We start from the raw sequence: 72,089 nt of genomic DNA, 5'->3' as shown, positions 1-72,089 counted from the left end.
ATTACTTTGCAAATAAAATGTCATGTTAACACAATGGTGAATAATTATGTGCACACACTCTGATCCAAAAATACCACTGCTAGGTCTATATCCCAAAGATATCCAGAAAAAAAAGGGAAAAAGACCTATTTCAGAAAAACCTGGAGAGACTTATATGAACTGATGCATAGTGAAGTGAACAGAACCAGGAGAACACTATACACAGTAACAGCAATATTGTATGATGAAAAACTGTGAATGACTTAGCTATTCTCAGCAATACAATGATCCAAGAAAATCCCAAAGAACTGATGATGAGGCATACTATCTGCTTCCAGAGAAGGAACTGATATTGATTGAATACAGACTGAAGCATACTATTTTTCACTTTCTTTCATTTTTTTCTTTTATTTGAGTCTTCTTGTACAAAATGACTAATATGGAAATGTTTTACATAATTGCACATGTATAATCTATATCTGATTGCTTACCATGGAGGAGGGAAGGGAAGGGAGAGAAAGAATGATAGAATTTGGGACTCAAAACTTTAAATAAAAATGTTAATTTTTTTAACTTTAAAAAATTAAGGGAAAAAGTATAACATGCATTTAAGACAGCTAGATCATAATATTTACATTTTCTGATGAGTTATTTCTTTCCTTTTAAAATATCTTTCCCTAACATATCTTTTTCTAAAATATTTTTTCTTTACAAAGCATGATGTAATATATGAAGCAAACCCTGGAAGTTGAGACCTAAGCTCTATCCTTGGCCACAGGGCCAAGACCCATGTAATATATCTTGACAAGTCACATCACTAATCCAATTGTCTCCTCAGAATAATTTTTGTTTATGGGAGCATTGATTTGGAGATGGATGAGACTCCACAGGTCATTACGTCTATTCCCCTCATTTTTCAGATAAGCAAACAGAATCTCAGAGAGTTTAGGTAAACTTGCCTGGGATCACACAGTTTCTAAGTGTCTGAAGCAGGATTTGGACCCAGATCTTTCTGACTCTATAGTCAATGTTCTTTTTACTAGCTCTGATGCTTCTAAACAAGAGTAGGGAATGCAGACATCAATCCTGCTACCCCTCACATAATAAGTGGGCATTCCACCATTTGAACCAACTCCTTCCATTATAAGGTCTTGGATGGGCAAATAAAACAACCTCTTTGTTAAATACTTTCTTATTTGTATGCTAAATGTAATAAAATTTATTGAGTGCCTACTATATACAAGGTATTTGGAGGGGTTGCAGATAAATAAAATACTGTTCCTGCCCCACACTTCCAGTCTACCACAGGGAAGGTAACTCAGGTACACAAATAACTATGATATAATGTTAAGCAATCAGTGATACCATAGAGGAAGAGTATATATAAAGTATTCTTGGACTCTTTCTTCCTATTTATATACAAGAGAGTGCCAGTAACACACTCCTAAATATATCAAGAAAAAACCCTCCCTTCAGATTCTCCAGCTCAGCTAAGGCAACTAAAGGATATAAGTCAATAAACATGCATTTATTAAGCACCTCCTATGTACCAAGAACTGTGCTAGGTGTGGAGATGAAAATGCCAAGAATGAAACTGGTAGCATTGCCCCCATGGACTGTATCCTTTTTACCTCCTTTTTTTGAATTATTTTCTTCCTCCATGGGAATGGAAGTTGTGGAGGTGACGGATCATCCAGTTTTCTTGTGTTCATATTTACAGCACTTCCCCAGTGCCTGACATGTAGTTGGAACTTAACAGCATCTGTTGAGATGCTCACTCTGTCTATCTATCTACCTATCTATCTATCCATCTCTGTCTATCTATCTATCCATCCATCTCTGTCTACCTATCTGTCTCATGGGGAAGATAACACATAATACATAAAGAATAAATACAAAGAAACTAAATACAAGGCAATTATGGAGGGAAGAAACTAACAATTGGGGAGCTCAGGAAAAAAGCTTCCTATGGCAGATGATGTTTGAACTGCATCAAGGAAGAAAAAAGAAATGGATTCCATAACATGGAAGTGAGAAGGGAGTTTGTTCCAGGTAAGGGGAATGGCCAGTACAAAAGCAGATAGATGGGAAATGGAAAGTCATGTGTGAGGAATGGGAAAAAGGCCAGTTAGGTTAAATTACAGAGTGCAGGAGGGGGAGTGAAGTTAAGTGAGGTTGGGAAGTCAGGTTGGGATCAGGTTATGAAGGGCTTTAAAATCATTTGATCTTATAGGCAACAGGGAGAAAATAGAGTTAATTAAGCAAGGAAGTCACATGGTCAGATCCAGACTTAAGGAAAATCACTCTGGAGTAAGTGCACAGGATACACTTGAATTGGGGAGATACTTGAGGCTGGGAAGCCAATTAGGAGGCTGTTACAGTAATCTAGGAAAGAGGTGATGAGAATTTGAACTAAGGTAGCAGCTGTGTGATTAGGGAGAAGGAGTTGGATGCTAGAGGTTTTGGGGAGGTAGGAATGGTTGCCTATGTGTGGTAAGGAAGAGTGCTGAGGTTATGATCCTGGAAGGCTGGAAGGATGGGGATACCATGGATATGTTAGTTATCTGTGCAGCTATGTTCCATCAAACTGGTAAGAATGGCAGGCTATATGTATTTAAAATGTGGATAACCACAGGCCTTTGGACAAGTCAGTACTCAGCAGTTCATATTCCCGGGCTTGCTGCAAGTTTTCTTGAAAGTACAGCAACAAGTCACTGGGGAGCATTATGAAGCCAATCATAGCACTCTTCCCACTGGTACTGGAAACATATTCCCTCTTGCTCCATCTTGAGTCACAGCCTATTTGAAGGGAGAGGTTACAATCACCCATTTTATTCCCAGGTAGGGAGAGACAATTTACTGTCTTCTATTCTCTGTAATGGGCAATGGGAAGCATAGAGAAAAATTGGTCCCTCCAACTTCCAGAGTCCTAGGAAGTGCAGTATAAATTGGCCATCCTAGGCCAGTACAGTATAAATTGGCCAAAACATCAGAATTGTCTCTTGTGTTTGAAAAAGTGTGGTAAGAGCCATGAACCCTGTATTTGGGGGAACTGTGAACCCAAGAGCTGTCATGATAGGTACTTTGAAGTATAAGGGCTGGGGTCGAGGAAAATGGGATGGCAGCTATCAGCTGTATGTTTATGTATATAAATGCATATATTTACATCTTTTAATCTTCCACCCCTCATCCTCCTCATGCACCCTCCACATACACATATGCCCACCAGGAACAGTAACACAGTAAAGTGTTTGGGCCTGGATGCCTAGCAACACTTTCCCCCCAACCCACAGGCTTTTCCCCACCTCCTCCCATGCTATCCTTTCAGTACATCTTTTCACCTTTATAGACTCCCTTGATACTCATTTGAAAAAATTTCACCTGTATCAAAATGATGGCTCCTTCCTCAGGAGTCTTAGGTCCTACCTCATCCCAGTCCGCAAACAATGGAGTCTGACAACATTTCACTGCCCCCTAATGCTATGGAGAAAGAGCCAAGATAGGGCAGCTAGGTGGCGCAATGGATAGAGCACCGGCCTTGGAGTCAGGAGGACCTGAATTCAAATCAGACCTCAGACACAGAACATTTACTAGCTATGTGACCCTGGGCAAGTCACTTAACCCCATTGCCTAGCCAAAAAAAAAAAAAAAAAAGAGCCAAGATGTGGCAGCCTTCCCTTTGGCAGAAAACTCTTAAAAATGCTGCTTAGTTTAATTTCATTCTTTATGTAGAATCCCCTGCTTCCTTCAAAGCACAGCTCAAGTGCTACCTCCCACGTGGAACTTTCCCTGATATCCACCCCCAGGCTATGAGCAATCTTTTCCCTCTTGAAATTACTTTGTATTTTACTTGTAGTACACATTTTGCATCCCTCTGGTAGAATGGAAACTCCCTGAATCAATCAATCAATCATTTGACAAGTATTTATTAAGTACCTACTATATACTAGGCACTTCAACCTGGTACATAGTAGGGGCCCAATAAATGTTTGTTGAATTGAATCATATTCTCCATGAAAATGTTATTCTACCTCTTGTAGGTTATCCATTTGAGGGGAAAACAAAACAAAACACAAAACATAACATTCCTACAGGTAAGCAGAAATAGGATTTCTTTGTATGCAAATCTCCTGCTATGTGTGAAACACTGAATTGTATTTTTCCCCAAGAGAAGAAATAGGTTCCCCCAGAGTGAACACGATGTTGCCTTCAAAGCCAGGCCTGCCCTTCCATGGTCCCTACTCACTTTGACTTTGTCTCTGACTTCTTTCATTGGGCCAGAATCATACCTTAAGAAGTCCAGTTCTGGGAATATCATCAACCTGGAAGCAGGCCCTTCAGTTAATTTTAACAATAGTAATAGCTAGCATTTATATAGTGCTTTAAGGTTTGCAGGGTACTTGCATTCTTCATAGCATTTGATTATCACAGCAATACTCGGAGTTAGATGCTATTGCTAACCCCATTTTATAGAAGAAGAAACTAAAACAGAGAAAGGTTAGGTTACTTGTTCAGCATAACACAGCTAGCAAGTGACTGAGGCTGGATTCAAGCTATTCAAAGTTTATTTCTCCAACCATAGCACCACCCTATGTCTCATTTTACTGTCTCTATTTTCTGGAACAGACATTGGGAAGGTCAGAGACAAATTAGTTCTTCTTACTTCCAGGCACCCCATCCTAGGCCAGTAATAGCACAAATTGGCCCAAACATCAGAGCTGTCCCTTGGATTTGGAAAATTGGCATGATCCCTGGGCCCTGTATTTGGGGAAGCCATGATCCCTACAGATTGGACAGTCTCCTACCCTCTTCTGTCTTCTCTGCCTCTCAGAGTCTCCCAGGAAGGTTTGCCAGTACATTTATTACGTCCTAGAAAAGAGTAGGTTAACCTCCCATGGTTTGAATTCTAAGTGGCTTCATCTCCAGGCCCCAATAATTAAACCTGGTATTTAATTAGTCACCTTTGTGCATTTCATTTCTGCTGTGGTTACTAAGAAGGAGCTCATTAAACACACTGTGTTGGAAATGTTTTCTTTTTTCGAGGTGGGGGGGGGAAGAAGAATCCTTCCTTTACTTCCCATCCCACAAGCCCGGTCCCGAACGTACAAAAAAAGGAAGAAAAAAAAAACAGGCAGAGGAGCCCGAGCGACTGCCCAGGAAGGGCTCTGAGCATCCTTGGTCCACTTGCCCTCCCTTTGTTATCCTTTGCAGCTGTCCCTCACATCTGGCTACTGCTGGCTGCTGGCGCGGGTACCAGGGAGGGAAAGAAAGGAAAAGACAAAGGAAGGGAGGCAGCAAAAACATTAGGAGAGTCTCCCCCTAGAACTCAAAGCACCCTCGTAACAGCCTGGATTTGCTCTGCTATGGATTCTGATAAACTCATCTCCCGAAAACGGACTCTGGCCGGTGGAATGATAGGCACAACCAGAGCGCCACCATGTGGTGCCTTCTTTAGGGACCGCGGAGGTCCAGGAAACAATGCGCTGGCCAGCATGAGCCAATCCTGCTAGGGAACATTGTTTGAGAGAGAAAGCACATGGAAGCCAGGGGATGCAAGATGCTACATAAGCGTTAGGATTGCTGGGATTGCCTTTAATGTTTTCCTAACCAGATCCTTGCTAGGTGCTACTCGGTTTGTTGCATCATGACAATAGGGAATGGTTTATTTACCTCCTTTGATTTAATAGCTTTGATTATTTTAGTTGATTATTTTTTAATTGGCAAGATTTGAAAGTAGTACTTTCCTCAGTTATCTAAACTTTTTAATAATCTCCGAGTTATCACGTCATACAAAATTGTAAAGGAACAGCATCAACACACTTCCTATGGAATATTACCTCCTTGAGGACAGGAGCTATTTTTCATTTTTTTTGTTTGTTTTTAGCGTTTGTTTATATACCCAGTCTAGCACAGTGCCTTGCATATAGGAAGTATTCAATAAATCCTCATTGAATTGAATAAATCCAAGTTAATTCTCTCATTTAGACATTTCCTTTTAGTTATAAAAAGGGTTTTCCTTGCAATCTTTCTAAAAGTAAGTAGGTAGTACTAATATCCCATATTAGAAATAAAATGAGGCTTGGAGAGGTAGAATAGTCAAATAGTCTCACAGCTTGTAAGTATCAGGGCCTGGATTCAAACCTACTCCATTCATAGTCCCATGGTTCTTTCATCTGCAGAAGTGTCTTTATCTATGATGCATTATCAGAAAAAATGCTGGTATGGTTCTTTAAAAAATATATTGATCTTTTTTCCCCCATCACTTTCATTTCTGAATATATCCTTCCCTTATCTATAAGCCATCCCTTGTAACAGTATATAAAAAGCTCATATACATACCTATATAACCGTAACAGTGCAGAAATTTTCCTATATCCAAAGGGCCTGACAATTTGCTCTCTCCCTCTAATGGAACCCTTAAGTCCAGACATATATGTAGATTGGGTTCAGTCCTGCAGGTGCCTGACCTCTAAAGAGAGAAATAAGGTTCTTTTTCCCCCTCTCAACTTCTCTGGCTATTTACATCCATACCCTGGAGCTTCAAGAAGAATCACTTAAAGTTTAGTTTTGATTCATGTCTAAGGTATTCCCACAGGTGAAAGTAAAAAAAAAATATTGAATATACAATGTAAATCAGGTATAGGACAGTTATTTTTCCCACACACAAAAAGAAATGCTTGAAATACAAAATACAAAAGATTTAAAAGCTTGCATTGACAAAGGTTTAAATATGATGAAAATCTTAAACTATTGAAGTCTCTTTAAAAAAAGATTGGCATGGTGGATAGAGTGATGGGCTTGAAGCCAGGAAAATCTGATTCAAATCCTATCTTTGCTATGGCATAGCCAAGGGAAAGTCCTTTAACCTCTCTAGGCCTTAGATTCCTCATCTATAAAATGAAAAGGCTGGATTTGATGACCTCTAAGTTCTTTCCTAGCTTCAATTGAACAAATGACCAAATTGTGAGATTGCTGAATCAGTATTTCATCCTCACCTTGGGGCTGAACAAGCCCCTCAAAATCCATGTTTAAAAAAAAATAGACCATGGATTAGGCTCCTCTTCTTGTTGGTGGTCATCTCCTTCACAGAAAATGTAGTCTCAAAAAAACTGTCCTGCTGCCACTCAGCTTGGGCTGGAGGGCCCAGGAGCACCAGGTTCTCAAACTCATGACGCTGACACTAAGGCTAGGAACACCCATCTTAGGAGAGCTGTTCAGGTAGCCAGTGGGTCATGCAAAGAAGCATCAATCAGAAAGCAGCCAGGTCCTGGAGGTCCTGATGCCGGCTCACCTGGACAAACACATGTCATGTGTGAGTACCTGAAACTTCTTCCCTCAAGGGATGTCCCAGAGAGAGTGCCAAGCCAAAATTCAGAAGAATGGAAGAAGAGAGAAAGAGAGAAAGCTGCCTCTCTTTTTAAAGTGATACAGTACTCCATCCTCTACAATTGTCACAGGGGCTCAAGGGATAAACCAGGGTTTGCTGAGTCACCCCTAAAACACCAAACTTTTCTGAGCTGAGCCAGAACACCCACAGCTCATTGGTAGTAAACCAGAGTGACTTTGCTAATTACCCCACTCCATTCTATTTATCTATCTATCTAGAATTACCCCTTTCCTTCTTTCTCTCTTTCTTTTTCTTTCTTCCTTTCTTCTTTCTTTTTATTTCTTTCCATCATCATTTATCACTATCATCTATCTATATACCTATTCTGCAATAGTTAAACCACGTATATAAATACAATAGACACATAATACATATGTATGCACATGACTATCAATTATATATATGTATATGTGTGTATATATGTGTGTGTATATATATATATATATATATATATATATATATATATGACTATCAATTGCAGAATAAACGCCAATCTATACTGGGGAGTTTCCCCAACAGGGAGCCTTCATGGGTTCAGATCCAAAAAAATAAATAAGTCAATTGGTAGATGATAGATAAATGATCTATAGACAGAGACAGACAGACAGATAGATAGATTAGATAGATAGATAGATAAGTAATTACAGTGGCAGCATGATGTAGAGCAGAAGTTCTCAAACTTTTTGGTCTCACTACCCCTTTACACTCTTAGAAATTATTGAGGACCCTAAAGAGCTTGCATTTGTGCAGGTTATATCCATTGATATTTAATATTTTAGAAATTAAAACAAAAAATTTAAAATATTTTATGTTAATTTAAGTAACAACTCATTATGTTAACATAAATAATATTTTTATGAAAAATAATTATATTTCCCCCCAAATAGTGAGAAGAGTGGCATTGTTTTACATATTTTTGCAAATCTAATGTCTGGCTTAATAGAAGACATCTGGATTCTCATATTTGTTTCTGCATTCAATCTGTTGTGATATGTTGTTTTGGTTGAGGTATGTGAAGAAAATCTGGCCTCATAGCTATGTAAGTTGGAAAAGGAGCATTTCAATAAGCAAATAATGTTTTTGTATTATTATGAAAATGGTTTTGGCTTCAAGAAACTCTCTGGAAAGGTCTTTGGGTTACTTTGAGAGGTATTGGTGTAGTGGATAGACAGCTGGTCTTAGAGTCAGAAAGACTAAATTCAAGTCCTGTTTCTAACACTGACTGACCCTATGAAAGTCACAGACATCTTTCTAAGACGGTAAGTTTTGGAGGCAGTAACGAACTACCTAAGCAGTAATGGAAGTTTTCTCATCTGAAGTACTCTGTATCAATGAAATCCCAGGGGTGTGTGTGAGTGTGAGTGTGAGTGTGTGTGTGTGTGTAGAAGTAGAGTGAATAGTATAGGGGAAGAAACACTAAATTATCTTCCTCAAATCCCACCTGTCACTCTTGCTATCTATATGACCCTAGGCAAATCATTTAACCACCTTTAGACTCAGTTTTCTCATCTGTAAAATAGAATGAACTAGATGGCCTTCTTTCATGTCTAGCCACATAGTTCTCAATGGAAACAGACAATTTTATTTTTTTAAAAAGCTTTCCCTTTGATAGCATTAAGAACTCTCCCACATTATGGAAAATGATGGATTAAATTCTTGCCTTACCTACTGACTCCCTCTGTACTTAGTTACTGAAGTTGTAAATGGTAGAAATTCTACCCTGAATTCCCCCCCATCTTAAAGGTAAAGCTGAGACAAATACTCATTTACAAATACTTAAATCCCTTGCTCCATTCTCTGGATCCAACATGCCTTAAGGTAGGGTGCTGAGGGAAGTAGGGCAAATGATACTTCCTATTGTCCTGCCTCTATCCCTCTTTCCATAACAATTTGATACCAGTGAAATCAGTTTAAATTGTGTCAACCTTGAAACAGAAGTCACCAAAAGGTGGCTAGACAGCTGAATGTGAAGAGAGGGGGACATTCTCATAGATACCCTACAAGGTATCTGGCTAAGTCACTACTCAGTTACCATAAGCATAGGGTCCCTCCAATTTCAGGGCCCAGGGTGACAAATTGTCTGGGTTTTCCATGAATCAGGGATGGCTCTGTTGGCTATATTGTACCAGACCAACAATGAGGAAATTTACATAGATGACCGATGTCTATGATCTATGATCTAGCACTTGCTTTTGCTTTTTCTGACTAGAGAGAGAACATTGGAAAATGGCTGCCCAGATCTAGTCCCTTAAGCCTTACTTCTTGGCATAATAATAACAGCTTGAATTTATATAGCGCTCAATAGCTGAGAAAGCACTTCCACTGACATTATCTCATTTTGGCAATAAACTGGAAAGAATGAGGTTAAGCTTAGAGAGATTTCACCTGCCTGCTCCACCCCAATTCCATTCTCACAACAGCCCTGTGAGTTGATTGTTGTCCTTCACTCTCAAAGAGGACCAAAATAACATCACTGTGCTAGGGTCAAGTTACAATGTGCCCCACTGTGGCTGATCATACCGATATGAGCTCGGAATGTTTTACCACAGGTCAGGCACAAATAGTCCACGTGAACATTTGGGGTGGATTCTCTAAATTCGCACATCAGGTGTTTCTTTTGAGCTACTTCAATTCTGCTTTGCTCATAGAGTACAGCACCTTCTCTGAGGGGGCACACCATGCTGGGTGGTCCTGTGTCAGTGTCTCCCATGTCACACAATCAATTCCAAAATTTGTTGTTGTTGTTTTTGTTTTGTTTTGTTTTGTTTTTTGCTAGGCAGTGGGGTTAAGTGACTTGCCCAGGGTCAAACAATTGTAAGTGTCAAGTGTTTGAGGCCAGATTTGAACTCAGGTCCTCTCAACTCCAAGCCTGGAGCTCTATCCACTGTGCCACTTAGCTGCCCCCCAATTCCAAAGTTCTTAAGAGAAATCTTGAGAGTGTCTTTGTATCATTTCTTCTGACCACCACGTGAATGCTGGTCCCGTGTGAGTTCTCTTTTTGGCAAGTGTACTTTTGCATTAGAACAACACGGCCAGCCCATCAGAGTTGCGCACTCTGCAGTAGAGTTTGAACGTTTAGCAGTTTAGTTTGAGAAAGGACCTCAGTGTCTGGTATCTTATCCTGCCAAGTGATCTTCAGAATCTTCCTAAGACAATTCAAATGGAAGCGATTTCCTGGTATGGTGCTGGTATTCCGTCCAGATTTCACAGGCATACAACAACGAGGTCAGCACAATGGCTCTGTAGACCTTCAGTCTAATACCCCTTCTCTCCCACACTTTCCTTCAATAGGTGACATTACACTCCACATGAGTTTCTATATTCATTCAAAAGACCTAACTCCACCTCGTACATTGTCTCAGACAAAACATAGCATGTAACACAAGCTGGATGGAAAGTTAGGAGACCTGTGTTCAAATTCCACCTCAGACACTTAACTAGATTTGTGACCATAGGCAAGTCACATAATACTTATGAGAGGTAGGATGTTCTAGTGAATACCCTGACAGTTAAGAAAATGTGGGTTCATGACCTTACTCTGACATGCACTGGCTGACTGACCCTGGATAAGTCACTTAATATCTCAGTGTCCCAGTTAACTCATTAAGACAAAAAGTTTCAGAACAGTTGGGAATCTGCATTGGTAGAGGAAACTCCCCCACTAAGAGTTATACCAATGAAATCACAGATCTAGACCAAAGCACACTGTATCAGTCAACCAGTCAATCAATGAATTAATTAATCAATAAACTTACTATGGGCAGGCACTGTGTGTGATAGGCACTACAAAGACAAAAATGAAACAGTCCCTGCTAGAAGTTACTTAAATACCATCTACATCACAGGATCGTTGTGGAGAAACACATACATGTAACTCTAGTCCCAGAGTCCATTGGCACAGGACTCTGTCCTTATTGGTCAAGATCAATGTCCTGCACCTAAGTGAACGAGAGAGAGGTGAGCTTTTCAGACTTCTTTGAGTTTTCTTCAAGTTGCTGAGTGACTTGAGACTACTGGCACTTCTGGCTTCCAGCTTTAGGAGAGATGAAAGATGTCAAGTCTTCTTTTGATTGCTGAAGGATGAAAAAGACTGGAAAGAAGCTAACATAAGAGGAACCGGAAGTCTCCATCAGGTCCCTATCCCCAGCTTGTTACACTGTAGATTTTGGGGAACTTATCTTTGGGTGAGAGCTAGGACTCTCTCTGTCTGTCTCTGTCTCTGTCTCTGTCTCTCTTCTTTCTGTCTCTGTGTCTCTGTCTCTGTCTCTCTCTGTCTCTGTCTCTCTGTCTCCCTCTCTGTCTCTGTCTCTGTCTCTCTCTCTCTGTCTCTGTCTCTGTCTCTCTGTCTCTTTCTCTCTGTCTCCATCTCTCTCTCTCTCTCTCTCTTTCACCCCTTCCCTCCCACCCCAGTTGAGCTGAGTTACCTTGTTCCCAACAAGAGAGCTCCTTCATTCTATTGTCTGGTATGTATTCTCCTTTGTATACTTTCTCTGGTTTCTGTTTTGTTACCAATTTAGATAAATGGGTTTTCTTTGATAATTTCTAGGTGTGTACATTGTGGAAGTAGTATTTGGAGGGAAAGAGGTCATGCCTCAGTTATAGAGCTTGAAGTCCTCCTTCCTCAATATTGAAACAGCAATCAGAAGTTAGCTTGAACCTGAAACTCATATCCCCTAGATTAATAATATTTACTCTAGCCTGGTACCTCTTCTTTCCAAAGAGAGCATAATGGCAGTCCCTGGCCCTTGTCCCTGCTTCCCCTCCTGGCAGTGAATAGTCTACTCTTGAGAAGAGTAGGGAATGAAGAGGCTAGAGATACAATTCTGCCTCCCTTCAAGCCACACAAAGACACGCCCATGCCCCATGTAGCATAACCCTCACAACACATGGACCTCACTACACTTACATGCCATGGAGATACAAAACTGATGCTAATGTCATCACAATGCTCTCTGCAAGACCTGCTTCCCTCTGGGCTTTGCCTTTGGTGCTTCCTGATGGGTTTCAGTTCTTTGCTCCACATGGTTGTCAGCAATGCTGCTATCTTCAGGGCCACCTAAAACTATGTTCACTATCTATTGAGAACGTTATTATTAAACCTCTGCAGGAAAGGGCTTTAGCTTTGTTAGCCAGTGGAGTTAGCCACCTTTATCATCCAATGTGGGGTGCTTTAGCTAGTAAGCCTCCCCCTGGCAAGGGAGTGTTACAGCTTTTTCTGCCAATAACTATGAATCACTTCTCCTAAGCTGAGCTGCACCAAAAAATAGCAGATGTCCAGGTTAAGGTCCCATTTGCTTCCCTCCACCAATTCTTCTCATTCCCTCAGTTCAACTAGCATCTGACTAACAGTTAGAAACTCCTTTTAAGTCTTAGTTCTCATCATACTCTGAAGTCCCCTCTGTGGTGGCAAATATTTCTGAAGTCTCTACTTTCTCAAACAGTAATGAAACTGAAAGAAATCATGATGAGACAACTGCTTTTGAGTCTTCCCCATCATGTTCCATGTTCTATGCAAATGGATACTGACCCTTGTCCCACTTCCCTCACTGACAATCCCAGCCTAGTCTCTCTGGTTTCTATACATATGGACTATCTCTTGACAAGTAAGTACAAGTAAACAATGGAGTGGGTTAATAAGGCTATTTGTAAAAGGAATTATGCTTGGGGGAAAGTCGCACAGGGTCATAGCTAGTAATAGGCTAAAGGGACCAGGTAGACTTCAAGTGCTGTAGAAAAAGAACATTTAACATTCTAGGGTCTCAGCAGTGATGATTCAGAGGAAAAGTAAGAAACAAAAATCAATAGTACCCAATTACCAAGGAATAAAGCAGAACTTGATCTTCAAAGTCCATGTGCATAGACAATAACCAGAAAAATCCTGCTAGAACTGGAGAATAATCTATGTGGTCAAATGGTCAGTGAAATAATTAACAATCCAGACTTGAAGGGGCAAGATGCAGACACTGAGCATCAGCAGCAAAGAACCCCGATATTGAATCAACTTGTTGTTTTGACCTCAGTTGCCTTTATTTTCATCTCACCCTAGTGAGACCTAATCCCGGGGAGGCATGACCTGGCAGTGTGCTGGGGAAAATCATTCTGGTATGAAAAGGCTTAGTTTTCTGGCAGAAACACATATCAGGAAAAAATGTGTAGAAAACCCTCTTCACACACAAACACATTCACCACCAAAGGGAAGTTTATATTCTCATATAATTTGACCCATTAAAGTGAACTTGTGTTTTTAAAAAATGAAAGTATGTTAAATGACATGTTCAGGGTCACAAAGCCAATATAGTATGTGTCAGAGTAGGGACTTGAGCACAGGTTTCCTGATTCTAAGGCCACTTCTCTATTCACTGTAATGCTGTCTCCTAGTAACTATCTTCCAAAACTCTTAAGATTTCAAGTGACAAAAGAGTTGCTGCTCTGAATTGGTAAAAGGACTTTTTCACCCAGAGTTATTTGCACCAATGAAATCACAGAACCAGCAAAAAAAAGAAAGAAAGGAAGAAAATATGTAGCATATGGTAAGCTCTTAGTCTATTTTTAGTGGATTTTTATGATACATGCAAATGTGTGTATTATAAAGCACTGTGAAATAACCCTTTAAAAAAATTAAAGATGAATTAAACAATATCAAGAGTACTTTAGATCTGCCTCTTCATAAATGTGGAATAATGGACAAGATGACTTCTTAAGATATCTTTCTGCCCATTAATTTTCAAAGTTATCTTTTGTTTTTATTTATCTACACTCTCCTCTCTTCCCCATCTTGACCACCTAGTAAACTAGTTCAACTCTACACTGTCCTCTCATGATTCCCTATCTTGCTCTGCCAAGACTCAACCAAGATCATTCCCATTATTTGCTACCTTCACTCCTACTTAAGTGCTGCTGAAGGAAGGTAGAGAAAATTATGAAACTGTAGTAGACTGGTCTACTACAAATTTATTTTACACAGCCTCAACTGGGCCCTCACTCCTTTTACACCTCTTTAATTGACTCATTATCCAACTCACCTCAGCAAGTCTTCCAAAATTTTTCAATCCTCTTCAAATTTCCCATGGCTCCCCTTCCTCAAACCCTCTCAGCTGAGAACTTTGTCTCAGATTTTACTGAAAAAATTGAGGCCATTTACCAAGAGCTCCCTTTTCTCCCCTCCACCTCATTTCACATTACCCACATACCTTTTGCCATTGCTTTCTCCTTCATCTCATTTCACATAATGAGCAGGTCCTTCTCCTTCCCAAGGCAAACATATCTACATGAACAAGTGATCTCACTCCATCCCATCTTCTCTAGCAGATTGCTCTCTCTCTCATCCCTACTCTCTCCTTATCTAGTGGCTCCTTCCCTACTGCCTACAAACATGCCACTGTTTCCCTCATTCTCAAAAAACCCTCACTTGATCCATCCACCTCAACTATCATCCCATATCTCTCTTCCCTTTTGTGGCTAAACTCATTGTGAAGACTGTCAATGATAAATACCTCCAATTTCTTTTCTTGCACTCTCTTCTTAATTATACAGTCTGGGATCCAACCTCATCATTCAACCAAAACTGATCTCTTCATTTACTAACCATCTCCTAATTGCTAAATCTAATGGCCTCTCAATTTTCATCCTTCTTCACCATTCTGTGCTGCCTTTATACTGTTGATCACCCTCCTCTCCTTGATACCCTTTTCTTTTTAGGTTTTTGAGACATCATTTTCTCCTGGTTCTCTTGCCTAGCTATGCCTTCTCAGTCTCTTTCTTCATCTGTGTCACTCATGCTAATTGTGAGTATTCCCTAGGACTCTGTCCTGGGCCCTCTTCTTTTCTCTTCTCCTCTCTTCTTGCCCATTATACTATTTTACTTTGTGATCTCTTCATCTTCTGTGGATTCAATGATCATTTCTATGCTGATGATTCTAAAATTTACTTATCCACTTTATTCTCTCTACTGACTACTATTCTCAAATCTCCAACTGCCTATTGAACAATGCAAACTAGATACTCCATAGCCATTTCAAACTTGACTTGTCCAAAGCCAAACTTTCCTATGACTGTTGAAGATAGCACTATCCTCCCAGTCACCTACACTCACCACCTAGGTATCATCCTTGACTCTTTATTCTCTCTCAACCCCTATATCCAAACTCTTGCCAAGGTCTTCCAATTTTACCTTAAAAACATCTCTTGCATGTGCCTCCTTCTCTCCTCTGACTCTGTCATGACCCTAGTGTAGGAAGGCCCTCATCACCTCACACCTAGATTATGGCAGTATCTTACTTATTGGTGTTCCTAGCACATCTGTCCCCATTCTTGTCTACCTCACACTCAGCTATGAAAACGATCTTCCTTAAGAACAGGTCTGTCCATATCACTACCTCCACTCCACTTAATAACATTCTGTGGCTCCCTGTCACCTCCAAGATCAAATATAAAATCCTTTGGGTTTTAAAGCCATTCATAATCTGCCCTCCCTACTTTTCCAGTCTTCTTACACCTTACCTCCCCATGTACTCTGTGATCCAGTGACATTAGTCTCCTTCTTTTCTTTGAACAAGAAACTCCATCCCCAAACTCTGGGCATTCTCACTTGCTGTCCCTCATGCCCGGAATTTTTCTTTCTCCTCGTATCTGCCCCTTGGCTTCCATGGCTTCCTTCAAGTCCCAAATAAAATCCTACCTTCTACAGGAAGCCTTTCAGATGCCCTTTAATTCATGCGTCTTTCCACTCTTGATGTCTAATTTATAAAGTTTATAGCTTGTTTGCATATAATTGTTTGCATGTTGTCTCCCCCATTAGACTGTGAGCTCCTTGAAATCAAGTGCTGTCTTTTGCCTTTCTTTGTATCTCTAGTGCTTTGCACAGTGCCTGGCACAGACATTTAGTTAATATTTATTGACTTTTTCATTGGTATTGCTTAAAAGTCCTCTATTTCATTAAATATCCATTTTTTGCTCCTGTAGAATTATGTTGTTGTTGTTTGTTCTTCATTTTCAAAGAGGATTAATGACATCACAGGATGATGTTGACTCATGCATGAATTTAACTGAGGTAGAGTTGCACAACATCATCAGACTCACTCTCTCTTCCAGAGTCATCAAAGTCCAGTGACAAGACAAAAGTCAGGATGATTAGCAATGGGCAAGGATTCAGTGGATGACTTTGGCATCTTCCATGCCTGACCAAGCTCTAAGAACTCTACAGTGCCTGCTTCAGCTCCCTTCACGGCCATTGGAACAAATAGTCCTCATCTGCCCATTCCACCTAGGGAAGTCTTCACATGCTTAGGATAGACACCCTCCCTAAATCACCAAAGGGTTTGATGCCCGTCAGTTGCCCTCAATCTGGTTTAATCTATCTGTCAAGACAGTTTACAAGGGTGTGGCCACTGCACAGGCTATAGCTTCTTGAAGCCATAGGTAAGAGTTGAGTACAAGGTGGACACCAAAGGTATATGAGCAGCCCTGAAAAGGGATCAGCAAGCCCATGCACCAGAGGCGCTAGTCCTCCATGAACACCCCATATACTTTTTTTTTGAAGAATCCTATCTGTTGCAGGATTATACTGTTTTACTGGGTAGGTTATTCTTGGTTGTGATTCTAGTTCCTTTGCCTTCTGGAAAATCATATTCCGAATCCTTCATTCATTTAGAGTGGTAGCTGCTAAATCTTGTGTAATTCTGATTGTGGCTCCATGATATTCGAATCCTTTCTAACTGTTTGCAGTATTTTCTCCCTTACCTGGGAGTTCTGGATTTTGGCTGTAATATTCCTGGAAGATTTTGTTTTAAAATTTCTTTTAGGAAGTCACCAGTGGATTCTTTCAATTTCTGTTTTGCCCTCTGGTTCTAAGATATCTGTGCAGTTTTCCTTTATAATTTCTTGAAATATTTTGTGCAGGCTCTTATTTTTAATCATATTTTTCAAGTAGTACAATGATTCTTAAATTATCTCTCCTTAATCTATTTTCTAGATCAGTTGTTTTTCCTATGAGATATTTCATATTTTCTATTTTTTCAGTCTTTTGACTTTGTTTTATTGTTTCTTGATGTGTCATGGAGTCATCAGCTTCCACTTGACCAATTCTAATTTTTGAGGAGTTATTTTCTTCAGTGAGGGTTTTGTGCTTTTACTACTTGGCTGATTTTTATTTTTAAGAAGTTATTCTCTTCAATATTTTTGTGCCTCTTTTACCAAACTGCTTACTGCATTTTCACAGTTTTCTTCATAGCTCTCATTTCTTTTCTCAATTTTTCCACTACTATTCTTATTTGATTTTTAAAATAAATTTTTCTTCTTTTTTGTCTCTTTTTTAACTCTTCTAATAATTGTTGTTGGGTTTATGGTTAATCTATATTTTTCTTTGAGGTTTTGTTTGTAGATATTTTCAAGTCATTGTCTTCTTCTGAGTTTGTGTCTTTAGATTCCCTGTGTCCATAATATTTTTTTATGGTCATGTTCTTTCTTTCTTTTTTGTCATTTGCTCATTTTTCTAGCCTACTTTTGACTTTGAATTTTATCTTAGAGTTGGGCTCTGCTCACCTCTGTGGGATGGGAAGGTGACTAGTGCCAAGCTTCTATCTTTTATGTGCTTCTGTTGTGTTCACAACTCAGTTTGTGGTTTACTTTTTCAGTGCTTCTAATGTGGTATAATGCAGGAAGAAGTTTGGTCACAGCCTTTCTGGTCTGCACTCTCCTCCTTATACAGGTAGAACCCTGGTCCCTCACAACAAGGACCACTCCTCTCTGCCCTGTAACTATGACCCAGATCTGAGTACTGGGTGATAGCACCTCTTCCTGCTTCCAGTGCTAGTATAGAGATCCCCTGGGATCTTTTTCTGCCCAGGTGTTCAGTCACCTTACCATCCCTAAGTGCTCCACTGCTCCCCTTCTCTGCTACTGCCATCACTGCCCAATCTACTTTCATGTGCTGTGCTCCTAGCCAGCACCTACTCCAGTGTCCCCAGACCTCTATGTCTGTCTTCCTAAGCTAACCTGGGCTGGAAAAATGGACAATGTGACATTTTCTTGGCTTTCCTATTCAAAATTCAACTTGGTGCATTTTCTAAGTTGTTATGAAAGAGGTTTTGGAGGAGCTGAGGCAAAGTTACTAGCTCTCTGCTATCCTAACTCTGCTCAATAAATGTTTATTGATTGAATTTCATTTGTGATTTTATCCTTCTCCTTTCCCCTAGTCTAATTATAATCCCTTGGAACAAAAGCCAGAAAGAGGGGGAAAAATTCAGTGAAACAAACCAACATAGTGATCAAACCAGACAGTAATGTAATAATCTACATCAATAGTCCCTTACTGTCCAAAGAAGGAAAGGGAGATACATTTTCTCATCTCTTTTCTATGGCCACATTTAATTAATATAATTATACAGTATTCCATTTCAACTTTTCATTCTTTCCAATGATATTGTTGTTGTGGTGATATATGTTATTTTCTTGGTTCTTCTCATTCCATTCTGGATCAGTTCATTCAAGTCATTCCATGCTTCATATTCATCATTTCCTGTGGTAATTCCATTTCAGGCACTTAATGAATGTTTATTTATTGATTGTATTTACACATCATAATTTATTTAGCCATTGCCAATCAAAGCCCTTCTTTTTTATGATTGAATGACTACTAAGAGAAGAGTACTGTGGCTGAGACATTTTTCCACTGAAAGAGAGCTAGAAGAGGTCTTATGGTAGGGTCTGTAAGACAATAAAGAGAGCCCCTTCTGTCACACAGGGAGTACATTATACAAATACCTGCTTGTTCTATGAGCCAGTCTCATTTTAGATGATGTCTAATGTTAGAAAGCATTCTCTCTCATTCTCTGAGCAATCAGCTTCTGTCAGTTGGTCCTTCTTAATTTTTTTTCTTTTTCTTACACTCCAAGAATTCTACAAACATTTGACATGTGAGAATGAGAATTCTAGTAGCTAGAAAATAAACATTACTGCAGTTTTATATCTGTGGAGTTCTCTGTCTATAAAAAAGACAAGAAGAGTAACTGGTAGCAGCACAAGACTTTAGATTATGAATTTTAGCAAGAACTCTTTTATTTGTATGTTGTAGGTAGAAGGCAAGCCCTATTTATACCACAAAATAAGAAACAGATAATGATTTATACCCACCAGAGTTTTTCCTTTTGTGGGTACTTGATCATAAATCCTTCCCTAGGTTATCATTGGTGTTATGTATCCTATAACACTTGAGAATTAAGAAATAGGCCCTAAAGGGAATTCTTCATGACAGGTTTTTCATCCGTACTTTCCTGATATTGCTTTTGTCAGATAAAGAAACAGTGAATGAACAGAAATGAAAGGTTTGAGCAGAGGGGCCACATTTCAAGAGTGTTTTGGATTTCTCTGCCTCATCTCTTTGCTTCTCAGCATTATTATTGTTTTAATACTGTGGCCTAGGTGAGGCTAAGATGCTGAGCGATGAAACATGCCAACATTGAAAGAGGTGAACTACACAAAATTTTTTGTGTGATTATTTTGAAGTTCTCTTTAGTTGTTCAATTATTTAAAGATTTTGGTCTCCCGTAGGAAAAAAAAGGACTAAAACAATCTCTCATCAGTTTTGTTTTTGTTTTTGTCTGACAGTCAATGAGATGAAACCATTTTTCTGGTCATATTTTCAGTTATGGACAATAGTGCCATTAACAATTTGACATTCAAACATGAAAGTGACAATATGGTAAGTCAAAAAGAGTGTTGACAGTAGTCAATTACTATAGTAATATATTATTTGATAAACCCAAAGACCTTCCAGGCTAAGAACACACTCTTTGACAAAAACTGCTGGGAAGACTGGAAAAAAGTATGGCAGAAACTAGGCATAGATCAAAATCTCACACCATATATCAAAATAAAGTCGAAATGGGTTCATGATTTAGATATAAAGGCTGATACTGTAAGCAAACTGGGAGAGCAAGGATTAGTTAACCTATCAGATTTATGGAGAACAGAAGGGTTCATGACCAAACAGGAGATAGAGAACATTACAAAAATCAAAATGGATAACTTTGATTACATTAAATTGAAAAGTTTTTGCACAAGCAAAGCCAGTGTAACCAAGATTAGAAGGAAAGTAAAAAATTGGGAAAGAATTTTTACAACCAGTCTCTCTGATAAGGACCTCATTTCTAAAATATATAGAGAATTAAGTCAAATTTATAAGAATACAAGTCATTCCCCAATTGATAAATAGTCAAAGGATATGAACAGGCAGTTCTCAGATGAAGAAATTAAAGCCATCTATAGTCATACAAAAAAATGCTCTAAATCATTATTGATTAGAGAAATGCAAATCAAAACAACTTTGAGGTACCACATCACACCTATCAGATTGGCCAAGATGACAAAAGAAGAAAACAATAAATGTTGGAGATGTGGGAAAATTGAAACATTAATTCGTTGTTAGTGGAGTTGTGAAATGGTCCAACCATTTTGGAGAGCAATTTGGAACTATGCCCAAAGGGCTATAAAAATATGCATGCCCTTTGACCCAGCAATAGCACTTCTGGGGATATATCCCAAAGAGATTATACAAATGGGAAAAGGACCCACATGTACAAAAATATTTCTAGCAGCACTTTTTGTGGGGGCAAAGAATTGGAAATTGAGAGGATGTCCATCAATTGGGGAATGGCTGAACAAGCTGTGATATATGAATGTAAAGGAATACTACTGTGCTATAAGGAATGATGAACAAGCTGACTTCAGGAAAACCTAGAAAGACTTGTATGGTCTGATGCTGAGTAAAGTGAGCAGAACCAGGAGAACGTTGTACACAATAACAGCCACGTTGTGTGATGACTAATATTAATACACTTAACCCTTCCCAGCAATACAAGGATCTAAGACATCTCCAAAGGCCTCATGATGGAAAATGCTATCCATATCCAAAGAAAGAACTATGGAGTTTGAATGCAGATTGAAGCATACTATTTGCTATTTCTTTTCTTTTCTGTTGAGTTTTGTTTCCTCCTATTGGTTCTAATTCTTACTTATAATGTCACTAATGTGAAAATATGTTTAATAAGAATGTAATTGTATAGCCTATATAAGATTACGTGCCATTTTGAGGAGGGTGGTGGGAAGGCAGAGGGAGAAAAATTTTAAACTCAAAAGTATATGGAAGTGATTGTTGATAAATAAAAATAAATTAATTTTTAAAAATGACTTGCTCAGGATCACATGACCGGAAAAAAAAGGAGTGTTGAGTTTAGTCTCCTCTATGTGGATTTTAAAGCCCTTCACAACTTCGTCCCAAAATACCTTTATAAACTTAATCTGCTTCTCATATTCTATAGGCCAGCCATCTTGACGCTCCATGTGCACAACTTTCTATCTCCCATTTCCATGTCTTTGCGTTAGCTATTCTCCATGCCCAGAATGAGCTCCATTACCTCTATCTCTTAGAATCTCTACTTTCCTTCAAAATTCTGCTTATCACCTTTTACTTGAAGCCTTTCCCTATTCCCTAAAATCTGTGATGCCATGATATAAATCCCAATTTTGTGATCTTAGAAAGTCTCTTATCCTTCTAAGCCTCAGTTTCCTCATCCATAAAATATGGAGGTTGAACCAGGTGACCTTTAAGGTCCCTTCCAGCCCTAAATTTACATTTCTATTAGCCTATGATCTAAGTACAATATATCTGAGATCCTTGAATTTTGAAGATTTACTATGGCTTTCTTTTATCTAAATGATGCTCCATGTCAGTACCTTTAAAATTTTTTTGAAAAGTAATTAAAAGAAGCAGTTTGCATACACACAGGTATACATAAGTGCATACAATGTCACTACCATTGTTTCTATGCAAAACAGTTAAAACAAGGAAGAAGATTGGATAAGAAGAAGGGTAACAGGTTCTTGGTAGGGGATGGAGATTACATATTAAGAACTGATAAGAATGTATTTATTTGAGATAATTAATAACTTCAACAAATCAACAAAAAAGATATAATTTCTATATAGCCAAGACAAAATCAAGGAGCAATTAATAGACGGGGAAATTCCATTTAAAATAGCTACAAAATGAATAGTTATATAAGAACCAATCCAGAAAAGCACACTTAATACCCATATGGATACAATTACAAAATGTTCCTTAAATTAAAAAAAAGATTCAAATAATTGGAGGAATATTCAGTAATCATGGTTAGACTATGCCAATATAATAAAAAATAACAATACTACTGAAATTAATTTAAAGATTTAGTGCTATACCAATGAAACTACCAAGAGGATACTTCATACAGCTAGACAAAAATAATAAAATTCATTTGTAGGATTAAAAAAGGCAAAATATTTTTTTAAATGGGTAAGAATAAAAGGGATTTAACCTCAAACTACATTTTAAAGCAGCAAGTAGCAAAGCTTTTTGGTACTGATCAAATGAAATAAAATATGGATAGTGTTTTGCAAATATTAATACCTTATATAAATACTAGTTGTTATATCACCATCATCATCATTATTGCTGGTTTAGAAATAGAAAAGTATATCAGTGGAACTCACTAGGCAAGAAAGAATCAGAAATATTTGAACTTCATAGTCTAGCTTTCGATAAACCTACATTACATAGGAAAGAGCTTGGTATTTGACTAGAATTTCTGGGAAAATTGGAAAGCAGGATGGCAGGTTTAGAAAAGCAACTTGTTACCACAATGAACTCAAAATGAATATATGACCTACCTATTAATGATAATAACATAAAATGATTAGATCAGGTAACTTTCAAAGCTATGGCTCGAGGTTGAATTCTTAAGTCAATAAATAATCATAACCATAATAGTTTGAATTTATATGGGGCTTTAAAGTTTGCAAAGCATTTTACATACATTTTTTCATTTTATCCTCACAATAACCTTTTGAGGTAGATGCTATTATTGTCTCCATTTTATTTTTTTAATTTTGTTTTATTTTTTTTATTTTTGGCTAGGCAATGGGGTTAAATAACTTGCCCAGGGTCACAAAGCTAATAAGTGTTATGTGTCTGAGGCCGGATTTGAACTCAGGTCCTCCTGAATCCAGGGCCAGTGCTCTATCCTATTATCTCCCTTTTACAAATGTGTAAAATGAGACTGACAGGGGTTATATGACTTGTCTAGAGTCAGTAGCTGATTGGAATGCAGAATTTTTTGACTCCAAGTCCAATATTTACTGGACCACCAAGGAAAAAAAAATTCACAATGACTACAACAATGTACCTGGAAAGAACAACAATCCAAACTGAAGAGTACAAAATTATGACTGACTTAAGTCTCAAAGAATACATATGAGAAGGCACCTCCCTCACTGATTTGAAGAGATAGGAGTTATTTATGTGTATAGAAGTATACAAAGTCAGACTTTTAAAATATCTTGTTTAATTTTACTGAACTGGTTTTTTCTTTTCTTTTAAACTTCTGGAGAGTATACTTTGGGAAATGTATGTGATAGAAGCCCTCCCCAAAAACCCCACAAAAGATGTCAATGCAAATTTATTTTTAAAAAAGAACGCATTTGCCCAGGGTTTTGCAAATACAACAAACAGAACCTTAAATGGAAAAGGAAGCACAAGGGAGAAAACAGCCTGTTCCTCTAGAATACCAGATATTGAGAGCAGTGACAATATAGGATGAAAAATAGCAGTAGAGTCACCCAGAAATTCATAGGAGACAAAAACTCAAAAACAGAGGCAGCAGTAACATCTATCATCTCAGGTAACCAGTAGGGCAAACTAGAGCTCCTAATGCAAAGAGGCAAGATTGACCTGATGGATATCACTGAGCCTGGTTGGTGGGATGAATCCCAGGACTAAAATATGCCTCTGGAAGAGTTTATGTTATTTAAAAAGAATAGGATAAGGAAAAACATTGGGATAGGAGTGGTACATAAATTCCTTAGGTATTAAGAAGTCATTTTCAATTATATTCATAATCTTCTAAGGTACTGCACCAGAAATAAGAAAAAAATGTTATTTTGTACTTTGCATATGGAAAACACTTAAATATTTGGTGCATTGATTTGACAGTCTGACATTCCCTTTGGCAACTACAAATAGCCTGAAAATTTTTATTCTATTAAAAAAAATCAGGCTATTCAACAAGTCTCATAGCATAAAGCCAATGCCCATGCTGAGTCTTGAGTCCATGGAGTAATTATGATATGATAAGAAAAATATATAAAAATGATATTTTCATCAGAGTATGCTATGGGCCTCCTGGACAGAAAGAAGAAATAAATGAAATGGACAGGGAACAGATTCAAGACTGTTACAAAACCATAATGTAATAGTGATGGGGTATTTCAATTATTAAGACTGTGCTGTACTGAATGGTATCTTTAGGATTGTAATGTATTGAAATGCTCTCTCGCTCTCTCTCTCTCTCTCTCTCTCACACACACACACACACACACACACACACACACAAACACAAGGAGTTGAAATCCAAGATTAGTAAAAAGATAATAAGAAAGCAAGAAGCTGCCTTCCATGAGATCATCACCACTTAACATCTCAGACTACTGAAGTAAAAGGCTGCTATGGCTACTGAATCAGGAGGTGCAAGACTCTTGAGGAGAGGCGGGGTTTGTTTTGTCTTTGTAGCCTCTATCTACTCTAACACCCTGTTGCAATAATTAGCTTATTTTAAGCCAAAGGGTACGTTCATGTGCTACCTCTTCTGCTGCTATAGGGAGTTTATATGGGAGGGAAAGATAGCAGTCCATCACAGTCATTCTAGGTACTCAGTTAAGAAAATTCCTAACTTTTGGGCAAAGCTTTGGATCTCTAGATTAAATAGCATTTATATCTATTTCAGTTTAACCCCTGGACTCTTTGTGATTGAGATGAAATTCAGGCTCCTAGAAATGTGTAGGTAAAGAACCAACATTTTGCCATGTCTATTAATGGTTGGGGAAGGGAAGGACATTTTATTGGAACTTCCTTCAGTCTTTGAGGAGGTGGTTGCATCTGGTGTCTTCAGCCTGAGTCTTCAGCTTACAGGTACATAATGGGCCAATGGCCTTCCTCAACATCTCCCTTCTCTGACACAGCTCAGTCCTACTTTCTCTTTCTGCTTTTACTGGTTACCCTGGGGCCAGTTCTTTCTGGTTCAACTCTGAATATCCCCATTCTTATCTTTCCATTGCCTGACCTTCAAAATTTTTCTCCATCTATCTCCCAGTTTGGCACTAATCTGCTATTTTATGGAAGACCTACCCAGCATAATTATTTCCTCAACGATTCTATACATCCTTCCTGTCAATGTCACTCTAGGTCATCCAAGGACTTTTCACACTTAATGTAAAGTCTTTGGTTGCTTGAGATGTGTTCTTACCTCGTTAAGGTATCAGAGCATCTAATCCTTTTTTTTTTTTTTTGAAGTAGGGTGGTATGACATTATTGATTTACTCAATCAATACCCCACCCTAACATGATACTTTGAACATAGCAGATGCTTAACAAATGACTGTTGGGTTGTATTACAGTGGATTGATGATCTTCTAGACACAGATTTCTAGGCACCCAGTTCACCTACCCTGGGGGAAGTTTATCTGCTCAGTTTTGTGACTTGTTTTGGTGTAAGCTGCTGGGACTGGAAGGCGAGTGTGCCAATCTGCACGTTAGTCCCCTAATCCTAGCCTTTCTCAGACCTCCCCAGACCATGTTTCATCCCATCCAGCCATTTACCAGGACACTAGAGCTTAGACATCTTGCATTCTTGTTGTGCTTATACTTCCCCACCACCTTGCCCTATCCCAGATATTCAATTTTTGCTCAGGGAACAATCATCAAATTAATGTTACCTTTGCCTCTAGAAAGGATGTGTCAATTTGCTGCCTTCTGGCCCCACTCACAATCTCTGCAACTACCAACCCAAACTCCTCTCCCTGAGCAATATGTCCAGATGGATGTTGTATCATCCTAGTAGAATGTAGGTTTCTTGTGGTTAGATATTGTATCTCTTTTATATCTGTATACCCAGTACCCACCATTGCTGGGATACAGCAAGCACTTTACAAAGGACCCTAGGAAGTCCCTTTCAACTCTGAGATGCTGAGATTCTCTGTGTGATCTCTAAGGTTCCTCTCAGTTTGTGATCCTATAACACTGAAAATCACCTAAAGAGGTTTTACTAAAGGTAAGAGAAAACATAAATAAACATACAATTATCATTGGCTTCCTTTCACCTTAAGGATAAAATACAAACTCCTCTACCAGACTTTACATAAAGGATTTTATGATTTGGATTCTACCACTTTAGTCTACAATACAGTCAAATCATCCTTCTAGCTATTCCTCAAACTCCATGTCTCTCTTTTGCAACTTCATTCCTCAGTTTCCCCTATATTTGGCAACCTGTCTCCTCCTCTCCTTTGCCTTTTAGAAATTTTAACTTCCTTCAAGGTTCAGCTCTGGTATCATTTCCTGTAGTACTTTTATCAGTCTCCTTGTGGTTAGTGTTCTCTCCTTCCATAAATGATCTTATATTTACTTTTCTGCATACATATGCTATTTAAGTCCTCCCCCACCCTCTAGAAGGAAGTAATCTGCTTGAGGGTAAAGGACTGTTGTATTTGAGGAATTTATATTCACAGGGGTAGTTAGGTGGCACAGTGGATAGAGCATCCAGCCTGGAGTCCGGAAGACCTGAGTTCAACTCTAGTCTCAGATATTTACTACCTGTGTAACTCTGGGCAAGTCACTTAATCCTGCTTGCCTCAGTTTCCTCATCTGTAAAATGAACTGGAGAAGGAAATGGCCAACCACTCCGGTATCTTTGCCAAGAAAACCTCAAATGGGATCATGAGGAGTCAAAGACAACCAAACAACAAAAATATTCACAGGATCTAATGCAGCACCCAACACAGAAGGGTGAATTATTTTCAATAGGCTGCATTTTACAGCTTACAAATAAACAAAATCTTCCATATCTTTTTTGTTATTGCTGGGGAGTTGGGGTAGGATCAGATTAGAGAAAATAGTATGCTGTACATCAAGTACGAGCCTGTCTGATTCTGAAATATATTTTCCATGAGGTTCCAGGAACCGTCACCCAGAAGTATAGACATATCCAGTCTGACTTTTATTCATTTTTTAAATTTTAATTTATTTTATTTTTAATTTATGGAATAAAACAAGCATCTCTATAATGTAGTATAATTTTTAGAAATGATTGCACGTGAAACTGCAAATCTATTATGTACAACTTGCTATTCCTTTTAAATATATAATAAAGTTATCATGTAAATTTCTTTTTTTTCTTCCCTGACCCCACTCCCTGCCATAGAGATGGCTACCATTAGACACAAATATGCATATTACACATTTTTCAGAGAAAATAGCAACAAAGAAATAGATTTGCTTCAGTCCTAGGGTCTAATAGTCATTGCTTTTCTTAGTCTCAGCATTCTCATCAGTAAACTGGGGATAGTGGTAACACCTGCCTCATAGGGTTGCTGTGAGAGCCCACATGTAAAACATTTTGCAAACCTTAAAGCACTATTTTTAGTCCCACATTTATGGGAGCCATTAATGATGATGGTGATGATGACAAGTTGGCCTTCACCTTCATTTTTCATTTTTTAGTTAACAATTTGGTATTTGAGCTTAGTGGGTATATTTATTGTCCTAACTTCTCTCTATCTTTCTTCCTTTCCCAGATCCTTTCATGGCTACACCTGACTTCAAAGACATAGAAAGATGGACAGCCTCAGCTCTTCCATGGGGTGAATCGTTAACTAGGTACAAATAGGGAGAAGACAAAGCAAAGCTGAATATCAGGAGTCCAAATGTAGTTTTTCTTGAAAGCTATAAGAACTTCAACACTCAGAATCTTGTTGAATTTTTTACATGTTGTGATTGCCAGCAACATATGGGGAAGTGACAGTTTCTGCCTTCAGTTTGCAAGGAGATTTTTCCATCAATCCCACAAGTTAATCAAGACAAAAAAGCAGCCTCTTGTCTGTTCCCTTTTCCAGCCTGGAGCAATTTGTTCAGCAGCACTGCTGAAGTAGAGATAAAGAAAATGAACACTGAGAGTTAAACAAAGGACCAGAAACTTAGAATCATATGTGAAGAATTAAAAAGGCCTCTGCAAAATGGAATGCCAAGGTTAGCCTATCTGATTATAAAGTTATGACTAGATCATTATTATTACTCTCATTATTATTAGATTTGGTCTCCCCACCTCCCCTAGGATGGAAATACAGCAGCCATTAAGGGGACCCATCCAACAACTGATCAGTAGAGCTTTGGCTTCCTGGCTCCTGACCTGGGCTGGTTCACCCCTCCTTAGGCAACCTAGTGTCCTGGCCTTCCAGAATACTTACCGTGTTGGTGCCAAATTTAGTTCAGACACAGACTTGGGTTTAGCCTCACTTTAGTAGCAGCTCAGAACTCCTAACCCCACGTGATCCACCCTCATCAGCCTCTCCAGTAACAAGGATTATAGGTATGAGACACCACACCCGTGCTCATTTTTGACCTGTGTGATCCTGGATTATTCTCCTCCTTGGGTCTTCATTTCCTCATCTATTAAAATGACACTGGATTAAGTGATGCTTAAGGTCCCTTTGAGCTCTAAATCTAGACACAATCCCAATAGCCTTTGCATATAGTAGGATGTTAAATAGGTGGCACCATGGATAGAGTGGTGGGCATGGAATCATCTTCCTGAATTCAAATCTGGCCTCAGACACTTACTAGCTGGGTAACCCTGGGCAAGTCACTTAACCCTATTTGCCTCTATTTCCTCATCTGTAAAATGAGCTGGAGAGGGAAATGGTAAATCACTCCAGTTTCTCTCCCAAGAAAACCCCAAATGGGGTCACAAAGAGTCTGAAACAACTGAACAAAAAAGGGTGTTAAACCCTGGGATAGTGGAGCGGTGCTCTTAGATTCATTCAAACATTCCGAAATCTTTACAACTCTAGGCAACTGAGTGACTGAGTAACCTTATAACTCTTTCTTTCTCAGTCTCTTTTTCTGGAATATAGTTTATACTATTATGTGTTTCTTGCTGATTAATGACATTTGATCATCTCATATTTGTAAGACTTATGATAAGCATTTACAAATCAGAAAGAAGATGTTAAGAAATTTTCCAAAACCCTCTGCAATACTTTTCTTTCTTTCTTTCAGGCAATTTGGGATTAAGTGACGTGCCCAGGGTCATATAGCTAGTAAGTGTCAGGTATTTGAACTCAAGTCCTACTGACTCCAGGGCCAGTTTTCTATCTACTGCACCACCTAGCTGCCTCCAATACTTTCAAAAATTAAATCAACTTATACTTTTTTTTTTACTTTAATGCAAAGGCAAACAGTAGGGAAAATAAATTAGAAAGCATGATTCAAGAAAAAGATGTAAGGCCAAAGGTTTATAAACTATAGAGATACCCTATCATACATACATATAGATACATATGCATATATGTATATATGTATGTGTGTGTATGTGTGTATATATATAATATATAATATAATTATATATACATAATAGTTTAGGGAAACAGTTGATAAGCATGAGCATGGTTAATAGCAAATAACATTACAAGATGAAATTCATCATATTGTTAACAAACATTATTATCATGGGAATAATTTCCAAATCAAACTGCGTGTGTACAATCATACCATTACCTTGCTAGAAAAAAAAAGATAAAAATCAATACCAAAATAGAAGTATATAAAAATATGGGAAGGGTGTCATGCAATTGAGGTAACAACCTGACCTTTTTAAACAAACTGCTGAAAGCAAAAATTTGGAAAGTGATAAAGGAAAAAAGGAAAAAAACCATCAACACAGATTATCACCATGTCCTAAAAATTTTTAATAATGGAGATCAATTACCACAATGAGAAGAAGAAAAGAGGTTAGAACCCACCTCAAGCCAATGAACATTTGATCTTCTTGTCAAGGTGGGCAGCCAATGGCAAAATGTTTAGAATACAAAGTCATTTGTAAGATCTTAGAAAGAAGGATAGTGGAAAATTATGAGGAATATCATCTCATAAAACAATGGAAAGGAACAAAAGTTTACGGAAAACTTGACATGAAACCTAAATGAGCCAGATCATCTGGAGAACTTTTAAGGATGAAATAAGGAGATAGACCCTGAAAAGATAAAAGTGGAAGATATTTACCAAGATTTTTGTAACTTTTCTCAATCAATGATAGTAGAGCCGGTACATTTGCATTTTAACAACAATTGGGGTGTGAAAAAGTAGAAAATGGTAAAGAAAAGGAAGATGGGAAGCACAGGAATAAATAAAGGAGATTCATGCTAGGGTCAACACAATTTTGAGGGCATTGAGATATTGATTCTTAAGATAGTGGAAAGAAGTGAGGTTACTAGACTTTAGGAAAAAATCATGGATCTCATTATTACCAAAAAGGTGATTGGAAAAATTTTATTAATAAGTAACAATTCATGTGGCTACTTTCCCATATCTACAAAATCTTGATGAGAACAATTTGAAGCATTTTGTATGATTTTACTACATGCAAAGGAGATACTTGGATAAAGTATATCCTTTAAAATGGCTTTTTGCCCTTCTAAGTCATTTAAAAAATATTTATCAAACAATAAGTAAAATGGAGTCTTGCATTCTCCATACCCTTTGGAAAAACTCATGTGTCTGTAAAGTTAGGACATGCTTTATAAATGTATGAAAATGAAAGTCAGCCTTCTGCCAAATATTTTATATTCTACAGCATAGCATATCTTTACAGTCATACAATTTATATAAAGGTTAAGAAAATATAAGATTTTATTGTGCTTTTTGTTGAATATAAAAACAACCACAACAATAACAACTCTGATTTGGTAGAACAAAAACCTCTTTAAAGGCTCTCCTACAATAGTGTGTCTTCCTTATACATGTGAATATCATCCAAAATTATGTGAATGATATAACACCAGAAAGCACTTTGTTTAATGTCTCTGATTATTAACATCAAGTGAGGCATTGAACAAGGAAACATGGGCTTGCCAAATGTGTTTGTCATTATCATGAAAGACGTCTAAGGTGAAGTCCAAATGCAAGAGGAATTCCCTATAGATGGTAAAAGCCCTCCTGATTCCCCTGGTTGCAGACAGCATTGTGGATTTCATCAAGTCCAAACACATTGTGGAGTCTTCTAAATGTGATCACTAGTAGCTCAAATGAGTTTGGCTAAAAAATCACATAGAGCAAAAGCAGCAAACTGATGGGGAATTCCGATTGGTCGAAATAGTGATAAGTCATTGAATCAACAACCTATGAAGGTCTTCTATCTACCTTGAATAGACACTGCACATAAAGCAATGAGCTGTGCCTAGGATTGGACAAGAAGAGAATAGGCTGCTTTGTTGTACCTATCCCTTTCTTTCCTCTCATAAGGCCATTACTATACTGAAGGTCCTATGATACCCTTATCCTGACTATTATTAATATTTTGATAAATTGATGATCACATCAATGTAATTACTCCCTCCAGTAGTACAGATTACAACCCAATTATGCCTTCTCATTGCATAAGACCTTTGTCCAAATCCTTCCATAAATTCTTCACAACAGTCTTGTCTTTAGGACATTTGGCAGTGCTTTTAATGACTTCAATCTTCTCCTTGAAACAAAAGTCGATACCTCTTTTTAATATCAATATTCTTTTGTATGGCTGTATGCACCAAAGGGTTAATGTTGCAGATCACCAAATGAGCAATGGAGAGCTGCATTGTGGGTATGAATAGACTGTGACATGGTATCAGTAGAGAACTACATAAGAGAAGCAACATAAATTATTTTGCCAGGGAGATGTATGACCAAAAAAGGAGATGATCTGGTCATGTAGAACAAAGGACAACCAATACACAGCTTGTGTCCTCTGTTGATATATATGCAATACAAAGAAATCTAGAAGAAGACTCTACCTAGCTCATATATCAACCTGTTGTGAAGAATTTATGGGAGGATATAGACAAAGATCTTACACAATGACTAGGCAAGGGTAAGTTATAATCTGCACCACTGGAGGGAGTAACTACATTGATAAAATCACAGATTTATTAAAGTATCAATAATAGTCAGGAAAAGAGCATCATAGGGCCTTAACTATGGTAATGATCTTATGAGGGAAGAGAGTGGAACAGATAGATACAGTAAGTGTTATGGAGACAGAGGTCATCAGACATTTGAAAGGATTGCATAACAGAGGTGAAAGAAAGGGAGGAAAAGAATCAAGGATGACTCCAAGTTTGCGGATTTGGGTAATTTGAGGGGTAATGGTATCATCCAACAGAAATAAAGAAGTTTGGAGGATAAATAAGCTCAGGGAAAAGATAATGAGTTTCATTTTCTGTAAGATGAGTTGGAGGTGCCTCTTGAATATCTACATGGAGATGTCTAGCAGAGTGAGACATGGGACAGGAATTTGACCAAAAAATAGATTAGGATATAGATATAGAAGTCATTGGCATAGCTATAATTGAACGCATGGTAGGGAAGGAGGAATGGAATTAGGTCACCAAGAAAAGTATTGAGAAAGAAGAGATGAAGGCCCTGGACAATGCCTTGGAGGACATACAGTTTAGGGAGCAAGAGTGGATGATGGGGGCAGCTAGGTGGCACAGTGGCTAGAGTACCGGCCTTGGATTCAGGAGGACCTGAGTTCAAATCTGGCCTCAGACACATAACACTTACTAGCTGTGTGACCCTGGCCAAGTCACTTAACCCTATTGCCTAGCCCAAAAAATATAAAGAGTGGATGATAAACCAACAAAAAGAAATGGAGACCTCAAAGCAGGGACAGCTCTACACTCCTTGCCAGCAGAAAGCAGTTTCAGAAGCCAAAACCTTCACCCCTTACCCCAAAAGAATTTGGGTCCTATTTGTTTGAGGGGAGAATGATGAGGTTGGGATCTAGACCCCCAAAAAAGGAAAAACCTTTGACTTTCCCACATGGCCAAATCTCTGGCTTTCCCTGAAGCTATAATCTCATCAACTGACCTTTCATTGTGGCTACACCCAATTTCCCAATTCTGTTACCCTTAACCTAGCGTAGCCCTCCCTGGTTTTATCTCCCTATGGCCCCAGGTCATTTCCCACCCTAAATCCTATCTAGGTTCCATTCTCCCTGGGCACTTAGTCTAGGTCCCTGGAGTTCTATTACCTTATAGATGACTTGGCCACTCCTAGATCACTCCCATAGTCTTTCTGAATATAAGGTCCATCTTATCTCCATTAAGATGCTCAGATTCTTCCCATCTAGCCAATAGCTCACTAATGTTCAGACTCTTTAAGAGTCTGCCAGATATGACAATATTCTAATAAACCTTGTCTTTGGCTGAAAGAAGGCAGGACCCATGTGTTGTGATTTGGGGGTACCAGAACCCTTAAACCCCTAAACCTCAACATTCCCACATATAGTTTATATTCTATCCATTATGACCCTTAGCCAATATTTTTTCTCGCACTTGTCTCCATTATCTAGTTACTGCCAATAAAAAACTTGCTTCAACTAAAAAAAAATGTAGAAGGAGTAATCAGACACAAAGGAGATGAGCTAGGAGAGAACAGTTTCATGGAAACTGGATACAACAGATTACAGATTAGAAGTGGTTAGGATGAAGCTACTGATAGAGGAAATCAGAAGATAGGAATATAAGATAGTTCCTTTACCACTAAAATTAGTGTAAATATAATAAGATATACTATACCTTCTGCAATTTATAGTGAGAAGTTATATTCACAGAAGGGGAGTAGCTCCAAACTCAATGACTTCCTCTGTTTGTTACCAATAAGCTTTGGTCAGTTAGTTGTGACATAAGTTTCTTTTACAATGACTTTTATATTCAATGGGAAGAAAGAGTCATCATCTACATTGCAACTACTAAGATTGGTTTTTGTGCTCTATGCTAGCCTCTTCAGGAAACTGAGTTGAGAGCATGCAACCTATTTTACCATTGGCCTGAAGGCAGCCATGAATCATGATGCTGGGTTCAGCCCTTTGGTCATCTAGAAGGTAAACTCATCAGTTCTTTTGTGAAGTGTAATATCTAACATGTCCACCTACATTCCAATCCCACCCAGTGGGATACTTTAAGAGGAATTGTTAGAGTAAGCATGAGTGCTTTGCAAATTTAGTTACTTGGCTTTTTGCCCTCCTTTGTTACAGTTGGTGATTTGTAAGGCTGGAAACTATTCTTCAATTTTGAATAAACTTATACTTCCCATTTTAGTTCTTTTGTTAAGTCAGATTGGGCAATCTGTAGAGTTTTTTGCTATTTGTTTCTTCTTTGGCCCCTTCTTAATTTTCTCAATTCTAACCCATTTCTGTTATTTAGTAATAAGAATTTACATTAATCAAGCATTTCATGATTATAAAACAGCCCTATTCTCATTTTTCTCATATTTTCTCATGAGATAATAATTTCAGATCTGGAAGAAAGCTTAAAGAACATCTGATCCAACCTCCTAATTTACAGATGAGAAAATGAAGGTCTTCAGAATTTATGTGACTTTTTCAAGGTCACACAGCCGGTAAATAGCAGAGCCAGTATCTGAACCTACATCCTTTGACTCCAAAACTGACATTCATACAATTGCATCATGAAAAAGCAGTACAAATACCATCATTTTCACTTTATAAATTGAGAGTGAGGCTCAGAAAAGTGACTTATTCAAGGTCACATAGCTATTTAGTAGTAAAGCTTGTAAATAGTAGTATGCAAAATCAAATATTCTGATCAAAATTCAGTAGTCCTTTCATCATTCTCCCTCTTAGGGGAATTTAATCTTGTCTCTCTTTTGATTCAGATATATCCCCACATTAAGATTTATATCTTTCATGTGTCTCAATCTCTTTCCCATTTTAATATTCCAAGACTCCATGGCCATGCTCAGTAGCTGATAAAATTTAACACAGTGATACAGTGAAATTTTAGACAATAAGGAGTTCACATTTGGTCAAAAATCTTCGAGACTGGTAAATGTTATTTAGTGACATAGGATGCCTTGAAAGATGATGAGTTTTTCCTCAGTGGTTTTCAAGCAAAGGTTAAATAACCAGTTGTCAGCTGCTTTAATGAGGATTCTTAGATTAGATGGCTGCTAAGTTTCTCTGTGATTCTGTATAAAATACAAGGTCATTTGTCTAGAATAACTACCATTTACACAATACTCTAAGGACTGTGAAGTGTTTTTGCACAGTTTTGAGGCAGGAGCTTATGGATTATTATATCTTTTTTTGGCAATTGGAGTTAAGTGACTTGCCCAGGGTCACACAGCTTGTAAGTGTCAACTGTTTGGTCTGAGGCTAAATTTGTACTCAGGTCCTCCTGACTTCAGGGCCAGTGCTCTATCCACTGTGCCACTTAGCTGTCCCCTATATCTTTTTTATAAATGAAAAAAAAAAAACATAACAAACTAATGTCTTGAAAAGTTAGGTGACTTCCTTGGGCTCAAATAGCTTGTAAATATGTGAGGCAGGATTTGAACCTAGGTCTTCATGATCCCAAGTCCAGGATTCTTTCTATGACACCTCTCAAAAACTTCATGTCTTTATTCATCTGTTCTGTCATTCTTTGAATCACATCAGGCAAATATGCAGAGAGATTTACCTCCACATAATTAATATAGATTCTTTTCAAAGGTGCAGGAAAGATGGGAGTAGGGATGATTGTGAAGAAAGACATTGACTTTGTAGATATTTTATATTCACTTATCTTTGTACTTATCCTCCCCACCCCCAAACACAACAGAATCCAAACTCCTTAAGGAAAGAAATATTTTCACTTCTATCTTTGTGGTCCTGGTACCTAGCACAGTGCTTCAATTGAATTCGAATTGAGTAAAATGGAGCTAAAATGTTCTGAATATGTTTTCTGTGGGGAATTCCCAATGACAAAAGAATTTTTAAAAATCTCTTCTTTTAATTGATAACTTGCTTTCATATCATCTTCATTTCTGAACATACTATCTCTCTTCCTATAACCTCTATATATAGAGGATATAGTATACTATATATACTATATATACCATACTATATCCTCTTCTCCTATATAGGGAGCTGTCACTTGTAACAAAAATGTAAAAAGAAAGGGAGGGGGAGGAAAGTATTTCACCAAAACTAATACGTTAAACATATCTGACTTGATATATAATATTCCTCATCCATAGTGCCCCATCTCTGCAGGAGGGGAAGGATGGGCATTTTTATATTATCTATGATGCCATACTTGGTCATTGTAGTCACAGAGTATTTCTTCTTTCATTACTGTATATATAAACCAGATGAAAATTGTTGCTATTTTTTGTTACTGTGTAGGTCACTGTTACATCTGAAAGGCAAAATATATTTTTCTGGGTTAAATGACATTTACTTGAATGTAAAAATAAAGTAGTTAACATTGCTAGTCAACAAGAAATGTAGATTTCCAAGAAATGAATAGAATGTTCTTAATTAAAAGAGAATACTGTGGAAAAGTCATAGGAAGTAGGTAGGTTGGCTTAGGAACAGAGTGTGAAGAGAGGGCAACTCAAATGCTGCAGAGAGCTTAATTAGTTAGTTAATTAATTAAAGCTTATTATATGCCAATTCTTGTGCTGAGCACTAGTAGTACAAATACAAAAAGCAAATACAGTTCTTGCCCTCAAAGTGCTTACATACTAATGAGCAATACAACACTCAAAGGTAATTAGTAGCCAGAGAGAGTGGAATTTTGACTGGTGAGGAGGAGGATATGGCTGGAAAGTAGGGAGTAAAGTATGGATTTAATTTTCCTGAAATAATGGTCTGGGATTGGCACATAATAACCACGAGTAGGGATGGGAATCCAGAACAGAAAGAAGGAGGAGTATTGAGACGAGGCCATTAGATTTGGCAATTAAGAAATCACTGATAACCTGGAGATGGTAGTTTCAATTCAGTGATGAGGTCAGAAGGCAAACTGTGGAGGGTTTAGAAAACAGTAAATGGAGAGTTAAGTATAGGCATTAAATATAGACAGCTATTTGAAAGAATCTACCTGGAAAAAGGGAGAAAAATATAGGATGATAACTGTGGGCAGAGTAGGATCTAGTGAGGGGTTTCTGAGGATCAGAGGGGCTAGTGCTTATTTGCAGGGAGCAGGGAAAGAACTAGTTGATATGCAGAGATTAAAGATGACAGAAAGAGACAGACAGACACACAAAGAGAGAGAGAGAGAAAGAAAGAGAGAAAATGGGAGGGAGAGGGAGGGGGTGGAGAGAGAGAGACAGAGAGAGAGAGAGAGAGAGAGAGAGAATAATGGTGAGGATAATCTAATTGAGAAGATGGGAAGGGTTGTGACCAATGGTACATATGTAGGACTTGGCCTTGGCAAGCAGAAGGACCACCCGATCATCAGAAGGCAGAAGAATTGATTTGTATAGATGAAAGGCAATAGCATCAGTGATCCTTATGGGGGTACCAGCCTCTTTTCCTCTCTGGGGCTGCCCATTTTTGTTGTGGTGGTTCAGTCATTTTCAGTCATGTCCAACTCTTCATGACCACATTTGAGGTTTTCTTGGCAAAGATACTCAGTGGTTTGCCATTTCCTTCTCCAGCTTATTTTACAGATGAGGAAACTAAGACAAACAGGATCAAGTGACTTGCCTAGTGTCAGACATAGTCTGAAGCTAGATTTGAACTCAGGAAGATGAGTCTTCCTGCCTCCAGGCCCAGAACTCTATCCCCTATGCAATATGAAAGCAAAATTTGTCTAGGCTTTTGGACAAATGTTTCTAAATTGGTCCTCATACTTTCAGAACTGACTTTGTGGTCAGGAGGGAAAACAAGAACATCAGTTAAGATCTCTCTGGGACAGAGCAGTGTAGTTTGGGGGAATCTGGTTACCTGGGTGGCTTTTCCTGGTGTTTGTGTTTCTGTTTCCCTTTGCCATATATGTCCTTGAGGAGAATCTTTCTCAGTAGGCTAGATTGTGGACTACTGGAAATCTCGAGGCACAGCACACAGCTGAGGCTTAGGCTGTCATTTAGCTTTCACAAAGTGGTGATTGCATCCCTGACAGCACCTTCTTAAGCTCATCCCCTCTCTGCTGTGCATGCAAGTGGAAGAACCTTTGTAGGTCAGAGGTTATAGGACCCTGCTTTATAACACAGATGTAGTCTCAATATGAAAAACATGATTTCATCACAGAAAATATTATTAGGTATGTCTCAGTATGATATTACATTCAAATGAAAAAGAACAGGTTGTTATCATTTGTCTACACAGTTAACTTATCAATATAATTTCAATCTTTAGTACTTCTTTTATCACTTTTTTAAAGGCCAAGATATGGGAGGCATTGTGAGGGCAACAGAAATATGTTGGCTTTAGAATCAAAGGATGTTGGTTAAATCCCAGTTCTTGTTTCAGTCTCATCCCCAGGAAAATGGTTACCTCTGTGGTCTTGGGTTGGGCAAATTATTTCACTTCCCTGAGACTCATTTTTTTTAATCTGTAAAATGAAGGAATTGGACTTACATAGTCTCTGGGGTCCCTTCCAGTTCTAAATCTATGATCCTATATTTTAGTCATGTCCTTTAAATTCTGTTGAAGGAGAAAGAACTCTAGTAAATGTGTTAGTAAAAAAAATGATTGATGGCCTATCAGTATGTGATACTGTTTTGGCTGGAATATAGGACTGGAAAGGATATTCAGAGGTCATCTAGTCCAGGGGTGTCAAACTCAGAAATAGGGACCACTAATCCATTTCCCTGTGGGCTGCAAATTGATTTAGTTTTAAAATGTAGTGTTATCCATGTTTTATTGTATGTTTATTTATTTTGTCAAATATTTTCCAATTTCATTTTAGTGAAATTTGGGTCATACTTGGGAATGTTGAAGGCCACAATGCATCTCAATTGCTGCATGTTTGACACCTCTGATCTAGCCCATCCATCCAGCAGATAGATAGCAATGGATCCTATTTTAAAGAGCCTCCTTTTCTTGCCTATTCTTTCAGAAAGCAAAGAATGTATGCATGTCCTAAAGACATTTAAATACAACATGGTGATTGCATTGACCTAATTAATAGAAGAACCAGGAACAGAACCCAGATCTCCTACCTGTCAGCCCCAAGCTCTTCCTACTACATTCTGCTCCCAATGATGATGATGATGATGAATGGTTAGCTAACACTTGAGAAATAATACTTCTTGAGTCTCTTATCTTCTCCTTGTCCAAAAGATGGAGAATTTTGGGCTAAAAAATAGCATTTGAAATTGGTTAAATGTCCAGGCCCAAAGTGTATTAATTAATAGTTTGATACTACCTTGGGGGAAGATCATTAGTAGTAATGCCAACAAAATATCGATAGGGACCTGACCTAGAATTTCATTGGTACAGGGAACGACTAGGTGAGGAAACTCTCTCTACCAATGTATATATTGGCACATATACTGCAATTATAGCCTTAGAAATTTACCCAAAGCACTGATTACATAGCCAGTACAGGTCATAGGTGGGATGTGAGTTAGCTTCAAAGCCTCCTCTCTATTCACATTCCATCCTACCTCTTAATAATAATAACAACCATCCATGTAGGCATAGATCTTTAAGTCTTATGGAGCACTTTCCTCACAACTCTATCATGTGAATAACATAAATTATTATGCTTATTTTATTAATGAATTAATGAATTAATTTTATTTATTTTATAACTGAGACTTAGAAAGCTTCAAAGACTTGACTAAAGTCATGCAGTTAAGCAAATATCCAAGCCAGAATTTGACTTCAGGTTTCCTGATTCTGTCTTCCATTCTCTTTCTCCTACATCATGGTGCCTCAGAATGGAAGAGTGTGTGTGTGCATGTATATGTGTATGTACATGCATATGCATGTGTATGTGTATATATGTGTGTATATGTATGTATACATATACACATTCATATGTATGTTTGTGTATATGTATATATAGTACCTGGCACAGATTAGCATATAGATATCACACTTATCAATTTTGCAGATGACATGAGTCTGGAAGGGATAGTTCACACATTGAATGGAAGGATAAGGATGGAAATAGGTTAGAATGATGGACTGCACTAAATAAGATTAAATTTAGAAGGGTAAGTATATAAAGCCTTACATTGACATTCAAGAAATCAACTAGAGAATGAAAAAGGTGTTGATAGACATCAACTTGTGTAAAAACTTTGAGGTTTTAGACTTCACAGTAAAAAAAAAAAAAGCTAAAAGCAATCCTTGGTTACACTAAGTTGGTGGTGCACTGTAATGGACAAAGTGATGGACTTGGAGTCCATGACTTCAGGGTCTCAGGTCCTGACTTCAAATCCTGCCTTAAATCCTTACCATTGTATTTGTGTGATCCTGAGAAAGTCTCTTAACCTTTCTTGGCCTCAGTTTTCCATCTTTAAAATGGGGGTGATAATAGCCATTACTTGTAAGATTTGTTGTGAGTATCAAGTAAGATTAATAAACAAAGTACTTTGCAAAACTTAAATCACTGTACAAATGCTAGCTATTGCCATTAAGAGGGCCATGGTGTCCAGGACACAGGATGGGAAGAGTTCCTTTGTTCTCTGCCTTAATCAAATCACTTCCAGAGTATTTTCTTCCGTTCAGGGCACTGCATTTCAGATATGAAATTAACAAACTGTGGTGTATTAGGGAAGCGTGATCCAGATACTTGAGGGAACTCAAAATCTTGCTCAAAGAAGATAGCATGAAGGAACCAGAGCAAATAACCTGCAGAAGAGAAGGCATAACCCGGACTTGATATCCATCTCCCAGTATTTGGAGAAAGATTAGACTTGTAAGGGTCAGCTCCTGGGAACAGAATTAGGAACAATGGATGGAAATTACAGTGAAGTAAGCAGAAAAATTATAACAAAATTGTCGAAAAATGAAATAGGCTGCTTTGGAAGGGAATGAGTTCTCCATCATTTCAAGCAAATGTTTAAAATAAACATTTTATTAGGGATGATGTAGAGGGAGCTTTCTGACGCAGATAGAGCTTGGCCTAGATGATCTCAGAGTGAATCCTTCCCACGCTAAGAGTCTATTACTCTGTAATGGTTACAGAACTCTTCCATGAGGGCAAGCCTTTTGGAGAATTTAACACAATAGTTGTGCTTACTTGATATCCAGTGACTATCAACATAGTCAGAATATTATTCAAACTGTGTTGTATAGGCAAAACTGATTTTTTCCTCCCACTTCTCAACTTAAAATATTAGAATTTTGTAGGCCTATTTCAAGACCCTCGAACCCAATTGTTTATTTCCATATTCAGTCCTCCTATCTCCCAATAAACAATCAAAACCAAACAAACAAACAAAAAAACTCATAAATACTACTTTGCCTTCATGGCCAAAGCAAAGCAGAGAGGGGTACAATTATTTAGTGAATATGAGACTGGCTCTGCATATCCAGTTTGTATAATTCAGATCAAAGTAAATCTACTTTTAAGTTGACAAGTCTTTGGGGCTGTGTCTAGCCATGCAAAGCAAAAACCCAAGCTGATTTTCTTAGTCATTTGTCCCCCTCAATTTTTTTTTTGCTTCAGTTCTCTGACTATTTCAGTTGAAAGTATTTTAGTTCTGAGTTGTTCAGAAAATATCTTCAAGTCTCCATCTATTTCACAAGACATTTTCTAATCTTCCCTTTATTTGAGATTAGTGTGTGTGTGTGTGTGTGTGTGTGTGTGTATTTTCCTCTAAGTTTATACACTGCTGGTTGTTGAATATTGAAACAGATCCTAAGGACATTAAATTTGGATGCCTTTGGCGAAGATTTTTTCAAAGACAAAGATTCCTTTTGCTAGCAAATGGTTAAAAAGTAATGTTTGTTTTAATGATTGCAAATGAGAAAAAAGAATTTGTTGGAAGGTTGGGAGAGGGGGAAGGTGGTAGTGTAGAACACAGACTAAGATTATTCAACTAGCTTGGAAATATTTTGACCCAGAGGAAAATGCTGTATAGTTAAAATATTGGTATAATGTATTTGGATTGCTTATTAAGACAACATAAATACATTTAAGCTGTTCTGTATAAAAATGTAGGTACTTCCATTTAGGATGAGGCATTTATGATGAAGGAACAAAGAACATACCTTTCTATCAAACTTCAACTGGCAATTTAACCAAGGATCAGACAGGACATAACAGAGCCGCCCTGCCTGCTTCTGGATGAGCACTCAGGTTAGCTTAGCACTTTGGTACTTTGAGAATGGTAGACCTCCCTGGATGTTTATAACCAACTACGGATGCTAGCTCAGCTCTTAGGTATTTTGGTGATGATAAAGAAATCTCCTTATTAGTTACTTCTAAAAGATAATTATCTCCTTTCTTCCCAGATTCTGAGGGTGTCAGTACCTTTCAAGCCTGTTGTTCCCAGAGGGCAGCTACAGTAGAGGGTCTCAAGTTAACGAACTTGAGCCTGAAACTTTAGTTATCTTCTTTGCTTGGTTTTCTGTTCCTGAATGAAGTTGCCTGATCAGCAATACTCAGATGTCCAAGTCTTAGAGGTAAGCTTATGAATTCCAGAGGCTGAAGATCCAGGGTCCTTCAGTCAGAGCTGACTGGCAGTGAAGGAAGCTTTTTTTTTTTGCATCAGAGAGTATGCCACCAAATAGGGACAGGACAAGGGAGGGAACACAAGCTAAACCCTTGGCCAAATGTTCCAGAAGGCATATACCTTGAGGGGTAGAAGATAAAGTGAATGTAACAATACCTATTTAGCAGACCTACAGACCTCTTTATTTTCCAGTGTTTATCTCAACCTTTCAGCAGAGTATAGCAGAAGCTACTATAACTATTTGTTTAGTTTGTATAAATTTCAATACAAATGGAGTATAATAGGTTATAATGAGTTTTTTAAAATACCAAAATTTTTAAAAGCTTGGAAGGCTTAAACTAAAAACGAGCATATTCTTTCATAGGTATGAGTAACAATGGTTATAATTATTAAATGGTGTTTTAGTAAGTGTTGGATGTCTGCTTTCTGAACTGTCATTTTGCCTTTTTTCTTTGTGATGTCAGAGTTTTGCTTGGATCTTTGCAGCAATTGCCTTGATCAAATCACATATAATGCCAACATAGTCGTCAATCTGTCTGATACTTTTCATTGACAATTGGAACACTGAAGACCAGTAGTTTATCAAGAATCAGAAACTAATCCCATTAAATTACACATGACATATGGTCACATATGTCATCAACTATATGAACCTAAAACTATCTTTAAGGAATGAGCCAGATCTTTCATCAGAAGAGAGATGGATTTGAGAACTCTGTTGAAATGCACCATAAGCCACATTCACAGAAATAGGGGAAGTTTCTGAGGTTAAACAAATGTCCACATCCAGGAAGCCTTTGAATGAATGGCCTTCTTCTGACTTCTGTATAGCACTGATGACAGATTTGTAGACCTTGAAGCTGATGGTGACAGAGAGACGAACTAAGTTGAGGTAAGAAGCCACACTGATGACCCTGAAGGCTTGCTAGGAAGAGCAGCATGATCAGTGATGTGTCAAAGACAAGCTTGGAATTCTTTATATCCCACCAAAAGATCAGATCATGTACTGCTCAAGATGAGGTACAGTTCTCATTCCTCAGGCGAAACAAAATATATTTTTAAATGTTTCTGTCGATATGTGCTAATGAGTGTTTATGTTTAGTATTTCCAAATCAATTTAATAAACATTTATTAAGCATCAACTATGTGCTAAGTGCTGGGGATACAATTAATAAAAAGAAAGACAGTGTCTGCCCTCAAGGAGCTTACAATCTAATAGAATAAGTGGGAAAAAACACACAAAGGGAAAACTTAGGATTGAGAGGGTGCCAGGGGACATCTTGTTTTGTGGAGTTGAAACCATGCAGAGCAGCAGATGCAAAGCGGGGTGAGGAGCTGAGTGTCCAGCCCAGTCCACCAAGTACATATGTCCAGAGAAGAGGCCTCCACACCCTTAGTGGAGTAGGAGAAGGCACAGTCCACTAGCCCTCCTGGATCTAGCTGCAGTTTTTACTGTTAGAATAGCATAGCTTCGTATGTAGTCAATTTTATGACAAACTAGATGTCATAGAATAATTTATAGCTTTCTTCTGAAAAATCAATCTACAAGAAAATACAAGACTAAGTTGATTCTAATAAATAAAATTCCCTTTCATGAAAACGAACTACACATGAGATTTTAATCGCAAACATCCACTGATATATCTTCATATTTTGACATATGAAACAAACAAGTTTCATTTCAAGTTCTTTAAATCTCCAAATATTTCTCAAGGCTTTAGATTTTTAAAAACTGAAAATATACTTCAGTACTCCATTTTCTAAACAAACTTGCATTTGAAAGGAAAAGTCACAAACCTATAAGTGTTCCATTTAGAGCTTAATCCAAAGCAATTCTTTCAAGAGATAGTTTTTCTGTGAAATTTTTGAGTCCCTTACCTCCTTTCCAACAAATGAAAGTATGTGGTACAACGTTCACCTCTCAATAATCAAAATTTGTTTCAGAAATCTAGTTTTAAGATTCTTTTGAAGTTTGAAAAATAATTATACTATTGTCACTTGTTATAATCCTCACTGGTCACTCACTAGACTGGTCACTGCTGACCTCAGTATTTACATAGAAAAGCAATGAAAACAAATGAGATGTTAATGAAAGCCCCTCTATATACACAAATACACACAAGATTAGTAGCAAATATGTGCCAAAAGGTAAAAGGTATCCATAAATGCTGTAATATTTCAATACCTATTTTCTGGTATTTGAGAATGCAAAAGGGTAAAATGGTCTGGGTATAATTGTACAATGAGGGAACTGGCCAGTAGGGGATTAGGAATATCCTAAATCCTCAAGGCATGAGCACTAAACTCTGCCTGCTATTGACTCATGTAGGGGGGTTCATAATCCAGCTTCAATAGGTACAAGATGACATGTAATAGAGGGACCCTCATCCCTAATTCACAGTTTATACAGGATTCCTCTGACTCTTACCTGTCCACATTTTGTTGTTGCAGTTGTTTTTTAGTCGTTTTTCAGTCATGCCAGACTCTTCATGACCCCATTTGGGATTTTCTTGGCAAAGATACTGGAGTGGTTCTCCATTTCCTTCTCCAGCTCATTTTACAAATGAGGAAGCTAAGGCACACAGGGTTAAGTGACTTGCCCAGGGTCACACAGCTAGTAAGTGTCTGAGGCAAGATTTGAACTCAGTAAGATGAGGCTTTCTGACTCCTGACCTGGCACTTTATCCACTGTGCCACCTAGCTCCCCACCTCTTCACTTACTGACTGGTAAAGAAGAGGCTTTTGATTGGCTGCTAAGCCAGAAATGAGTATGTACTACTTAGCCAAAATGAGGTCTCTCTCTTCCCTAGGAGCAATTGAGGCAGGAACTGTTCTGAAACTCCAGGTAGGGGAGGGGCCTGGGTCTCTCTCTCACCCAGTTGTCACGAAGCCTGGAATGCATGCTGCTGCTGTTGTCTTGCTCTGTTGTATTTCCCTGATTTTACATGAAGGAATATTAAACTTTGGCGTCTTTGGAAGGTTGGGAGAGTCAGCAGATGTCCAATAGCCATTCCACGGAAGGAGCCAGCAATGAAGAGTGACCAGCTTGGCCAATCTAGCAGTGGATTCATTTGGAAATCATGATGTCATACTGTAAGCAAGGGGATAATGTAATTTGGCTATTCTGCCTCTGGGAGTAAGCTCAGCGGTGAGAAGAATATTTGTAGCTACCATTTAAAGTTTAACCAAATTCTTCCGAGGAACCAAGGTACAAAAGGGAAAGTGTGTCCCATTTAACACAGACATTTTGTACTTACAGTCTTGCTATGCCGTCTCGATAAATATACCTTGCAGGGGTTGAGGGAACTAATGTTAATTGATTATCAGTGATATCAAAGAGATGTAAACAGACTAAATTACATTGGGGGCACTAATCATTAAGGGGAGACTGAGGGGAAAACCCACACAGGAATGGGGACTTGAACCAGTGGCATCAGAAGAACTCTGCTGCCCCTTAGGGATACTCCTAGATCCTGAGGAGAAGATATAGCCAGCCAGGCTCTCCATTCCTGATATGCTAGTGCATATGTGGATTAGAAGAATAAGTCCAGAGCCTCTCTCCAGTTGCCTGAAGTGAAAGGATTAATTGTATCATTTATTATTTATTTAGAACCCATAGAATTCTTATCATTTTAAAGATTGGAGAAAAGATATAGTACTTGTGTTTTCAGATGTTATAATCTAATACACACAATGACTTGCCCTGGTAGGTGATTAATAATTGTTTGCTGAAAGAATAGAAGAGAGAAAAAAATAGAAAATCAGATCAATGGAAGAATCATTAACATTTGAACTCAATTCTAAAGTGGCCTTGTGGGAAAAGCCACCAGAGAGGATGTGCTTTGCCTTTCCCTGAACTTAACCCTTCTTCACCCAAACCCCAAGAGAATTATGACAAGCCATCAACAGTAGTATTCTTTCCTTCTCTTCCTTTTACTCCTCCCTTGGCCTCAGGCTACTAAGATCCCATCAGAGTAGCCTGGTGGGAAGAGAGACCTCTGGGGATGTTCTTCCATCCTGTATCTGCAGTCATACAGAACCAATTGGGATACCTAGGCAGGAAATGAGATATTCACACATCTGCTTTAAATGGGCTCAGAATCTGTAATTACAACTCTAATGAGATGGAGAACCACCAGGCCTTATCATCTTTCCTGACATCTCATCCTAAGATCTTCTAAACCTTATCTTTCCTGAAACTGCCCCAAACCCTTTGGCTTTGCTATTTGCCCTGTTTCTGTAGCCTTAGTACTTTGGGCACTTTTAGAAAAATCTACCCCCAAAGTGAAATATCTGACCTATGTCATCACTGCAAATTAGAATGTGGACAACTTAAAAGCAGGCAGTATCTTGCTTTTTTTCCCCTTCTATTTGTATCCCCAGTGATTGGCCAGAAGTAATAACTTAGTAAATGCTTTTTTGTTCTTTTATTCAATCACCCAGTATTCAGTAAATCTAGCAATATAATTTACTTGAGGAAAAATTCTCTTTGAAAAGAACTTAGGCAGAGGACAAGACAATAGATTATCAGAGGCAATGACACTGAGCTGCCATCCACAATTCCTCTAAGCAAGTCTAGAAAATGCACCAGATTAAATCTAGGGAAATCTAGAAAAAGTCCCAGTGAGTCCTTTGTCCAACCTGGGACTGCAGAAGAAGACAGAAAGGGAGGTCTGCTGTCACTGGGCTCTGAGTCAGGACAATAGCTGGGTCACATGGAGCACATCAGGGTCCGGTCCAGGGTCCAGAGCACCAAGGCAAAAGGAGGTCCCAGATCTATACCAGGGCACTGTAACAGGCGCCAACTAGCAGCCTTGTCATTCACTACTTAGTTCTGGGTCACAGATCCAGAGTAGACTGAGAAGGGGACCCGTGCACTGGGGTGATATTCCTAGATGAGAAGGCTTGGGTGGTTTACTGAGAAAGGAGGAAGTTCAGAAGCAAGAAACAGAGGTTGACTCATCCCAGAAGCAGAGTAAAATCTCAGTTCTGGCATCTAGCTGAGCCTGTAGAAGAATAACCAGTGCAGGAATCCCAGACCAAAGCCGGCTTATAGTTCTGCCACTCTGAATCAGCAGAATTTCCCAGCTGGCTGACAGGGGCTGAGTCCAGCAGCACTCTACTGCTGTCCTGACCCAAACCCAGGCCAGGAACTTAAAGAGCTCAGACTAGGGGGAATTATGAAGGGTATTATGGTTTTCTATTACAATTGTTTGTACAATTGCAATTATTTGTAATCCACCTTCCTCCCTCCCTTCCCATTGTGATTTATGCATATAAATCTCTGTCTTCATAAAGCAAGGTAGAATTCTGATCAAGAGAATTCTCAATTTGCAAATCTGTTCCTTATAATGAAACTAATTAATTAAACCACTACTTGATTACTGGCATTTTGTCTCTGGCCTTCTGTTTTGTTGTTTTCTCAGGTTAGAGACTGACTCAGTAAAAATCCTTTTAACACCCTGGATCAGACCACTCTGGAAGATTGAAAACTTTCAGGTCCCTAGCCTGTCCCTCAAATTCTGTTACAACACTCAATACCCCAAGAAGGCAGCAACAAAACCAGCCCAGACCTTCCCTCCAGAAGTATGGTGGAGCCTAGCCCTAACATCAAGTTCATAGTCAGGAAGTAGGCTGGAAGGAAAGGCAAAAAAAAAAGAATCCCATCATAGTGAGCTCTTATGGTCTTATGGTAGAAGGGATGCTCAAGATACAAACACAAGAATTGATCAAAACATCTATAAGCAATTCCTCAGAGAAAAATACAGATTGGGCATGAACTAATCCAGAATTCCTAGCAAGAGTTTTTTTTTTAAGTTAAAACAGTTTTTGTTGGATTTTTTATAAATAGTTTGAGAACAGTTGAGGAAACAATTAGAAAAGAAATGAGAGCTATGGAAGAAAGAATTGGGAAGGGAATTAACAGCTTGGCAGAATAGATATATAACTTTGCCCCTGCAACACAGAATGGACTAAATAGGAGCCAATGACTGCATGAAGCAACAAGAAATATTAAAATAAATTCAAAAATCTGAAAAAAAGAAGAAAATGTAAAGTATTTCATGGCATAAACAAGTGACTTAGAAAACAGATTGAGGAGAAAAAAATTAAGAATCACTGGACTATTTGAATGTTATGATCAAAAAAAGAGCCTAGATATCATATTTCAAGAAATCTTAAAAGAAAACAATCCATATCTCTTAGAACCAATCAATCAATAAACATTTGTTAAGTGGACACTGTGCTGAATTCTAGAGATACAAAGAGGAAAAAGCCGGCCTCTGTCCTCAAGGAGCTAACAATCTAATGGGGGAGACAACATGCAAACAAATATATATGGAACAAGCTATATATAGGATAAATGGAGATAATTAACAGAGGGAAGGCACTAGAATTAAGAGGGGTTAGGAAAATCTTTCTGTAGAAGGTGGGATTTTAGTTGGGACTTAAAGGAAGACTATTAGTCAGATAAGAGGAGACAGAGTATTCCAGGCATAGGAAACAGCCAGAGAAAATGCCCAGAGCTGCGAACATATCTTTGTGGAACAACCAGACCAGTGTCACTGAATTGAAGAGTATGTGTTAGGGAGTAAGGCATAAGAAGATTGGAAAGGTAGGAGGAGGCTAGGGAAGAGCTTTGAATGCCAAACTCAGCATTTAGTCAATAACACTATATTTGTGGGGAAAAGCAGTATATGAGATGGTCTAAGAGTGGCATGAAGGAGAGAAAATTCTGCCATTTCTTTACATTCAAGCTGATTATATTACAACAACAACAACAGCAAAGTTTAAGGTCTTGGGGGCCCTTTCACCAAGTAATGCTGACCTTAATGGTTGGGTAAATAGCCCATATAACCTTGAAGGTCAATTCTCAATGTCATGTTTGAGAAGCAGTGTCATGAAATAGAGAGAGGGTTAGCCTTGAAATCAGGAAGTCCTAAAATAAATTCTTGCCTCTGATATATGGTAGTTGTGTGACCAGGGGCAAATCCCTTGACTTCTCAGTGCCTCTTTAAAACTATGAGTTGCTAGTCTGCATTGGTGGAAGGATTCTCTAAACTGGAAATTCTCCATACTGATGAAATCACAGGTTAACAGCACACAGAAAAGGCTGAATCTTTTAACTTTGGCAGAAAGATACCATCATCATTTTTGTCTTAAGTTTTGTTGTTTTTTAGTGTTGTATTGATTTATGCTGTAGTTGCTGTGTAGAGTGCTATTTTGGCTTTTTTTCTTGATTCTATAGCAGTTCATAATGTCTTCCCATGTTTCTCTGAATTATTTATGTAGTAAGCCTATATACCCCGTGCTTCAGTATAGATCTTCTCTCAGCTCCACTCAAGTTCAGGGTACTGCTCAGGTAGTTGTCTATTCAAATTCCAAGCCCGATGACATGGATCAGATCAATCTCTATAATTCATGAAATCGTAGCAGAGAAATTTAATAAAAGAACATAGCAACATGAATAACAAGGATTTTGCTGAGGCATTAAATGTTCTCAGCATACATTCCCAAGTGACTGACACTCCTAAACATCTGGTTGATTCTCATTTAACTCCTATATCTCCTCAATACAGTTAAAGACAGAATCTGTTCACTCATGAAAAGTCATTTTAGAGATTAACATGTAGAGAAAAATCGATTTAGTCACTTTTCTTTCCAACTTGGTGAATGGCAGGTTTAAGAATGCTAGATTTTTGGCACAATAACTGGGCGAACCCTGAAACCCTGAGCCACAGTCCTCACTGTCAGTATCAAGGTCTAGGTGGAACTCTCAAACTCAGAATGCAGTTTGCCATTAATTCTATGTTTTGCTACCCCCTTGTTTCTATACATTCTAGCTATTGCTGCCCTTCATCTTATCAACCCTGGAAGACACCTATAGACTGTTTAAATGGGAGAAGTAGAAGCTAGCATAGGTATCACTGGGTGATATTGTCATTCTGCAGAGCTCATGCACAGCCTTATGGGAGGTGTAGTGCTAAGAATTTCTCCGCTGGGCGAAATTCTCTCTCAGCCCCAAATGTTGTAGAAACACAGATTACCTCCGTAATTCTCATACCCTCCAACATCCATGTTCATCATTCTCACAACTCCATAATGTTCCATTACATCTTTATACTTCAGTTTCTTTGGTAATTTCAAAATTCTTCAGCACATGTTTTAGTTTGGTTTTTTGTTATTACAAATAATGCTGATATGAATATTTTTCTATATATGAGGTTTTTCATATGATTAATAATTGCTTTGGGGTATAAATCTAGCATTGGAGTATCTGGGCATAAGGGAATGAAAAATTCAGTAGCTTTATTTATGTAATTAAAATTTTTTTCATAATGATTGGGTTAATCTGTAGTTCTATCAGCAGTGAATTGGTCTCCTTCTTTTCTCATATTCCTTTCAACATTGACTTTTTTCCATAAAAAAGTGCCATATTCATTGAATATTTCTTCAATTATTTTTATCTTCCTTTACTTTTGAAAAATTACAGGATTTAAAATAAAGCCATATAAATCACAGCATTTCTATAAAAATATCAATAAAATATAGCAAGAAGAGATAGAATGAGAAATTCCATTTTAAATAACTATGGAATATGTGATACTTGAAATCTATCTGCTAGGATATAAACACATGAACTACACTCACACCACTGGAAAAACCCTCTACTCAAATAAAGGCAGGCCTAAATAACTGGAGAAATATTAATTCTGCTTACAAGTAGGCAGATCCAATATGATAAAAATGACGATATTGCCTAAATTAATTTACTTATTCAGTGTCATACCAATTAAACTAATAAAAGGTTTCTTTATAGAGCAAGAAAATATAATGAAATTCGTGGGGGAGCAAGAGGTCAAGAATCTCAAGGGAAATAATGAAAAAAAGTGGGAAGACAGGGAGCCTGGCAGTACCAGAGCACAAACTATGGTGCATATCCGTAATCATCACGATGATTTGGGACTGGTTAAGAAATAGATTGATCAGTGGAATATATTAGATATATAATATACAGAAGCAAACAAGCATGGTAAACCAGTGTTTGATAAAAACCAAAGACCCTAGCTACTTGGATAAGTACTAACTATTTGACAAAAACTGCTGAGAAAAGTGGAAAGTAGTTTGTCAGAAACTAGGTGTAGACCAAAATCTCACACTGTATACCAAATGAATACATGACGTAGACACAAAAAGTGACATCATAAACAAATTAGGTAAGAAACAGAGACATTGCCTTACATATCTATGGACTGAGGAACAGTTCATTATCAAGTAACAAAAATAATGATAATAATAATAATAATAATAGCTAACATTTATATAGCACTTGCTATGTGCCAGGTATCATGCTAATTCACAATTATCATCTCATTTGATCCTCACAACAACCCTGCAAGGTAGGTACTTTATTATCCCTATTTTACAGATGAGGAAACTGAGGCAAACAGAGGTTAAGTGAGGTTAAGCATCATAAAGCTAGTAAGCTAGTAAGTATCTGAGGCTGCATTTGACTCCAGACCGAGCACTCTATCCCCCATGTCACCTAGGATCACAGAAGATAAAATGGTCAGTTTTGATGAAATAAAATTTAAAAGTTTTGCACAAACAAAACCATTGCAGCTAAAACTAGAAGGGAAGCAAGCAACTAGGGGGAAAATCTTCTAGGAAGTTTCCCTGAACAAAAGGTCTTATTTCTAATATATGTAGGGAACTTATTCAGATTTATAAAGGTAAGGGCCATTTCCCAATTGGCAGATGATCAGAAGATATGAACAGTTCTTTTTCAAAGGAAGAAATCCAAGTTATCAATAGTCATATGAAAAAAATATTCTAAATCACTAATAATTGGAAAATGCAAATTGAAACAACTCTGAGGTTCCACCTGTGAAACCATATCCCTCAAAGTTATTAAACTGTATTATATCCTTTGGCTTAATAATATAGGAGGAAGAGGAAGAAGGAGGAGGAAAAAGGAGAAGGAGGGAAAGGGGGAGGAGAAGGAACAGAAGGAGAAGGAAGCAGTGGAGGGAAGGGAAGTAGAGGGGGAGGGGTGGAAAAAGGGGGAGAAGAAAAATGACTCGCATGTCCAAAAATAGTTACAGCCGCAATTTGTGTGGCGGCAAAGAACAGGAAAATAGAGGTTCCCAAAAACTGGTGAACGGCTAAACACGTTATGTCATATGAATGTAATGGAATGATATAGGCAAGCCAGCCTAGATGAAATAGCACAGGTAGCCTGGGGAAGAGACAAGAGACAGGAGACAGCACGTGCTGGACAGGTTAGGCAACGCCATCGCCTTAACCAACATCTTCCCCCGGACCTGATGGATACAGCCCAGGACATTGAGCCTAAACACTTTGGGACTAGTAGTGTTCCCCCAAACTGCCAGACCTACAACCAACCTAATCCCCACATCCACCATTAAGGGGAGAAATAATTGTGGAGAAGGGGCCCAAAATCCTCACCACCACTAGCAACAATTGCTAGACAACTTTCACCAGCAGGTAAATAAGCACAGGAGTTCTGGAAGTGGTAGCATTCCAAGACCAATGGTCATGATCCAGCAAGACAACTCCTGTGGAAAAAGGGGCAACTCTCAATCAATAAACATTTATTATGCACCTACTATGTGCCGGGCACTTTGCTAAGAACTGTAGATACAAAAAGAGGAAAAAGACGGTCCCTGCCCTAAGGAGCTTACAACCTAACAGGGGAGACAACTCCCAAATGTTTCAAAGACAACCCAAACAAAAGCAAGTTGTATACAGGGGCATCTAGGGGATGCAGTGGATATAGCACCAGACCTGAAGTCAGGAAGACCTGAGTTCAAATCTAGCCTCAGATGCTTACTAGCTGTGTGACCCTGGGCAAGTCACTTCACCTTGTTTGCCTCAATTTCCTCATCTGTAAAATAAGCTGGAGAAGGAAATGACAAACCACTCCAGTATCTTTGCCAAGAAAACCCCAAATTGGGTCACGAAGAGTCGTACAAGTGAAGCAACTGAACAACAGCAAAAGTTACATATGATAGAAAATAGTTAAGAGACAGAAAACACTAGAATTAAGAGGGGTCAGGGAAGGCTTCCTGCAGAAGGTAAGATTTCAGTTGGAACTGAAAGGAAGCCAGGGAGGTCAGTAGTCAGAACAGAAGAAGAAAGCATTCCAGGCCTGGTAGACAGGAAATGCTTCATGGAACAGCCAGGAGGCCAGGATCAAAGGTATATGTTGGGGAGTAAGGTGTAAAAAGACTAGATGTCCACTAACTGCCAATAATTTGCTACTCATAGGGCAGAAAGCCAGCCTGTCCAAAACAGGAAAACACCCTAAAGGCAACAAATAAGGTAGCATGTACCAGGCAATTCAAGCTGCCACCTCCCACACACCCACCTACACTGATGGCTACAGCCAGAGGTATGTTGGTAAATATTTAACCACCAGCTCTCTGTGAGAAAAACATATGCATAACACATTTTTAAGCTTCATCTGCATTATTAACATTTTCTCAATCACTTTCTTAAATCTAGAAATCAACAGAACAATAAATCAAGTCCTGATTCATAATATTTAATAATTGCTGAGGCATAAATACTCACACTAAAAATTTAACAATCAACTCTTGAGAGCCAGTCCCAGCTGACTCCAGCACATCATTCCAAGCACATCTAACTCAAGACTCTTAACTCAAGTGTCTTGGGAATGTCAATGATTCCATCCCAGTGACCTTTGCCATCATCCTGAGAGCAAACCTTCTGAAGATGTGACTGGCGCATCTATTACAAACCCAGAAAAGATAAGTTGTTATCACCAAAGTCTTTGGCACTGTCAAATGTTTCAGTATTATTTTATCAATAGAAATCACATTTAAGAAGAAGCATCACCATTTGCTTTGCTTCCACACCCTAAGGACCATGGGATCTTACCATCTGACTTGCAGCTGAAACCTTCCATATAAGTTGTCTTCTTCCATTAGAATGTGGAGTCCTTGAAAGCAGTGACTGTTTTATTTTTTCTATTTTGTGTGCCCAACTCTTATCATGGAACTTTATACGTAATAGACACTTAATGAATTCCTCATTCATTCATTCATTCATATTTTGCTCTAAGAAATGATAAAACATGATTTTAGAGAAACCTGGGAATACTTGTATAGACGAATGGAGTACAACCAGAATAATTTATATAGTAATAACATTGTGAAGACCAATGACTTCAGAAGTCTTAAGAACCCTGATCAATTCAATGACCAACCATGATTCCAGAGGACCCATGATGAAGCATGCTCCTTTCTAACAGAGAGATAATAGAATCATTGTGCATATTGAGGCATCTACTTTTTGGACATGGTCAATGTGTTTTAATTCATTATGCATATTTACTATGAGGGATTCTTTTTATGAGGTAGTGAAGTAGAAAGGAAAAAGTATTTTCCTCATTGAAAAATTAATTTCTTAAAATCAAAGATAATATCTCCTCCTAAAATTCTGAGGAAAGTAGTAGCTAGCCAGGCTCTGCGACCCCAACTTGTCAGTGGGAGTGAGAGTTGGGAAAGTGAGCCCAGAACCTATGCACTCCACATCTGTTAGATTTTCTTTGTAAAGACGCCTTTCCTTTCCCTTCTTTTCTTTAATTATCCTTTTACTTTATTTGGTTTATTTCTTGTTGTTTTGAGATAATGAAAAGGCTAGGCTGAGAACTGATCATATCTTGAAAGAGAACCCCTCAGTTTCTTCAAATTATAATGTGAGCGAAGGAATAGACGATTTATAAGTTCTCTGTCAGCTCTAAAAGTTCCTTAAGAAGAATCTCCCAGGATTCCTAGAGAGAAAACATAATAAGAAACTTTGAAGAGTACTTCTCTCTGGGCAGACAATGACACCAGATGCTTTTTTATGTATTATCAAAGCCTTGGAGCTACAAAAACATTGTGCTGCCCAAGGCACTATGTCACCTGCCCTTTATCTGATGAATTGGTTCTTTTTCTCAAACATGAGTGAAGCTGTGCTTATGTCTTAGAAGGATGCCTCTTTGGGTACCATTGCTTCAATAAAGACCAGGATTGGACAATTGTACTTGGAAACCAAGACACAGTCTGGTGACACAGAGGGGAGGAGGAGACATCATTATTTTTGTGACCCGAATTGAGTATCTCTGGCCTGGAAACTGTACTTTGGAGACCTAGAGATACCCCTCACATCTACTCCAGTTCAACCTTGATTTATTCGACGTCTCACGGAAAGCTGAAATGGAGAATTTGTAAAGAATTTAGAGAAGTGACAATTGTGTTTATTTTTTGTTTATAACACAACTCTTCTTGTGCTTCCAGTAGCACTGATTATTATGTTTATTGGCACAGATGGAAATTGAGGTAGGGTTTGGATAGAGCTGCCTTATTTACAACCCATAGCCTTCTCTATTCAAACAGATTTTATTCCAGTAGAAATATTTGCTCTTTGCACAACCAGGAAGCCGTGAGTTCTTCTTCTGCATAGATACACAGTGCTGCCTCTAAATTATTTTCATTACTCTGAAGGCACTTCACGGAACTCAGTAAACAAAATGTCTGCCAGGGGGCAGTCGCTTGTAATACTGTAACTCCCAATGGACCCTGTGGAATTCGCTGAAACCAACTAGCATTTTATGGCAAGTTAACCTTAAATTAAAGCCTCACGCTAACCTTGTCACATTGATTTAGAAATAAAGAATTGTCTGAGGGCTTGCTATTAAATCATGCTGAAGGATCTAAAAAAAATGAATAAAACAACAGCTTCAAACACTAAAACAAAAGGATTTTCCAGTAGCGGTTGCTGTCCAACCCCATCCTATGCTGGTTTGAGGTTTCTCACCTTCTCAGATCCTGTGTGATCAATCAGTCATTCAGCTTTCACACAAGCCTGCAAAAGTATATAGAAATTAGAACATCACTTGAAGGTTATCTTTTTAAACTAATTTTTTTGTTATTTGTAAAATTTTTATTAGAGGCTCTGGTAATCTGAGCTTGAACATGAAAATATGACTTTAAATTAGATCATAAGCTATGGAATTTAATAGTAATAGTAATCCAGAAATGAGATGTAGGGATTCTGTATCCACAAAAAAACAACAACAACAACAACAAAAAAAAAAAAGAACATGATGGCTCAACTGGGACATTGTGAAGAGTTCTGGACTTGGAGTGAGTCAGGAAGACTTGAAGGCAAATCTTACCTTAGACTCTTACTAGCTATGTTAACCTGGACAAGTCTTAACTTAATTTAACTTCTTGGAACCTCAGTTTCCTCATTTGTAAAATGGCTTCCATAGAAACACCTACCTCACAGGGTTGTTTTGAGGATCCAAGTAGCTAGTTTATGTAAAGCACATTGCAAACCTTAAGGTATGAAAGCTGTTATTCCCCTACAAGTCATCATCATCATCATCACCACCACATCATAATACCTCACACATATATGTACTTGTACTATCTATAAAATACTTTCTTCATGACAATTCAGTGAGGTCAATAGTTGTAAAAAAATCAACAGCCACTAGTTTTGTGACTCTACCCTCACCCGTACCATGTAGGGTAGGCTAATTCTTTCCCTAATAGACATGGATCCTGTCCTCCAGACTTGATTGGCTCAGGGGGAAAAGGCTCAAGTAGCTTACATACTGGTATAATTTCATGGACACCTAAAAGTATAAAAAAATCCTGTCCAAGTTTAAATGCAGATTTCCTATTGTTACCACACTTCATCCTTCTGATCAGAGAGGTTCATATGGAGACTAGGAAACTAAGTACTGCATCCTTGTTAAGTAGCTTTCCTCTGCTATGGCAAAGTAAACCTCCTTATATTAACTATTGAATAAGCTGAGAAGGTGGCATTTCATTCTAATATCAGACCTACACTGCCAGAGGACTAGCCTGAGTCAGGCCCAGCCCACAAATCTAGTCCAAGTATTACTATTTCCATTTTATGAATGAGAAAATTGAGTTAAGTAATTTGTTAAGCAAGAGAAGTTAAATAATTTTTTCCAAGGTCACACAGTTAATAGATGGTAGAGCTGGGACTTAAAGTTAAATAGTATTAATAATAACAATAATAATAGTTATTATAGTTCACATTTGTATAGTGCTTAAAGATTTGCAAAACACTTTACATATGTTTTCTCTTGTGATTCTCACAACAATTTTTTGAAGTCGGTGCCATTATTATTCCCATTTTACATAAGAAGAAACTATGGCACAGAATAGTTAAGTGATTTGCCCAAGGTTACACAACTAATTAACATCTGTGACAGGATTTGAACTCAGGTCTTCCTGACTCCAAGTTTTATGCTTTATCCACTGTGCCACCCAGCTACCTCAAGAAGACTCAGTCTTTGCCTTCCAAATTTTCTAGAGATGGATCCATTGTGAAAGGTATAAACGGTTAGTTTTATTGTAGATTGGAAGTTATAACTATGTGGGATCACAGCATCGATGAATCACAGGGTTTTCCAGTTAGAAGGTACCTTAGTAACCTTATAGTCTAGCCCACAGCCAGTGAATATCCTCACCAAGTGCTCATCAAGCCTCTGTTTGAAGACCTCTAATAAAGGAGGATGGTCCTCCTCCCCAAGGCAGCCCATTCCATTTTGTTTGGTAGGAAGTTTTTCCTTCTATTAAGCTTAAATTTTCCTTTTGCCACACAGCTCTCCTGTTCTCCCTGATTCTTCTCTTTTTCAGCCTAAGTATCCCCTCTTCCGTTTTAAAAAATGGATTGGATTAGGGCAGCTAGGTGGTGCAGTGGATAGAGCACTGGCCCTGGAATCAGGAGGACCTGAGTTCAAATCCGGCCTCAGACACATAACACTTACCAGCTGTGTGACCCTGGGCAAGTCACTTAACCCCATTGCCTAGTCAAAAATAATAATAAAAAAATGGATCAAAATGTCCACAACTTTGACTCATAGATCTTGCTGCTATACAGAAATACCAAGGAATTAAATAATAAAAAAGAGGTTTAATATATATACAACAATATCAGAATAAAAAACAAAAACATAATGAAATGTTTGCCACTTGTAGGACTTAAATGAATATATCTACTTCTCTTTCTTTAGATTGGGTATCCTAAGGCATATGAGTTCAAAATCAATAAAATAATCAATTGGTCAATCAAGATAGCCTAGTAAGGGGGTTGACACATTTAAAAAAAAGCCCAATGTAATTGAAATTATCTCTCATATACCTCCAGTAACTCTCCCTTCTCCAAGTTAATTTTGGAAATATTCAGTAGAACCTGGAAGAAAATAATAATTTCATGAAACATTTTCTGCTAAGATGGTTTGGAAATTCTCCTGAAATAAAAATTCCATTTTTCTCACGTAGTAGGGAAAGGAGACTTTACACACAATAAGTAATAAAGGAACCAAGAATGGCCACAAACTCTCTGGACTTTAAGGGATGAGAGCAGATGCTCTCTGGTCTTTTTGAGTCAACCTCTTTGTTAGGATACAGCCAAGGCTGGCAGCTCTATCTCGAAGTTATGGAAAAGCAAGGAGACATTTTCTCTCTCTCCCTAGCAGTGGCTAAAGCAGCTCTGAGCACAAGGCATGAACCCAGTAACCCACAAAAGGGCTGTAACTCTGGATTCACATGATTGAATTCAGTTTTGGGGGTCTCTATCCCTAGAGAGAGAGGAGATTTAAGCTTTTTCTTGTACTCTCTGGCTCTTTATGCCTCTACACTGGAATCCTGGGGAAAATCTCTTATACAGAAACTAGCTATGGTTCACATTTAGTGTCTCCCCTAAAAGGGATTAACAAGGGTCTTTCTAGAAAGATAGTCACTGAACAATGTAGTACACATCAGTAGATGTCAACTATTTATTTCCTCTATCACAAAAGAAATACATGAACACAAAAGAGGCATCTTTTTGATTGAGATGAGAAGGTAATTTGTCACTCCTACTGTACTTGAGGATGTAGAAAAGATTCATGGGAGGGTTATGGGATTATCAAACAGATTTCCCTTTTACTTCAGTCTGCACTTGCTGAATAGCAATTGTCTTCTAAGACATCCAGATCATAGGGTAAGCTTGCAGGTTTCAGGTTGATCCCCTCCTCCAGTATTCATCTCTTCCTATGAGAAGCAGCAGGAAGGACTTCCAAATACTGGTCAGCACCCAGAAACTCCTGAATTCTTGTCGACTTGAATTTGTGAGGTAGCCACCAGAGCTGGAAATGTCCATTCCTCCCCATCATCTTGCAATCTCCTATGCTTGTGGAAAGAACACATAGCAGAAGAAGCAGCCACGAATTTGAGGTTCTCTCAGACCCTCTAGGCGAGCCCACATTATTGATTGCTTATGTTCACAGCTGCCATATTTGCTACTGGGCAGAGCAGGTAGGGCATGGGGAATGAAATCCATACCCCTGCCCTAGATACTCAAAGAAAAGCTTCCAATGGCTATGTTCCACAAAGAAGATTCCTTCAAAGAGACCAGAAGTCAACTCTCCTTGTTTCTTACAGCCTACAAAATGGTTGGCTCTTCTTGGCTCAGTCACAAGTGCCCTTTGGTGTAATGCCCCTTTGGTGTAATGTAATTACAACAGCTCCACCCCATTACAGAGACCAAGCAACCAACCAGGTTCCAGTGGTGCATGTCCTTTGTTGTTGTTTTTGTCCTTCATTCTCAAAGAGGACCATGACATCAGGAAGATGATGCCACAGCTTGCAAGTGAATTGGATTTAAGTGAGGGAGGGCAGTGCAAAGTCATCAGCCTCACTTTTTCCTCTGGAACAAGCTGGGTCCAGTGGCAAGATATAGATCAGGATGACTGGAGAAGACCCCTGCATGTCCTTTAAGAAGCAGCCAGAGCACATGTTTCATCAACTCCATGGGAAGTGTTCTAATCCATCCCACCTCTACTGCTTAAGGTGTTTAGAACTTCCTTTCTCAAACCCAATCTTTTTTCAGTTAGTATGATTCTTGCCAATGCCCCACCTTACCTCCAAAAATTGTCCAAATAAAAGCAGTCAGATGTCATTAGGACAGCAAGTAGATGGAAACACATCCCTAATAGTCTATGCAAGTGGTAGTAGAAAAGGTTTGCCTACAAGATGGCAGTACTAACTATGCTTGCCATTTGGTCAACAGACCATTAAAAGGGACTGTCTGAGATGAACTTATTAAAGTGAAAGCAGCCTTGGAAAAATTAACAGCAAAGTTTGTTCTCATTTGCACACAAATCAATACACCCCCAGACTTTAACATGCATATGCCCTCCTACTTGTGCCATTTATGTGCTTTCTCAGAGCTTTTCTACCCATTAATCCAAATAATGGTCTTTGTAGAAAAAGAAAATCAGGACTCAGCAAAACCTGATGCAGGCTCTTTTTCCTGCAATGTGGAGCTGAAAACATTTATCAAAATGCAAATCTTTTTTTTCCCCTCTAGGTTCTTTAAAAAAAATTATACCAACAAAAATAGGAAACTATCTTTAAATCAGAGTTTCTTATAATTGTTAATAGTAGCCCAAAAATCTTAGTGCAGTTTTAAGCTTTAATAGTTGAAATGGTTTTGGTAATTTAGAAATGCACTAAAACTCTTGAGATACCCTATATGTATATGCTATCCAAGAACAAGCTGTGGCAGGTCCAGCTAAGCTGGAAAAGTTTCAGTATGGGCCTAGCACTGGGATGTATGTCATCTAAGGACCAGTCTAACTAAATTTAAAGATACTTATTAACAGAACCTTGACCATCAAATGATTTTTTTTCTCAGCCAGGGCCAATTAAGTCACAGGGGAATTTTAACCTCTAAGGGAATAAGGTCATACCATGGAAATCTTAGAAATAGTTTTCTTGAAGAATTATAACTGGAAAATAAATAACTGGAAAGAATTCTGGATAGACTCCCAAAGACTCAGCCACTTAATGCAGTGAGACCTTGAGTGAATCCTTTAATTTTCCTGGACCTCATTTCCTCATCTATAAACTTTAGCTGAAGGGCATACTTGACAAAGCTGTCATGAAGATCAAAAGGAACAATGCAAGTTAAAGCAAGAATAATAACTGGGAATATTTTCATGTGGGGCAAAAACAATTTGGGAGTGGGGAAAGAAGTACAGAGAAACAGTCGCATCCATAGTAAAGTCTTCCTGAGAGAGGGATGGATAGTCAGACCCTTCCCTTATTAATAGGACCTTCTGTATGTAGAGGCAGCCGTACCCCACAGAAGAAGGCAGCCTCTGTGTTGGTAACCTGGGACAAAGGCCCATTTCCTCACTGCTATGACACCAACTAAACAAAAACATCCAAAGGACTTTTAAGGATAAAAATGGAAGAACAACAAATAGAAGAAAAATGAAATAAGATTTATAAAATCCCTTATAGCACACTCTTTTCTCCAACAATGGCATCAGAACAACCACACTTGGAAACTAATATCACAGTACCAAATGTGTTTATGAGGGATGTCGAAATAGTACTAGAAAGAACAAAGATGGGAAAAGTAGCTGGATTGGACCACAATACAAAGAGTAAATCCATACTGGAGGCAACATATTTATGAATGCATTGGGGGATAGAAGATATCTGAAGGAAAGATACTAAAGGAATGGAAAATATCCTGGACCTTATTAATAAAAAACAAATGACCTACATCCTTACTTTCCCAATTTTACAAATCTTTATAGATCAATTATACGAGAATGGAGGGCATCCTCACTGAGGGTTTTAGTAGGGAATAAGTGGGCTTTTGTAATACTCAACAATAGACTTCTTGCTCTGTGAACTGTAATCAAATCAATCATAAATTACTTTCAATGATCATGATAATTGACTTTAATATTTTCCATTCACCATCCCTGTGACTTCCCAGATCAAAACACTCTTTCCTAGTTACCACCTCCCTCTATGTGTTGTCTCTCACTATTAGAGTTGAAGTTCCTTGAGAACAGCAAGTATCAACCTCACTTTTGAATTTTTATTCCCCAGTGCCTAGCACTTTGTCCAGCACATAGCAAGCACTTCATAATTTTTTCCCCTAATTTGTTCATTCTTTACCACTTAACAATTGTTTGAAGGATGTAGAGAAATAAACTCCCACTGTACTTATGGTTTGTTGATTTTGAAAAAGTATTTGCTTCAGTACAGGAAATTGCTGTGTGTAGGCTCTTTTTCAACAAGGTATCTCCCATCTACACATCAAAGTCATTCAGGACTCCTTATATCTCTTATATAACAATGGAAATACCCCTATTCCATGATGTTCTGATCACAAACATCAAGGAAGGCATAAACAAGAAATGATGTTCATAAAAGGTGTTTGCTACAACAATGGAAGAAATCTATTACAAAGCCTAAATTGAAGAGAGATTCTTTAGACATAATAAATTTCTCCAAATGCTCCTGTTGTGGATGAAATTATGCTGATTGTTTCAAACCCTAGAGCATTTCAGAGACTCTTGGAAGAAAGCTACCATCACTCAAAGGAGTTTGGCCAAAACATCTACACAGGAAATAACAAGTGGATGAAAAATGTCTCTTGCTCAAATGGCAATATGCATTTGGATGGATAACCTATAGAGCTGGACAACTAGTGTATGTATCTGGGACAGGTAGTACAGAATAATACTCAGCTGGGCCTGTAATTGAACAGGAGAAGGAAAGCAAGTTTAATTGCCTTCAGGAAATTACAAAGGTCATTTAATAACTCCAAGCTTCCCATGAAAGCAAAGGTCAATCTTTTTAATACTAATAGTCTACTAATGTAGCAATATGTCAGCAAGACATAGACCACAACAATCTCTGAAGAATTAAAAATAAATATCACACAGCGAGCGATGGAAACATGCGTGGTAGATGTGAACAGCTTGCAACATATAATGAATGAGAAATTTTAAAGCACAAAAGTTAAAGAAGTTATTAAGGAATTGTATGATAGGAAGAGAATATAGGCTGATGATGGGAAAAAGGCAAGGAATAAAAGAACAGCCAGAGGACTCCCTCAATACCTTCCTGATGTCAAAAGAAAATGGGGAAGGTCTCTGGCCCTTTGGGTGAACCTCTATGAACCTCACTGGAGGACATGGTGAAGAGCTTAGCCAGACAGGCTGGCATAAATGATTTGCAATCTACATAATTATGGAGAACTTTTAAATCGATGAGATCACAAATTTATTTGAGTGCTTGAATTATGACTCTGGTGAAAGCAATCTGGATACTATAATGCATTATACAAATGTAAGGGATCTTTATATAATTTAGTATTATTTTTCATCTTTTTTTCTTCTACTGTGAATAATGTTTGCATTCTTAGTCTAAGTTGATTTTGATGGAAAGCATTGAAAAAGTTTTAGCATAACTTGAACAATCAAATCCTTAAATTCCATTATATGATACATAATAAGAAAATGTGTAATAATAAGAAAATGAAGCAATAGAAAGAGATGAATAGGAAGCTAAGACTTCATAAAGGGAACTTGACAGAAAAGATTACATGGTCTCCTTCCACGGGGTTTGGATCATTGTTCATCCTACTTCCATTTGATTTTCTCCATTTTACTAAGCTAGCTGAATTATACAAAAAAAAAGTCTCAAAAATGTCTCTTTGGTCACAAAATAATTAAGATAACGCAGGAAGAGTTAGAAAGGACCTTGGTGGCTGACTGGTCCAAACCTTTTTGGACCAAAAGAGAGAGGTGAAATCATTACAGAGAGGTGAAATCATTGACCAAGAAGCACACAGTAGGGCAGCAGAGATTCAAATCCAGGTCCTTTGACCCTAAATCCAGCATTTTTTTTTCACTGCCCCATGCCACCCCCTAGTCTTGTTCTTTTTGGGTTTAAATGTGATATCTGAAGAGAAAAACTAACTAATGTGCAATATTTGTCTTCAAATTGTTACAAAATTGAGGTTTCAGCAACTTAGGTTTTACTTCTTCAGGAAATGATTTGCTCCACAGAGACACAATGCCCTTTACCCAACCAGACTTTTAGGTTATTTCTCTATTCACACTAGTAAAGATATCTATCTATTAGACATTGCAGAGAATATTTTATGTTCCTTTGTTCTAGCCAATTCTTCTTTATGTGATTTCCTTGAGGAATTCACTGTTTCTTCCTGGTACAGGAAGCATATCTATGAAAGGGTTACTCATTACCTTCAATATTTGTTAACACTTATTGCTTTTCCATTAACCCTTTTATGTCTATCTCTGCTTGGCTACTCTGATGGCTACTTTGATTGTTTTAAGAAACAGGATCAGAAGGTACTAGAAAAAAAAATGGAAGAGGAATGGTGTGAAAAATAAGATGGACATAGTATGGTTTTATACATTTATGTGCTTATATATATACATGTAATATATGTATTTAGTTTATATAATGTGTGTGTGTGTGTGTGTGTGTGTGTGTGTGTGTATAAAATGGTGTCCTCTAGTGTAGGGTGGAGAAGAGATAGTTCAGAACTTAAAATGTAACAACGATTTTAATTTAATTTAAAAAAAAAGATGGACTAAAGAAGGGAAGGGGTTGAGGAATAGTTGCTTCCAAGAGGCAATGTGGCAGAGTGAATGGAGAGCCATTTTCAGAATCAAGAAGTCCTTGGTTGAAGTCCCATCTCTTAATCCTAGTGCCTTGCCTCTATGACTAAATTTACGGAGTTTGAATCTCTGCTGCCCTATTGTGTACTGCTTTGTCAATCATTTCACCTCTCTGTAAATTTATCTCAAATTTATCCAGTATGTATCTTGTTTGTAGATGATTATTTGCATGTTATTATTTGCATGTTGTCTCACCTATTTGTCTGTGAGAGCCCTAAGAACAGGGACTCTTTTTTTTTTTTGCCTTTTCTTTGTATCCCCAGCACTTAGCACAATGTCTGGCACACAGTAGGTGCTTGAGAAATGCTTTATGACATGACCTGATTCTGACCCATACTGGTCCTAGGGAATTGATTTAAGTGCTCCATACTCCAGTAAATTCTCTATAACTGTAAGAAGCAGGGTAGTTACTGACTGGAATTGATAGAGGAGTTCCCTATACCTACGAAATTGGGAAGCAAGGTGATGCAGTAGATTGAAGACTGGACCTGGAATCAGGAAGACCTGAGTTCAAATCCAGCCTCAGACATTTACTATCTGTGAGAACCTGTGCAAGTCACCTAATTGCTGTTTGCCTCACTTTCCCCGTTTGTAAAACAGGGATAATAATAGCACCCACTTTCCAGGCTTGTTGTGAGGATCAAATGAGATCATAATTATAAAGCCCTTAGCATAGTGCCTGGCACATAAGCACTACACAAATGTTAGCTATAATTCAAGTTTTCCCCCTCCTCACATCCATACCCCAAATCACAGAATCACACAACCTGAGTTGAAAAAGATCTCAGAGACCATTTAGCACAAAACAAATCTGGCCAAGAATTCCCTTCTACCACATTGCTGCCAAACGGAGATTCAGACTTTCCTCTAGACCTCAAGTGAAGAATTTCAGGAGACTTCAAGGTCCATGTGTGTCATTGCCAAAAAAAATCTATCTAATCTTTGGTTGCATTTGTTGAAACATGTTGACAGAAAACATGGTGCAGTGGAGAGACTTCTGAACTTGGAGTCAGGAAGACATGGGTTAAAAGACCATTTCAGATGCTTACTAGCTATGTGACCCTGAGCAAGTAATTTCATTTCTCTGTGCCTCAGTTTACTCAACTGTAAATGAGGGAATTGGAGTTGATAGCCTCTTTTCCAGATCTAAATGTATGATTCAATGAATAGCATGATAATTATGCTGTACTTCATCTTTTGAAGTGTACTCACAGCTCCTTCTCTGTCTCCTTTCCTGGATCCTCCTCCAGAACACATCCTCTAACTATAGGTGTCCTGCAGAGGTCTAGCCTGGGACCTCTTCTTTTCTAATTTACTTCACTTGGTGATGGCATCAAATCCCATGGATTGAATTACCATCTCTATGCTGATGATTCTCAAATCTACCTTTCCTGCCTCAAACTCCTTGCTGCCCTCCAATCTCGCATCTCTAACTACCCTTCAGACATCTCAAAATGGATATCCAGCAGATGTTTTAAGCTCAATACATCCAAAACTGAACTCATTATCTTTTACCTAAACCTTTCCCACTCCCTCCTACCTTCCCTATTACTACAGACAGCTATGCCATCTTCCCTGTTCCTCAGGCTCACAACCTAGGAGTCACCCCGGATTTCTCTTTCTCATTCCTCCACATCGAATCTGTTGCCAAGGCCTATTGATTTCACTTTCGCTATGTCAGTTGACCACGGCCCCTTTTTTTCCTTTTACACTGTCCCCACTCTAGTGCAAACAGAGCTGTACTGGAAAATGTTTAACAACCAGCTCTCTGCACAGTGAGGCGGGTATACTCGACACACTTTTAAGTTTAATCTGCAACACTTACTCCATCACTCTTTTCAGTGTAGACAATAATTAAACAATAAATTTCATTTGTTGTGTTCGCCAATTTCTGAGGTGTAAATGCTTACATTGAAAATTTAACAATCAGCTCTCCTGAGCTAGTACGAGTTGATTCTAGCACACTCTGCATACAGGGATGAAATTATAGTTTTGTTTCACACTCTACCCCTCAAAAATTAGCTCATTATGAATAAGGATTAAAGGATTCTTAACATGGAACATTTTGCAGATGTAAAAATTTATTCTCAAGTCTTCACTGCCATCCAAAAAGTAGAAAAATCTTATATAAATTATATATGACATGATTGATTATCTGGCATTGGCCTTATAGGGCCTGGATTGCATTTGAATGAGCAACTGACATCATAGCAAAGGATGCAACACAAAAATAAAAACCACAATGCAAATTATCCTTCATGTCCTCTAATAATCCCACCCTCCTATATTTATTTTTGCAAATATTCAATTTGTTGTTGTTCAATCATTTCAGTTGCATCTGACTCTTTGTGACCCCATTTGGGGTTTTCTTGGCAAGGATACTGGAGTAGTTTTCCATTTCCTTCTCTAAAATTCAACAGAACTCCTAAAACTTAAACTGTGAGTATAAACAGATAAGAAGCAGCTAGGTAGTAGCATAATGCACACAGCACTGGGCCTGGAGTCAGGAAGACCTGAGTTCAAATCTAGCCTCAGACCCTTACTGACTGTGTGATCCTAGACAAGTCACTTAACATCTGTCTGTTTCAATTTCCTCATCTATAAAATGGAGATAATAATAACACCTTTCTCTCAGAATTGTGAGAATCAAATGAAATAAAATTATAAAGCACTTAGCACAGTGCTAGATACATAAGCGCTATATAAATGTTAGATATTATCATCATTATTATTATTTTTAAAATGCTTTGAAAGCCTTAGAGTGCTATATAAATGCTAATTATTAGTATGATAAGAAGTCCTGAAGGACAATATGTCCTTTTGGGGGAAAGCTTTTAGTCTATAGTTAAGAAAGACAGGATCTGCCTCATTTCTTAAGTCTTACCCATGTATGGTGATTGTTACAGTGAAGATACTTGCCCATCAGACTCATTCTCTGGAATGCCGACAGATGAGGAATAACAAAGCAGGCCATTTTTGCTCACCCGCCCCCATAGACACAAAAGGAGGCTGTTCTCATGCCTACATATCTGTCGCATTCGGAGCTATCTATCCACTGGGTTGGCAATGAAATTGAGCAGATTGGGAAATAAAAAGGCAATAACAAGGCCCTTCATTACGTTCTTTGATTTCAATTCATCAGCTCCAGAGCAGTAAAGAGAAACAAGCAATCTCGGTCTCAGTCTCCTTATTTAAACATTGGGTTGTGTTTTGTTTTGTTTTGTTTTAAATCAAGATTTGATCATTAGCATTTCTGCCTCTTTCAAGCTCAAAAGCAGAGGAGCAAAGAAAGAGAGACTCTAGCCTGGTCTAGGGCTCTGCAGGCTGGGCAAAGTCTGAGGTCAAGAACTGCATTTGAAACCTGCCCTGGGGTTGCTCTATCTCTTATAACCTGATTCCAAAGATCAGTGCAAGACTCACAAGGAATGAAATAGCTAAAGGTTATGCCTAAGGAGCTGGGGGACAGAGTCTCTTTCCTTATCAATTCATTAGTATGGTTTTATGGATTATGATTTTAAGAGTTTAGCCTAGGAAAAGTAATTGGATCCAGAGAGGAACTATCTAGGACCAAAATGGAATAGTAATTAGATGAAATCATCCCAAAAAATTATATTGGAAAAGGAATATGAGATTATTTTAGGGTAGGCTCAATCCTAAACCATAGCAGAAGGCTGAAGCTGGAGTTACCAGATTAGAAGTACCTCCAAGGGGGAGAAGCAGTCAATCAATCAATAAGTGCTTTATTGAGCATTAACTATGGGCTAGGTAGTACTTTGGGACCTCAGAAATCAGCTAATTTAACCTATTCCTGAGTAGAAATATCCTCTATAACAAGTGGTCCTCCTCAAAATCCTTCCTCCTTTACCATTAATGAGAGCAACTTACCTCCTTCCAAGGCCCATATTCTGCTTTTAGGTAATTCTAGATCAAGGCTAGGAACCTTTGGCCTCGAGGTCCTCAAGTGAGGCCCTTTGACGGAATCCAAACTTCACGGTGAGACTGAAGATTCCCCACCCCTGCTCTAAATGATAGGGATTTTTTTTTTTTTACTGATAGCAAACCTAAGTCTGACACTCTGCATCATCTACCCAGATGTCTAATCACTTTCCTATGTTATCCTTCCCTCTAAACCCATAACTAACTTCCCCATTTCTGTCAAGGTTCTCTCCATCATTATAGTCACTCCAGTCTGAAATCTAAGCATCATCCATTAATTCTTCATGCCCATATCGAATCACTTGTGAAGTCTTTTCTATTTGGCCTCTGAACAAAAAGCATGCGCACTTTGCACATGCCCTCAAGCCACATAACACCAACTAATGCTGCCAAAAATCAGAAAAAGGGTGGTGTAGCAAGTAGAAAAAGTTTAAGAAGCCCTGCTTTAGGATGTAGATGGCTTGTTTTTGCATATATTTGTTTACCTGTTGTCTCCCCCATTAGATCATGAGCTCCTTGAAGGTTGAGGCCGTATTTTGCCTCTTCTTGTAACCCTGACATTTAGCACAGTGCCTGGCACATAGTAGGTGCTTAATGTTTATTGACTGACTGCCTGACCAAGAAGGGAGAGATTATTATTGGTTGGGGTGTCTAAAAGGAGGGATCTAAACTTGAATATGGAATTTGGCATTAATAGTTGGGTGACTTTGGGCAAATTACTTGACCTTTCTTAGTTTCAGGATTCTCATGGGTAAAATAAAGTGGTAGTAATGCCTACATGAGGCAGCTAGGTCTCTCATTCACTACAGTGCTGGGCCTGGAGTAAGGAAGACCTGAGTTCAAATCTGGCCTCAGACACTTACCAGCTGTGTGACCCTGGGCAAGTCACTTAACCTCTGTTTGCCTTAATTCACTGGTGAAGGAAATGGCAAACCATTCCAGTATCCTTGCTAAGAGAACCCTATGGATAATACCAGCATGCTACAGTCCACGGGATCATGAAGAGTCAGACACTGACCCAAACAACTGAACAAATACTTACAAATATTATAGTAATCACTTACCAATATTTTGTTGAATTGAATTGATACCTACTAGTTGAACAAACATAGGCAAATGACTTAACCTTTCTCATTCTCCATTTCCTCCCTGGGCATAATAAGAGCAATGACCTTATAGGATTGTTTCGAGAATCAATTGAGATAATATATGTAAAGTACCTTACAAACCCTAAAACTCTACAAAAATGTTTGGTATTGTTATTATCTTATGTTAAAGGAAGCCACTCAAAGTTTTTTGAGCAGGAAAGTGCTTAGTCACAGAATAGTATTTTAGGGAAATTATTCTAACAGCAGATTGGAGACAGCATGATATGATGGATAGACTGCTGAGAATGGGATCAGAAAAGCCTGGATTCAAATTTATCCCTGATACTGTGTGGCTATCAAGCAAGTAATTTAGCCTCTGTTTACCTCAGGGAAATCCTTAGGATTTAGCTACTAAGCCCTCTGTTCCTCTCTGCATTGGTAAAGGGACTATTTGACATATCAAACCTTTTATGTATTCTAGTAACCTCAGAGTAGTGGAGAAGACATCAAAACTGAGAGAGAAGACTGGTGATTGGCAGGAGTAGATAGTAGTAAGTAGGTAGTAGTAGTAATATTAGTCATATCATGAAATAAAACACGGATCTTCTTGAATGCAAGTTTATCACTCTATCCATTAGAGCACCCAGGCAATGACAACACCATTTCCTTATTCATCTTGAAAATATTTTTGACTTCTTCCCTTTCTCTTGTTTCCTTATCTGAATAGCAGCCAGAGCCTATTGTTTTTTTTTCTTTTTAAATATTCACAATTGTCCCTTTCTTTTCATTCCTACCTCCCTACCCTATTTTTTGCCTCAATTGGATATGGCAATATCTTACCCTACAGGAAAATAGGGGGAAAGGGGATAAGAAAAGGAATAATGATAAAAGGGAGGGCAGATTAGGGGAGTAATCAGAAGCAAACACTTTTGAGGAGGGACAGGGTGAGAGAAGAGAATAGAATAAATGGGTGTTGGGATAGGATGGAGGAAAATATAATTAGTCTTTCACAAGGTGACTATTACGGAAGTGTTTTGTATTACTACACATGTATAACCTATATCGAATTGCTTGGCTTCTCAATGAGGGTGGGTGGGGAGGGAGGAAGGGAGAGAATTTGGATCTCAAAGTTTTAAAAGTAAATGTTAAAAATTGTTTTTACATGGAACTGAGAAATAAGATATACAAGCAAAAGGGTATAGAAATCTAACAAAAAAAAAAAAAAAAAAGCTTACTTGTCTTGGGGGAGCGGTGCTGAAACCCCTGGGAGGCAATTGGCACCTGGAGGCAAGAGTGAGCATGGACACAGGGAGAAAATTACCAGGAAAATGTGAGAGGGAAAGGGCAATCAGAGAGGGTCAATCAGTGGTGGGGGAAGGGCCTTACCACTGGACGATGTTCTCTCTGACACCTGTAATAATTGGCTTTTTTTTTTTTTGAGAGTGAAGTACAATGGAAATGAGGAATCCATGAGGCAAGCCCTACACGGCAGTGGCAGAAAGTACTTAGAGGGGACAGCCTAGAATGGATAGTTTGGATACATGGACTGTATGAAGAATGCAGTGAAAAGAGAGAGACCAGATGATT

The 72,089-nt window shown here is 38.2% G+C and overlaps 1 pseudogene; it reads right to left on the bottom strand.

Moving 5' to 3' along the window:
• Window positions 1-43,365: 43,365 nt before the first annotated feature.
• On the bottom strand, window positions 43,366-50,990 carry LOC114031742 (annotated as a pseudogene).
• Window positions 50,991-72,089: the final 21,099 nt, after the last annotated feature.

The sequence above is a fragment of the Vombatus ursinus genome, unplaced genomic scaffold (genome assembly GCF_900497805.2).
Source record: "Vombatus ursinus unplaced genomic scaffold, bare-nosed wombat genome assembly UNPS02015255.1, whole genome shotgun sequence".
Classification (NCBI taxonomy): Eukaryota; Metazoa; Chordata; class Mammalia; order Diprotodontia; family Vombatidae; genus Vombatus; species Vombatus ursinus.
This window is presented reverse-complemented; position numbering and strand designations above follow the sequence as displayed.